The 72,089-nt window shown below is 34.4% G+C and overlaps 6 protein-coding genes across 6 annotated transcripts; 5 read left to right on the top strand and 1 right to left on the bottom strand.

Annotated features, from left to right (window-relative positions):
- Positions 1 to 2,748: 2,748 nt before the first annotated feature.
- LOC143391377 (olfactory receptor 52Z1P-like) lies at positions 2,749 to 3,705 on the bottom strand. Its single transcript, XM_076844078.1, has one exon. It carries the CDS (start codon positions 3,703 to 3,705, stop codon positions 2,749 to 2,751), a length of 957 nt encoding a protein of 318 aa, XP_076700193.1.
- A 16,906-nt stretch (positions 3,706 to 20,611) lies between these two features.
- LOC143391376 (olfactory receptor 52P1-like) lies at positions 20,612 to 21,565 on the top strand. The gene has a single exon (XM_076844077.1). It carries the CDS (start codon positions 20,612 to 20,614, stop codon positions 21,563 to 21,565), a length of 954 nt encoding a protein of 317 aa, XP_076700192.1.
- Positions 21,566 to 32,198: 10,633 nt separating this feature from the next.
- Positions 32,199 to 33,143, top strand: LOC143391375 (olfactory receptor 51V1-like). The gene has a single exon (XM_076844076.1). The coding sequence runs from the start codon at positions 32,199 to 32,201 to the stop codon at positions 33,141 to 33,143; it is 945 nt and encodes a 314-aa protein (XP_076700191.1).
- Positions 33,144 to 40,314: 7,171 nt separating this feature from the next.
- Positions 40,315 to 41,259, top strand: LOC143391374 (olfactory receptor 51V1-like). The gene has a single exon (XM_076844075.1). It carries the CDS (start codon positions 40,315 to 40,317, stop codon positions 41,257 to 41,259), a length of 945 nt encoding a protein of 314 aa, XP_076700190.1.
- A 5,386-nt stretch (positions 41,260 to 46,645) lies between these two features.
- Positions 46,646 to 47,590, top strand: LOC143391373 (olfactory receptor 51V1-like). Its single transcript, XM_076844074.1, has one exon. The coding sequence runs from the start codon at positions 46,646 to 46,648 to the stop codon at positions 47,588 to 47,590; it is 945 nt and encodes a 314-aa protein (XP_076700189.1).
- A 12,051-nt stretch (positions 47,591 to 59,641) lies between these two features.
- On the top strand, positions 59,642 to 60,586 carry LOC143391372 (olfactory receptor 51V1-like). Its single transcript, XM_076844072.1, has one exon. The coding sequence runs from the start codon at positions 59,642 to 59,644 to the stop codon at positions 60,584 to 60,586; it is 945 nt and encodes a 314-aa protein (XP_076700187.1).
- Positions 60,587 to 72,089: the final 11,503 nt, after the last annotated feature.

Raw genomic sequence — 72,089 nt, 5'->3', positions numbered from 1 at the left:
AAATATCAACTCAGGGAATATAAGTACTCACATGCAATATAAAATATTAAATAAGCAATTATATTTGTTCTGTAGGATTCAACTTATACTTACTTGATTTAAAATATCTTTTTTTAATATTTATTTTTTAGTTGGACACAATATTTTTATTTGTTTATTTTTATGTAGTGCTGAGGATCGAATCCAGGGCCTTGCATGTGCTAGGCAAGCACTCTACCGCTGAGCCACAACCCCAGCCCCTAAAAATATCTTAAATTTACATATTTCATATTAATAAGGTTGCTATTATTTGCTTCAAAAGAGTAGGGTAAAATATCTCAAAGTTCTCATCTAACCCAACCTAGAAAATAATATTTTTTTCTTAAATGAGGTAATATTCAAATATGTTAAACTGATGGAATAAATTCAAATTGTTTTAAATTATTTCTTTAATGAAAGTGTGTGTGTGTTCATAGTACTAATGATGTATCTCCTTCCTGTTTATATCACTCAAATAAATTTTCCTATACCAACCACCTTTAGATATTAGTAAATACCTTAATATCTTTTTCCTCAATTTAATTCAATATACAATTTACTTTCTATGAATATGTATCAACATTGGCCTTTAAGAGTACATTGAGACACCAAAATAATTCCAAAGACAACATTAAACTAGAACTAATCAGGGACTATAAAAAATTTTTGAAAATCATGGCAAACTTAATCTTTTTTGCATCATCTGGTTACAGATTAAATATAAATTATTTCTACAGAAAATATCCACTGTACACCAATAAAGTATTTTTAGCTTGTTATTACAAACTTAGGAGTAAGGAGAACACTGGTCTTGATGTCTTGGACTACAGGCTAAATGTGTTCCTTCCATACCATGTGGTATGTTATCCTTGTTTGGTTGTAGAGTACACTTACTCGATTTGGAGCAAACTTTCTGAGAATTTAAGTTATGGATATTAAAAATTTAATGTGATATGTAAACAATTTAGTCATTCACAATTTATCTTCACTGGGATTAAATGTGATCAAGTATGAATTGTGTGTTGAATAGATTGAATGATTTTTTGAGGAGAGACCTATCCGATGGCATTCAATGCTAAACAAATTAAATTTTATATACACAGAGTTTACATTTTAACTTGTTTACAAGATAATATTATATAAATAGAAGAACAGTAATATCTATAGACTGATGGAGTAATGTAATGTTAATGCTACATGTCTCATTTTGAAAAGACAATTGGAAGGCAAAATTAATTTTTAAACTATTTTTATTTAAAATGTTTCCTTAAAAAATATCCACAACATCATAGAATTCTGTATATACTTCTCTGACTGTTACAAAATGCAATGCCTACATGGTTCCAGAGATGAATATAAGGGCATGCATCTATATAATTGAGATCACATGATTAGTATTCTTCAATATCTGATTCTCTGAAAAGTATTTTTAAGTTCACTTCCATATAAGCACATACATATAACATTCTGTAATGATTACATTATACACAATGAATGTTAACACATTCATTATGTGCATTTATAATTTTTAGTTGTTCATTTTCATCACCAATACTTTGAGCATGTATATGCACATTTGTTCCTTTGAAAGTATATTTTTAGAAAAGAATATGCAAATTTTTAAATTCAACTTTATCTTGTATTCCTATAATCTTCTTGATAGCCCACTGTTGCTTCTATTTCCTGATGAATGCATCTTACCATGGCCATTAAAAATACCCTGGCCTTCATGGTTAAAAATATTTAGGCCATAGAGCCATCATATCATGACTAAGAGTGTACTGCCCCTTTAGTTAATAAATATGAATATAGGTCCATTTCAATGGTCTTAATTGGCATACATGCTATTAATTTTGAAACCAATCACTGATAATGTCTTTCTCTTGTCTCCACCGGGACAAATTTAAATGATTTAATACCCAGGATTAACTATACTCACTATGTCCCAAGATGCCTAACAGTAATTATAGGAAAGAAGAAATGGAATGCAGAGCCTCCTTTTTCTGTTCTGCAGGTCTTGTATTTGTGGGACTCAGGCTGGTTCCAGAATTGCCAATTATAACAACAGTAAGCAACATCATTTCATTTCCATTTTGTGCTGGGCTTTGTTTTAGGAGTTTTATGTAGATCATGTCAGGTGAGCATGCCGTGTAAGCCTTCCAATCACCTTATAATGGGCATAAAATAATATATATGTTGATTATATAGTTCATATACATATGCCCAGGAATAGTAAATATACTATTCAGTCAGATAGCTGAATTTCCAAACCCAAACCATAAACCAAATGTTCAATTATTATAGTGCCACTCAGGTGAGTACTACTTTACTCACTTTGAACTATAATACTATTTTATCTTCCTATTTTATAGTCAAATAGGTTGCATGTCTATTACACAGTTTGGGAAATTTATTTTTCATATCTTTTAGCACATCTGTAATTCTGTTTTTTGTGTCAATATACAATTGAAACTTGCCTTCAAATTATTACACTTTAAGCCTGTTGTAACAGCGCTAAATATTATACAGAAAATAAGATATCCTTGCTCTAATACTGTCCTGAGAAAAGATGCACACACAGGAAAAATTTATTATTGTGTCGTTTACTCAAAAATTTGCCGTTATTTTCTTCCTAATGTTGGCATGATAAAAGATGTTCACTATAACTTCAAATGCACATCAATTTTTGAGTTTCTTGGGATAATAAAGAACTAATCTGTTTGGTTTATATTAACAAAGTGTCTTGTTCAAATAAAAGATCTGAATAACTCTCTCCTGGATTTGCTTGGTCTTAACTCCATAGATGATGGGGTTCAGGGTGGGTGGTACCACTACATAAAGATTAGCAAGGAGGATATGCACATGCAGGGGTATGTTGTGTCCCCCAAACCGGTGAGCAAAGAAGGAAAAAAAAGCTGGTGTATAGAACAAAAGGATGACACAGACATGGGAACCACAGGTACCCAGAGCCTTGAGACGGGCATCTCGAGAAGGAATTCTAAACACAGTATAAAGTATAAGAGCATAGGAGATGATGATTAGTACCACATCGAGGCATGTGGAAAACAGGGCCACAATCACCCCATAGTAGATGTTCACTTTGATGCTATCACAGGCCAATCTAGCAATGCCCATATGTTCACAGTATGAATGACGAATAATGTTCTTTCCACAGTAATGGAGCCGATATACCAGAAAAACCAAGGGAAAGCAGATGAAGAAACTCCTAGTTACTGCTGCAGCACCCATTTTTCCAATGACTGAAGGTGTTAGAATGGTCCTGTATCTTAGTGGATGACAGATGGCCACAAAACGGTCAAATGCCATGGCCAACAATATAGCAGACTCTGCCACAAAGATGAAGTGAAGAAAAAACATCTGAGACACACAGTTACCAAAGGAAATACCCCCATCTTGGAACCAGAAGATTGCTAGCATCTTTGGTGTGGTAACTGTGGAGAGAAAGATATCTGCCAGGGCCAACATGGAGAGGAAGAGGTACATAGGTTCCTGAAGACTGCGCTCAGTGAAGATGAGGAATAATAAGAGGGTGTTGCCCAGAATAGCCACTAGGTACATGAAACAAATGGGGATGGAAAGCCATATGTGTGCCTCTTCCAGTCCTGGGATCCCAGTCATGGTGTACCAGATGTCTCTGATGTTGGTTTGATTTGAAGACATTGTCATGTTTTACTCAGTCCTTTGATTCTAAAGCCTAGGATGGAAGAAAGAGGCACTGGAGATGTAGAACAAGGGTATTTTTTTTTAAATTAGGTTGATTCTTCTGTAATCTTTTTAGGAGTTCAACACTATTTATCAGATAAAATCACTACGACTATAATTGAATTGAAAGCCTACCTTGAATCTCTCATAGTCTTTTCTCTAGTAATTTATTTGGAGTGGAGAAGAAAGAGAACTATAGGTTATCCTTGATTTGTGTATTATTGTATCAACTTAATGTAGTATATGTTGGGACTGGGTCCTTGTTTTGCAGCATCACAGTATGCATGTTTTTCAGCCAACTCTATGCAAAGTGAGCTCCAATACAACATTACTCTGACTTAGCACCTGTGTCCTCACATCTTCTACACATTTTACCTTCTTCCTCGCTTCCTCCTTCGTTTCCTGCAGAATACAGACAAGTATGAACTAACAACTGTGCAGTTGCAGAGAGGGCTCTTTAGGAGAAGAGAGAGAAGGATTTTTTTTTTTTTGAGAGAGAAAGAGCCTGGGGAACCCTGGGAGAAAAAGGGTCTACCAATGGTGAACTGAGGGTCATTTAATTTTACAACAGGAAAGATAAGTTTTCCAGGCTCATGGAAGAATCAGAGAGAAAGAGATAGGGGATCTTGTCATATGAAGAGTGTAGTTATGTATCAGCTGAAGGATGTGCTGAGTCATGGTCAAGGGATTCTACCCCCAAGACAGAAACAATGCCAAGGAAACAAAAGAGGAAGAGAAATTTTGGTCACAGTGAATTTTTGCCTTCTTCATCTGATCCTACTCAGGTAAAAGTTTCTCTTAGTCCTTCCAATCTTTTTCCGCTCTGGTTTCTAGTCTCAGTGAAGCTTCCATTCGCATACCTTCTTTTTTGTACTCACCATTATGCTTCATCTCAAAGTACTGAGCATACTAATTTTAAATAAATGTGTTTTGATATAGCAAAACAAAACACAGAAATAAGTTGATCATAGAAACTAGGTTAGGTATCTTCTAAACCACTATTCATAAAATAATCCAAAATGGAGATTATTTTATGAATAGTGAAATAAACCATTCCCACAAAATGAAGTCAAATGTTCTTTCTCTCTGATATGTGGATGTTAATCTGCAAAAGGGGGTAAGGAGGATAGAATCTCAGTGGATTAACGAAAGGGAATGAAGAGAAGGGAGGAGAAATAGGAATAGGAAAGACAGTAGAGTGAATCTGATGAAACTTTCCATGTACACATATGAACACACCACTGTGAATCTCAACATCATGTACATCCACAAGATTGGGGCCCTAATTAGAATAAGATATATTTCATATTTGCATGAATGTATTAAAATAGATTATACTGTCATGTATGACTAAAAATAACAAATAAGAAGAGAAGAATAGCAAAAAACAAAACAACGACAACAACAACAACAACAACAACAACAAAAAAAAACCCAAAAAAAACATAGCATAGTCCTCCTAGTCCACAATGTGTGATTCCTTTTTCACCTTCCATAATTCAGTTCTGATCTAGGAATCATCCAGAACCCCCATGTTTCTTTTTTCATTCATATCATTCTCCTTTCTCCTTAATAATTGATGCTTATCTCACTGAAAATAATAGCCCACTGCAACTTTGGGGTTATTCTGAATTCATTTACTTCTGGTAGGAAAGATCATTAATAAGTGAAAACAACCAATTTGAGAAGCTTGTCATTCTTAGAAAGAATCAGAATGTTGTCTAACACACACAGTCCATAGTCCATGGTTTTTTAACTTATCAAGAATAAACTTTCATTAAATACCTTAGAGTTTTTCCCTCTTTATTCCTATTTATAGCACTCTTATACCATGCCTTGGCTTCAGACCTTCAGACCTTACATCTTTTCCATTTTCTTTCCAAGTCTATTTTACCACAAATACCTAGAGACACTATTTTTTTTTGGAGGGGGTATGGTGGTAAATGAACCCAGGAATCCTTTACCACTGAATTATATCCCCACTCCTTTTTATTTTTATTTTGACAGTTTCACTATGTTGTTTAAGTCCTGTTTCTGAGGCTGGCCTCAATCTTGCAATCCTTCTTCCTCAGCCTCCTGAGGCCCTGGGATTACATCTGTGTACTACCATGCCTGGCCATAGATAAATATTCAAAACAAAGGAAAACAAAACAAAAACAATGCAGTAGGTGAAATTTACCGTAGATCTCAGCTCTTGCTGTCTTGAGAAACTGGCTTCTATACCCAGAAGAGCTCCTTCGTTTTCTGTCTTGTCTCCTTTTCTATTTTGGATGAAGCAAGGCGAATATTTTTTTGCCCTTAGTTTTCCATAGACATATTTAATTAGAAAGCTTAAAGTAATAAGAGAAACATGTAGAAGTCTATGAGTTAAAACCAGAAAGATTCTCAGGGATCTCTTCAGTTATGGGAGCTCTAACCTGCGATTTGCTGTGGTTGGAGAAACAACCTCAGGCTCTTGACTTCTGCTGATTCCCATTTCAGGAAGAACCCAGCTTTCACATTCTGACATAATTTTTCCTTGTGAAGATGACTGTAAAGACTCCTTCTTTAGTTTGAAAGAGTGTTATGGTCTGAACAGGTGTTTCAATTTGAACATGAATAAGCAATATAATTTTAAAAGCATGAAACATGCCTCCACCCCAGCCTTGGATTAGCTTAACCCAGTGTCCTGGTCAGGTGCTGTAGCTTGGGGGAGGCACGGCATAGGAAACATCACAGACTTTCCTCTGAATAAGGAGCTTGCTAATCTAAAACCTGAGATTCCTGGGGCACCTTATAAAAACAGCAGTCATCTACCATTTACCATGTCCAATTAGGAAATCTAGGTGCTTGTTACCTCCTCTACTCTGCAACTGCAGATTCACTGAGGCTCTGCAGGATGTGTTGACTCTGCCTCCATCTAGGACTCAGCACCAGCCGAGAGTCTGGCTGTATAGCTTTCTCTCTCCCAGGAGACCTAAGAGCAATCCAAGAAGATGTGTCCTCTGGGCCCAGGTTCTTTTTGTAAAGCCAAAGAGAACTTAAGTGATTAAATTGGCTCCTGGGCAGAGTATATTTCTGAGACAATCCTGGGAGATTAATAAAAGCCCTGTCAGTGGCAACAGTCTATACTGCCACTGCTCTGACAGCACAAACCAGCCAAAGAATAAAGGATGCTTGGTGTGGTTTTTACTTGTTAAATGCATAAATTTTGTGACAGTGGGATTGTCAGAGCACAGGGGCTGTTCTACAATGTTAGAAATTCACTCTTTGGGAATCTACTACTTCCTGATACAAAATAAGCTATGAGGCGAAAATAGAACAATTTACCATTAGGTATTTTAAAGCCTTTTTTTCCATGTTCAATGAATCAACTACCATTACAGAAAATAATACACAACCCTTGTTCCCTGCTCACGTTCTCATGTAGGAAAGAGATATTCTTGCAGGGAAATAGGCATTATAGTCAACTCCTACTGTCATAGAACTTCTCAAGTTCAAAACACATTTTCTGATGTGTCTGTTATGGAAACCCATAAAGATCCCCAATTTTGAGCCAGTCATTATGGCACATGCCTGTAATCCTAGCAGCTTAGGAAACGGAGACTAGATGACGGCAAGTTCAAAGCCAGCTTTAGTAATTTAACAAGACCCTGTCTCAAAATATAAAATAAAAAGGACTGACGATGTGGCTTAGTGGTAAAGTGCCACTGGGTACAATTCATGGTAATATATACAATAATAATAATAACAATAATATACATATATTATTATGTTTCCATTGGATAGGAACACTAAAACTCAAAAAGTTGTCATTTTGTTCTGCATCAATAGCAGGTAACAAGCTGAAAATTAAATGCAGGCCACCTTGCCAATTCTCATGGTCTTTCTACAACAACACTGTTATAAATTAAAAGAGTGATTAGTAAAATAGGAAATGATGCTTCTACATGATAATAAAACCATGTACTTAAAAAATGTTCAATAAAATTTATTATTTATTGTATGAGAAATACTACACAATTAATATAGGATTTCCTGTACTATTTTCCATGAATTTATTTAACATCAGATGGCTAAGATCCAATAGTCCATCATGTACTCACTTGATCCACAGGTTCAAGATTAAAAAAGGGGTACCTTTAAGTGTGGCAGCACACTCCAGTGATCCCAGTGACTAAGGAGGCAATGGCAGGAGAATTGCAAGTTCAAGGTCAGCTTTAGCAATTTTGTGACAATCTGTCTCAAAGTAAAATATAAAGGGCTGAGAAAGTACTCAGATATAAGGTGCCCTTGAATTCAATGAATAAAAAAAAATTAAGAAGCTCCAATTTGAAAGAGGTGGGATAAGTAAGTATAAATATGATATAAAATATTTACAGATATAGTTTTTTTTTATTTTTCCAATTCTAAAAAGATTACATATTTATTGTTTCCTAATGGGTGCTGATACATACCAAGTATTTGGATGAAGTCTGATTAAAACTATTAGTATTTCTGCATAATATGCCAATTATAAGTGAAATTAGTAAGCTATTAAATTATTAGTAATAGAGGGAAAAATTATAGCATCCAAATACAATGCAAATAAAAATAAACCAACGCTTCAACCCCAGATTTTATTTTTTAAATTGACCTATGAATTTTGGAGATGCTAAATCTGACCATCTGTGCCTGATAACATTAAACTGTTCAAAGTTATAATTGACTCCTATTGTTCTGAAAGCATCTTCAATGCAATATCTTCTCATCAATTTCTTTTTATTCCGTGAATATTTATTCATTATAGAAAAATGCACTGACTAGACAAAAACCCTTTAAATTGAATAAAGTGGAATTTTATTTATATTCATGGCCATGTAATCTTGAATATATTGAACCAAGTGCTCAGAAACGCATAACCTTTTTCAATGAAGATAAACGATTGATTTTGCTTATAAATCTGAGAAGTCTATTTTGGATTTATTTCACAGAGGGAAAATTGCTGAAGGATGATACAAGGAAGATAAAACTTTTACAGGCACAGGAGTTTTTATTTGAGAAGAACTTAAGGTTAGAAACATTTGACTGAGAGTGGAGTCTTCAGCGTATGGGATGGCTCCATATTATTTCAGCCGCGTCTCTTACTTTAGCCACCACTCTAATGATTCTTTCAGCTGAGGTTTTCATCAGTGTCACTCAGGTGTAATTACACACTTGTCTTCTCCCTATGCTGGTAACTCTGCCCTTGGTGCTTTCTGACGCTCACACTTGTTGTGTCTTTAGGAAACAAACTTAATCCAGCAACACAGTAGATAGTTTGAGGTCATGGTGATGATATAACAACATTAAACACTGGTTTTAGGTCACTAGAGGGGCAATAAGACCAATGGTGCATCAATAAAAGGAGATTATGTTAAAGGAATTATGAGACTTAATGTGTTGCTACCTTCCTTTTCTCATAGTAGAAAAAAATAACCAGATTTGGGACAGGTAATAATAAAGAACACAAAGAGATAGTTCTTAGATCTGGAAAGAAAGACATGAAACATAAACATTACGAAGAATCTTTGCCTGTTCTTATTTGGACAATAATATATATGGACTTTTCTCCACCCATTATTCTAAATATTGATTGAAAAATCACTGTATCTAATATGGACCCACAGATAGTCTATTGCATTTTTGAAATCCATTTGTCTACAGTGAAAAGTCTCCACACAAATAAAATATCTCCTTCTGGGTTCTTTTATATCCTGAGAGTGTTCCTGCTTTGGACTATTGCTGTAGATGATTCTTTTGTACAGAAAAGCTCAACACATTGGAGTAATCTGCTTAGCTTCCACCCTGTTGGCCTTGAGAAATGTCGTAAGTGGGATATGATTACTGAGAAGCCAAATAAAGGACAAATTGATGATGGAGAAATCTCTGAATCTCATTGCCTTATCGTCTATATTATTAAGTCTAAAGTTCCCCTAAAGATTTTGTGCCTTTAGGATTAGTGTATTTTCAATGAAGCTTCTGATACAATTGAATGCCTTCCCTGACAAAATGTGGATCTCACAGATGATTTTCTTAAAATTCCACAAATCCAAGGAGACTATTCAGTGAAAGTTTTTTCCATAAGCTTCAAAAGAGATAAACAAGACACTAAGAAAACATAATTTTGAAATATCCGTGTGTTTTCTTTCCTGTAATGGTTGCCCTCTTCCATGATGTGGTAATGAACAGTACAATTTAAACAACTAGAAGAAGGGATTTGAAAGTTTTCACCATGGTAAATGTATGAGGAGATAGATATGTTAACACTTATTTAAACATTGTATAATGTGTATGTTCATCAAAACATTACCTGGCACAAGATTAATAAGGACAACATTTATATTTTATGGATTAGTTTAGAATAAGTAGTAAAGATTGATAAACAAAGGGTGATAGGATTATTTTCTAGCACCGTAGTACCAGAAAATTTAACAGATTTGTTTTATAGTAAAATTCCAGTAATATAAAATTGAAAAACAATACATAAAACAGGTGATGTTAATTTTTTAAAGGTCATTATTAATATTTTGGACTTTCCTGCCCATATACTTTCTCTGTAGTATATTTTTGTTGCATTATTTTTCATTAAATAATTCTTAATAATGAAACAAACTTTCTCAACTCACAAGATGTTCAGAAGAAGAAAGAGAAAGGAGGAAGAGGAAAAAAAAGAAAAAATCTACAGACAAGAGATGTTTTGCTGGTTGTAATTTGGCAACCTGTGATCTCCATAAATAATTGAGCAACATGACAATGTAATTATCAAACATATTTCTTGAAAGAAAATTAATCTTTTAATACAAATAATTAAACAGACCACAAATAAGAGAAATCAACATGGAATATTATTAAGTTTTTATAACATACTAAAATATTTCATTAATGATTCACATACTTTAATATTTATTCATTTTATATTATAACAAAAACTTTTAGTGATTTTAGAGTACCATCTAAAACACAGATGGTATGAAATTAACAAAGTATAAAATCCAATAGAGAATATGAAAGGAATACTAAAGCTATTTTGTTAATTTTAAAAGGTAAGACCAGTACATATAGAAAGATAAATACAGAAAAAAATTCAAGGTGCTAAAATTTAACTCAACTACACTAGTAATTACATTAAAATAAAGAGAATAAGCATTCAAATTTGTAGACTAAGCATTCCAATTTGAGGATATTTAAGTCCTTTCCTATCCACATAAAACACAGTACTCCTAGTTGTTCAGATAGCACTGAACCCTATATACTATGTTTTTTTTCCTATACACACACCTATAATAAAGTTTATTTTGCAAATGAGGCACAATAATAGCTAATTATAAAATATGAGAATTATAACATTAGGTGGTAATAAAATTGTCAACAACACTACTCTCACAATTTGGAGATATTATTAATTAATTAATTAATTAATTTAGTGGTACTTGGGATTCAACCTAGGGTTACTCTCTATCACTGACTTAAACCCCAACGCCTTTTTTTTCTTTCTTTTTTTTTTTTTTTTTTTTTTTTTTTTTTTTAGAAATGGGCTTGCTAAATTGCCTAGGCTGGCCTCAAACTTGTAATTCTCCTATCTAAGACTCTGAAGTCATTGAGATTACAGGCATGCCTAACTATGACCAACTCTTGGGGCTATTAATAAGTAGAATAAGTTTACTTGAAAACAAATCTGTGATACTGTAGAGCTGAGAATGGATAGTACCACTAAGTGATTAATGGACACACAGTGCATATATGATGTATGCTGGACAAAATATAATTCTAAAAAATGGAAGAGTACTGAACAAGAGTTCATCACACCAAGAAAAACACAAAATTTAAAATTCATGAATGGTGTATTTCTGGAATTTCTCATTTTTATTTTTATACCATTGTTGACCATAGGAAACCAAAAATGTTGAAAGAAAACTGGGCATAAGGGAGGACCACTGTAGATTGCTACACTGAATGTAAAAGAAAAATTCCCCAGTGCTCTTTTTTGTTTGTTTGTTTGTTTGTTTTTGTTTGGATGTTTTGGGAGTTGGGTACTGGAGATTGAACACACAGGGGCACTCCACCACTGAGCTACATCCACAGCCTGTTTGTTTGTTTGTGTGTGTGTTGTTGGCATTGTTGTTTTTGAAACTGGGTCTCAGTGTGTGTTTGTTTTTGAGACTGGGTGTAAGTTTCACAAGCTGGCCTGAAACTTGTAATCCTCCTGCCTCAGTCTCCTGAGTTGCTGTGTTTACGGGCATATGCAACTATGTCCAGCATGAGCATCTGTCCTTTTTTTCTCCACACAATTTTTAATTTTTGCCTTAGTTGTACATTCTGATTGGGGTTTGTTGTTAAAAATTTGTACATGTACACAATGCAACAATATAATTTGGTCAATATCACTCTCCAGCATTGCCCCACTCCATCTCTACCTCCCATCCCTTGGTTCCTTTCTTTTACTGGTCTCCCTTTGATGTTCATGAGATCCACTCCCACCTTTCTTTACCATCATTCTCTCTAGTTTCTGTATATGTCAGAAAACATACAACCATTAACCTTCATCAACAAGTTCACAGTTTTGGGTCTAATTCCCAGGTTTATGATCCATTTTGAGTTGACTTTTGTGCAGAGTGAGAGTTCAGAGTCTAGCTTCCTTCTTCTACAGATGGATAACAAGTTTTTCCAGAAACATGTGTAAAAAAGGCTATCATTCCTACAATGTGTTTTTGGCACTTTTGTCAAGCATCAGATGACTACAAGTGTGTGGGTTTGTCTCTATTTGTGTCTTCTTTTCTGTACCATTGTTCTGTGTGTCTATTTTTATTCCAGTACTGTTCAGTTTTTGTTACTTAACTCTGCAGTACAATTTGAAGTCAGAGATTGTGATACCTCTAGCATTGCTTTTTTGGCTTAGAACTGCTTTGGTTATTCTGGCTCTTTTATTCTTCCAAATGAATTTTAGGATTGAACAGTTCTCTTCTTCGAAGACAAGAAAGACATTACAAAACATATGAAGTCAGAAAGGAATGCATTAATATATCTTTGTGATATAGTATGAAAAAAATCTAAAAATAATACAAAGGAAATCCCAAGAATAAATAATAGGCACATTTGGGATGACTTTACATAAAATGAAGGGCTTTTATTTTCTTTTTCAATTAAAGAAATCATAGAAAAACTTAACAGATGACTCAATTGGGAGAATTACTTGCAGTATTTACAACTAACAAAATTTATAATTTTGTTATAAAATGTGCTATTTATAAAGGAAGTAGCTATAAATCCATGAGAAAAACTGAGGATCAACAATCATAAGAAATAATTATTTAAATCTACTCCTTTCCATGAGTGAAAATCACAAAGGACTCTCCAGCATGCGAAAGTGTTTTCTTTCCTAGTAACAGGAAGAAAGTAATACCTGAAGTATATGAGTAACTAAATTATCATTTGACTACTGTAGTAGACCAGAAAGTATCAGAAGATAAAAATCCAGAGGGGCAGGAAATTTGATCTACTGACGCCATAGATGAGCAAGGCTGTTGAAGAGAGCATCTAATTCCTCACTAACTGAAGAAACTGCAGCTGCACTGCAGGCTTTTTCAGTGCACAGAAGAACACTGGATATAGGAAGGAGAATCTTGAAGAGACTGGACATGTAGAAATTGTGTTCCAATAAGATGGTATGCATTCAAAATAAATCTTGAAATATCCCGAATTTTAAGTTCTTGGTGTCATTATTCTTAGCTGGGATCTACATTGAAATCAAATGGTGCCAATCCAGGACAGGTTTGCAATGTCCTTGTCTTAATATGCGTCTGTATATAAGTACTAGACTCTGGGAAATCTTGATCTTCTTAAGCATTCTCAATTGAGTAAATATTTATTTTGTACTCCAGTCAAGCCAAGCACCATGACCCTGTCACTAGAGACTATATTTTCTAAAATAGTAATAGAATCCCTCTATGCCTATACCAGTGCTGTGATGTTTATAGTGTTATAGCTTTCATGTACAAATGTCTGTGCATAGTTGTAGTGCTGTCTCCCCTCCATGTGTATATCTCTTCTGTGTATAATCAGTGGACCTTTGGGCCTTCCAAAGCCTGATGAGACAAGTGACCTTCATAATCTCCTGTTATAGGACAACCAAAATTACCAAGTTTTCCACAGAGGACTCAATGCCCAAAAGCCACTGCCATTGTGTATTTTAACCAGGTAAGTTTCTTTGTTTGAGCACTGCAATGAAAAAGGATCATTTGAGAATTTTCAGGGAGCAGCAGTACATGTTATTTATTTTGTGATGCATTATTTGAGATAAAGTATTTTGCAGTCAAGGAGGAAAAGATGATATGCAGGTAGAAAAATCCAGACACATGTTTATAACAGACATATATATGGTTTGAGTAATGTGATTTAGAACTAGAGAATAGAAATAAAATGTTCCCCAATAATAAAAAAGTATTAGTTTAGTATCTTTTCTGTTTTTGTTGGTGTTGTTTTGTTTTGGGATTTTTATGCAAAAACCTATGAAGTTTCTATGGTTTCTGATTTTGGAACTCATGTTAGTCATAAAATGGAAAGACTATGTTTAAAGAAAAGTTGAGGAAGACATAGGCTACAGAATTATTACAGAAATACCATTTAGAGTAGGGCAGTCAAAAGCTTCAGTAAAAGGATAAAAATCTATGAAATACTTTGGCTGTAGAGGATATACAAAAACATGAATTTTCCTCAGAAATTCATTGAAAATGTTTTGTATTTCAGTACTTTCCTTTTCATGACCCCCAGAGTCTCATGAAGGATATAAATAAAAAAAATAAACAGATACAAAAAATATTTAGTAGTTTTTCCTGCATCCATTGGGTCAATAGATTATTTTTCAAAATATTTAGGGAATATTCAATTTCCTTTAAAAAAAGATGATATAAATGGAGACAAGAAAAAAATGAATTGGTTTGTTTTAAGGTGCAATTGACTAAGAGAAAGGATACAGTGGTGGAAGAAGGGTTTAAATTAAATAGAACAGAGGCTGCTGACACAGTTAATTCTAAATATAGATTAGATCTGAGGTACGTATGGTGGATACTTATGTGTGGGAATGGGAGGCCTTCTTTCTTTTAGGGAATGAGTAATAAGGATATAATTATAATAATTATTATAATTATTATAATTCTTAACAGTTTTCCCTTCTAAGAAGTGGTATCTAATTTTACATGAAGACAACACAGTTAATTAAAGGTTAAATTAACGGTTAATTAAATCTATTTAAAGCTAGCATTTGCTGAATGTTCACTATGTTTCTAGTTCTTTTTTATGTGAACATTTTCTTGTAGAAACAATTTTATGATGTAGTAATTATTATTATCTTCATCATACTTATTAAGAAACCAAGGTATCAAGAGGTAAAGAAGTTCACAAAGATCCATCTCCTATTGAATAGTATAACCAGGATTTTAAAGAATTTGTTGTGAATTCCAAGCATAACTGGGAGATGTTATTTGATCAATGTCTCTAACAATAATAACTAACACTTATTAGGTGATTACTATGTGCCAAGTGGAAGACTAAGTCTTTCACATTTATCAGTTGATATAGTCCTTACAACAACACAATTAAAATAAAATTTATTTTTATTATGCACATTTTAGAGGTAGGAAAATTGAAATATGATTTAAATGGCACTAACTTGGATTTTTTTTTTCATTTTCCTAATAGTGTTCAAGAATTCAGGTGCAGAAGCAAAAGAGTTGGATACAATGTTGGTGAGTTGTAAAGGAACAAAGAAATAAAATATAATAAGATGTTTGAATATACTGACAAATGAATATATGGATTGATATTTCAAAAGGTCTATGTTTATATGAGAGAAGGTACTTGTGCTGGGAGAATTAGAGGTTGGGAGACTGCCCATGATACAGTTGGTTGGAGCTGATGTTTTCAGAGGAGGTACAGTTATTGATGATGATAAATGTGTCTGTTTTGCTTCACAAGGAAATTGCATTACCAATTGAGAGAAGTGAAGTGGGTTCAGAAAAGGTTCACCCATACATACCTTATAGTCATTTATTAATCTAAGAGTGGAACAGTAAAATATAAGACATGTAGGAAACTCTTCAATGCATGTGGGTCTGGGATAGAGTTATTTCTAGACATCAAAGTTAATATAAAATATATTAAGTAGGTTGTACACAAGTGTAACAAAGTGAAAAGTAACAATTCAGTGAATGAGGTTCATGAGCACTCTCCTGATCACATCATTTGGACATAGGATCTATTTAAAGAAAATTAGTTGTTTGTTTTTCTTTTTGTCTTCCTTTAATTTTAAGATAAGGAAATAAATTCAAATTTTATCAAAGAAGTTGAAATTGTTGATATGATTATTTTTATTGGTGGAAAAATTGCTACAATCATTTATGACAATATAATTAACTTTTTGCTCAAGCCCTAAGAGCAGTTTCAGAGACTGAAAATAGATTTGGCACATATAATTTGTTGTGCTTTTTATTTTAATTTACTTGACTTATTCCTTGGGAGAAAGCAAAATTTGAAATAACAGCCTCTGGAAAGAATTGATATAAAATTCAGAATGGTGTGTGTGTGTGTGTGCATGTGTGTGTAGGTAGGTATATGTGTGCATGTGTATATGCTAGCACATTCATGTATAAATGGAAGAAAATATGAAATATGTTCTTGACTTGTATCTGTCATGAAACATGTTGTTGTGGAATACTATTCTCAACATTTCAAAATAATTCCCTTGGTACCTAATAATGAACCACATTAAGCAAATCAGAATCACCTTATATCTTCACCCTCTGCTATTCCAATACAAACAAACAAACAAACTAAAAACTCAAGTTACTCAAAATTAAGTTCATATAATCAATTTAAAAACTTGATTATATTGTTCCAAGTGAGCAAGAATGAGTTTTTTGAGAAAAGTTAATTTGTAGACAGAAGAAAAACTGCTCTTATAAGCCAAAGGCACCTTTAAACTATTATAATGTGATATTACAACATGTAAAGAATTTTTCATTTAATACCAAAATCACAGGCTGATTAATTGATTTTGTTATTCCAAGATGTGAGCTGACACAACAGAAATATAAAGTCCATTAAGATTTAAACTCTGTATTTCATGTAAAGTCCAGAAACATGAGGTTCATTAAGATATAAACTCTTCATTATGTAGAGTTTGTAAATGACTAGTTAACAAGAGACTACTATTTGTAATCATTAAACTATTTCCAAGATAAAAGAATATTGGAAAGAAAAGATTGTGTAACTTTTTAAAATAAAGAGAAAAGTTATTACAGTTGTTTGGTGTTTGGCACACATTAAAAAGATAAGTAGAAATTCACCCACCAGACAAGAGAAAGTGCAATTAAGTCCAAGTGTAGAGTAGATTTAAAGTCATAGAAAGTGATCTAAGAGCTATTATAAGATTGTTTTAATGGTAAGGTTGTTTTTTTGTTGCTGTTATTGTTGTTTTTACATTTTTTTAGTTGTTGATAGATCTTTATTTTATTTATTTATATGTGATGCTGAGAATGGAACCCAGCGCCTCAAACATGCCAGGTAAGTGCTCTACTGCTCAGCCCCAGCCCCAGCCCCAGGGTCCTTAATGGTAAGGTTTTAAGTAACCTAATATGTAATGTTGGAAACATGACTCTGATGATGTGAGAAAATGGATTTTGTATGGAATTTAAAAACAAAACGAAACAAAACAACAATGAAAAAAAAAAAAGAAACAAGGAAAAGTAATTAGGAAGCCAAATCATGGAGTGTGTGTCAGTTAATGAAAAAATTAACTAAAGAAGATGGACATAGGTGAGGTATACTATTTGATGAATATGAGATAATTGAATTCAACAAGACAAAATGACTTGTTTGCAATCTTAAAGTTACTAAGGGAGAAGGATAAAAGATAATCCTGAGATTTCTAGTCTAAATGACTGTGTGACTGCTGTCGCCAACAAATAAAATTCAGAGTAGGGGAGATTTGAAAAAAAAGGAGTGAATATTTAGAAAAACTTGAAGTGAGAGAAGACAGTAAATAAACACACATACATGCAAAACCAAATATAATTTATTTCAAAAAAATTAGAAAGTGTCACATGTGCCACTAGCACTCTGCTCTCTGAAGCGGCAGATTCCATTTGGGTCTCTGCAAACAGATTCAGATGCAAGTAAGTTATCAACAGAACATGTGGCAGGAAGATTGACATTTACCTGTTTTAGAAACAGACACAATGGCAGAGCAGGAGGGTATTCTCTGGTCTTTTCACTTTGCTGCTAATTTACTAAATCCAAAATGAAGGACCTCATTGATCTCATTCAAAATAGGCCCAGGAAAAATTAAGAAACCTTTCCAGAAGGTTGGGGCTTTATATAGGAAATGGTTTCTGGAGGAATTGTTCTCTGCAGTTCCCTCTGTTTTACAAATTCTGGAGCTTCAGGGGAAGCTGTCCTCTGGTCCAGTCAAAGTGGCAACATATTTTTTTATTATCTTATCACAATTAATTGACAACTAAAAGATATAATTTGTTAATATGTAAATATATGTAAATAATTAACCTTGATTTTTATCTTATGCAATTTTCTTAGCTAGGAGCTATGTTTATATTTCTAGATGTTTTGCTTTTCTTCTTGTGTATATAAGTCTCTTCCAACAACTTCCTAAGATTTTGCTTCTCTTAAAAGTGGAAAAAATCATGGAATATGGACAAACCTTAAAATGTATTCTTTGTATTGAACCTCAAAAACTTTCAGGCTTTAAGCATTTCACACTCCTAGTTTCTAACTCCAAGTTTCTATTTCTCTCTCTGGAATTATAAAACCCATCTCTAATATACAATGCTCCATAACTCAGTTTTTGTATTCTAGATAAGTTTAAATTCTTAAGACTTTTAAACTATTAATGTAACTCAACTTCTGATTCTTACCTTCTTATAAGAAAACACCGCATATGCTCATTTACATAGACCCACAAGAGCATAGGTTTAATAAGACAATGCACATCTCATCACCAAAAAAGGTTTTTTTTCATGTGATATTTGGAAATCCAAAGAAGCACTGTTAATTAGAATATCCTATCCCTTAATGTTTATTGAACATTCACATTTTGAAATTCAAGGGATGGGATTTAGATATTAGGAACAACTAGAAATAAAAATAGGTATATTATGAAGATAGGTGTTAAGATTTCAGAATTAAGATAATAGGAGGAATCTGTATCTGAGAAAGAAGATTAGAGGACAATTACTAGAATCAAAGTACAAGCTCATAGTAAAGGTCAAAGGAAAATAGTTATGGTGGGTCAGACTCAGGACTGGATTTGGTGCTTGAGTCTTTACTACCACTGAGTAGGAGTATTAACAAAGCCAGACCTAGGGTGAGAACACATGGGTGGGCAGGACATTGAAAAGTCTCACATTATCCCATTAACTGCTAATGTGTTTATTTAGGGCAATATTTTAATTATCTGAAAGAATAAAAAATAAAATATTCACAGTTTCTTTGGAAAAGCAGATAACTTATTTGCAACATTTTATTTCATGACATGTAAATGTGGTATTCATTTTCATGAAAATCCTTTAAAATAAATTACGAATGGTAATTTTATATGATGGTGAATAAATTTAACTTTTCTTGGCTGGATCAGAAAAGCCAGTTAATCCTTCTTTTCTGGCCTATGTTCTTAGTGAAACTGAATGAATTAATAAATGAAATCTGTAAATTCTGTTTTTAATTGCATAGAAAAGTCAAGTAGTATAGGATACAATCATGGTGAAAAAAATTTAAAAAAAAGAAAGTCTAAAAAATATGTAACTAATCTATGTTAAAATTCCAATGATAATTTTTATTTTTCTACTTATTATTTCAGGAGATACTCCTAACATTAAAGTAAGTTTCTAATATCTTGTCAATATTTGGACTATTGTCAAGAATTTTTCTTAATTAAGAATATAGTGATCCAAAGTACAGTAAGAGTTTATTCTTTGTAGTGTCCTAAAGAATTTTGGTCATATTTAGTTTCTGAGATTCTTTATTCTACACTACTGATTATTTTATTAAATTATCTGTAGACAGTATATTGTTAAAATGCTAACTGCCTTTAGAATAACATGCTAATTATTAATATGCACATCCTTGTATGTACAGTTTGTGTGTATGTGTGTACACCTATATGTAGTTGCATACTTGATTGAAAGTTCCCTGAGATCAGTGGCCTTGCTTGTCTGTTATTTGTGCATGTTTTTCCTTTTTGTTTCCTGTCCCTCCCTCCTTCCCTCCCTTCCTTCTTTTTTTTTTTTTTTTTTTTTTGCAATATGGGTTATTGAACACAGGATTTGTCACATGCTACGCAGTGGTTATGAATGGGCCGCGTAACGAATGGACTTTTTTACATTCTAGTTTGACAGGGTCTTCCTCAGTCTCCCAGGCTGCCTTTGAACTTGGGATTCCCCCTGCCTAGGCCACTCTAGTAATTGGGATTAACACAATCAGCAGGCCTTTGCTTTTCTTAAGACAATCTGTATCACATCATCCTGAAAATTTACAAAGACAGAACCATTTTATCATTATCTGTTTACTTCCTAGATAACAAAAATTTAAAAAGTAGAATAAAGTTAAAAAGGAAAAAAAATAGAGACAATTTAATTTTATTTTCTTATTTGCAAATCAAGATATTAGGGATCACAAAAGAAGATATTTCCCTAAGGATTTATGGAAGTTTTGAAAAAGAACAAGCTCTTCAGATAGGCTATTCTCAAGTGCTTATTGAATCTACCTTTGCAGAGCCATGGAGGAGTTCTGTCATCATGATACCTGCTCACAGGGGTTTCGCCTTCATACTTGATACTGAACTTGCAGCCTCTCAAGTGTTAACATGGAAGATAATGGTACACATCACCCCATTTCATCTTTCTTCCTCGTTGGTATTCCTGGCTTGCAAGATTTTCATTGCTGGATCGGCATCCCTGTCTTCCTCCTGTTTGCCCTGACCCTGCTGGGGAACAGCATCATCGTTGCTACTGTCAAGCTAGAGCCAAGCCTCCACCAGCCAATGTATTTCTTCCTTTGCATGCTGGCAGCAAATGACATGGCTCTTTCCTCTTCCACAGCCCCCAAGATGCTTAGCATCTTCTGGTTTAATGAACACAGGGTTGGCTTTAACATATGCCTAACACAGATGTATTTTATTCACACACTCTGCATTATTGAATCAGCTCTCCTACTTGCCATGGCTTTTGATCGCTATGTGGCTATTTGCATCCCATTGCATTACACAACCATCCTAACAACATCTAAAATCATTAAAATGGGCCTAGTTGGTGTCAGCCGAGCTATACTCATGGTTCTGCCCTGTCCTCTTCTTATTAAGAGGTTGCCATACTATACAAACTATATCATCAATCATGCCTACTGTGAACACATGGCTGTGGTGAAGTTGGCCAATGCCAACACCCTCATTAACAGAGCATATGGCATTTCTGTGGCCCTTTCAGTGATGATATTGGACCTGGGGCTCATAGCCACATCCTATATCAAAATTCTCCAGGCAGTCTTCAGGCTGTCTTCCCAGAATGCCCGCTCCAAAGCCCTGGGCACCTGTGCCGCCCACGTTTGCACTATCCTTGTCTCCTACACACCTGCACTGTTCAGCTTCTTAACTCATCGCATAGGCAAGAAGGTTCCTCCAAGCATCCATATAATCTTTGCAAGTCTATACCTTCTGGTACCTCCCACAGTCAATCCCCTGGTGTATGGAATCAAAACCAAGCAGATTCGGGACCGGGTGGTAGGTCTCTTCTTCCCAAATAAGAACATTTCTGAACATTAAAACATTTCACTATAACTTTTGTTGGAAGAATACGGTTTATGAAGTTACGATGGATTAACAACATTTCCAACCTTGTCTTCAAAATGTCATTTCTCAGTTAACCTTTGTAACAAGGATATTTGATGCGGTATAATTTATTTCTTTATCTTTGAGTTTTATTTTTATGGCAATCTCTCAGAGAAACATATTTATCATTTCATTCTCTGTCTTCCCATATTTCACAATTGTTGTTTAAATATATTTGTATCCTTGTTTCTCCATGTATCTACCTCTCAATATCTATATCTATTGATGAAGCAATATGCCAGCAAGCTATCTAGATAATTAGAGGAAAGTGCAGAGTAAAAGACAATCAGGAGTTTCAGTTTCTGTTCCCATGTATGAAAAGTTTGGAAAGCATTCCTTCCATTCTTATAGCAAGAAATAGATCTTAAAAAAAATGACAATCATGTTTATCCAATTCTCCAGAGATACATGAAGTTACATGGCAAACTGCTAACCCAAAATTTAGAGAGTCAGGTAAACCCAGAGAATCAGTTCATATGAGCTTACCTCAAACAGACAGTACTGAAGACAAGAGTGTTTTGCTCTAAAAGAATGTTAAACCTAGGGTCTATAGTTTGTCTCAGTGATGGAGCACTTGCCTCATACATGTGAGGCATGATCCTCAGCACCACATAAAAATAAATTTAAAAAAAAAAAGGTATTGTGTCCATCTACAACTAAAAGATATTTTTAAAAGGAAGGTTAAACCTAATTTCTCAGAGAAGAAAATATACATATACCAGAGACTTGAATGTATATAAAGAAAGAACCTCAGAAAATCATAACTAGAGGTAAAATATTTGATATTTCTTATAATAATCGATTTAATAACTAATTTGATGATCAGAGCAGAAGAGACAAGAAAAATCTCAGTGACCATGATGTATGCAGACATGAGAGAACAGGAACAATATTATGAAGGTGAAGGTAGGGACTGGGAAAACTCCATTATAAGGAACCTGAACTTCCTATGAAGCAGAATTATATTCTTGGAAAGGGGGGTTTTTGATTAATTGTAAATAAACATTTAAACCTCAAGGGAAACCACTAAGTGTGTCAGGATTGTGTAACTGTTATTCTAACCCTGAAATCTCTAATATACTCAATGAACTTCAGAAATGACAGAAAAAGATAATAGCACAGCAACAAAATAGTTGAATAAAATTGATAGAACTTTGTTATTATTTGTATGAAAATAATACAAATCTACTATTATAATCAAACTTGACTTCTTAATTTTCAGTAATTAAGAAGACAATATATTCGTAAAGATGGAGGTGATCCAAAGAGCACCACTAAGCCACCTGATTTGAATGACATTTATAGAAAACTTCATCTAGCAACATGTAAATAAACATTCTCCTCAAGCTCACATGCAGTAATCACAAAGAGCATTCACATTATAGACCATGAGTAGAGATATAGAGAAATGGAAATTATATCCAATGAATAGAGATATAGAGAAATGGAAATTATACAAAGTATGTTTTCATACCACAATAGAATTAAATAACAAATTATTAACAGAACATGGATAGAAATCCCCAAACACTGGGAGATTAAACCACACTTTTCTAAACAACATGTAAATTAGAGAAAAGTCTCAAGAGGAAATTTTATTTTATTTTATTTTATTTTTATTGGTTGTTCAAAACATTACAAAGCTCTTGACAATTATAAAACCCATGTTTTAAACTAAGTAAAAAGAGTGGAATATGAAAATAAAGGGAAGGAAGTGTCCATAAACTCCATACTTCAGTTGATAAAGTAGTCCTATCTTAAAATCCTCAGGCTCACAAGAGGCGTTCTTAAGATTTATGATGGAGCTTGACAACACGGTGGAATTCCAGGTATTAGAATTAAGACCTTGCTGCAAATTCTTAAAGTGTGAGACATCAAAAGGCTTACAGTCAGGGCAGTGGGTCAGCCAGGGCTTTGATGAGCCTTTTGTCATAGAGTTCTGCAGCATTAGAAACATACAGGTGAATCTCATCTTTCCCCTACCTTAAAGCAGTGTCCATCTAGTTAGCAATGCATATTTTGGAAACAAAGGAAGTTGATGATATTAAGTATTAAATCTTAAGTATCTCATATGATGACCTCAAGATAACAAATGGAATTTGATAGACTTGCAAATTCACAGAATTGAGTTTTCCACCTGGTGATGATGCTTAATATTTGCTTGGCAAAGGATGGTGAAGCATATTTCAGTTGTGCTGTTATTGAGGGATCACTGCTCAAAGGCCAGAGGACAAGGGGCTAGAAGTACAGCCACACATGGCACACTCACATAAACACACATAGCACACCCTAGGATACACATTACATCTGTGTTTGTTTTTGTAGATATTCATACATTTTGAAAACCTTGAATATACTAATAATTTCAATTCAAATTATGAACTGCAGGTTTTATTTTGCTTTTTGATATTTGTAATTTCTGTTCCCGGATGAGGAATAGGCTTTCCATTCATCTCAGCTCAAAGTTTCATCATCTCTGCCATTCCTTAAATGCTTTACAGGGTTAGCATGTTCATAAAAGGATGAAATTAAATAATGAATGTAATTTTACTATTTCATTTAGTCAACAAAATAATATTCATTACACACCAGCTTTAGAGATATAAAGATGAACTAGATGGGCTTAGTTTGCCTAGAGTGTGTAACTCAAAAAAATAAATTATGAGTCAAAGTATTATTATCTTAAGTGAAGAACTAGAACTTCTTATTTCAATACACCATTAACTTAAAAAAACACTGATTCTCACCAAAAAAAGGCCTTTTCAGAGTGACCTTCCATTATTTCAAATAAGATCAATGAGAAAACAAGAGGATCATCAAAGTGGAAAATAGTATACGTTCTGGTTACTGGTGTGGTCAATTGGTCACTCGGCTACCTCAGTCGCAGGGTTAGAGACACAGAGTCAACACACAGACACCAGGAGCTGGTGAAAGCTGGCAGGTGACAATCGCAGTCGACCTCCAGGAAAGCTCTTTTAATGCAGAAGTGATTACAATTGATATAGAACGCATCTTCCAATCATACATAAGCAAGCAGGTTATACAACATCTAGAAACCAATCATCTTATGATTAATGTAGCCGCACTATGAGGAAGCTCTAAATATTGGTACGGTGGAAGGCAGACTGGAAGGATCATTGTCCCTAGGGGAGGGGGCCTTATGAGTCAGGGATTTCATGCCCTGAAGCACCTAACTCTCAGATTCCTGGTCTTGTAGCTTGGCAACGCTGACCTCAAGCACTGAGAATGTGGTTTCACTGAGGGCTCGCTAAAGCAGAGTGCCCTGTCCTGCAGGTGTTCCTGTCAGACTTTTACTAGCACTTTGAGCTGATCGTAGCTGCTAGCTGTAAACCAAAAGTTATTCCAACAGAAAATCTTTGACACATTTTCTATAATAAGTTGGGAATCTACCCATAAGTGTCAGTACTGAGCAAAGATGGGACAAATAGGTCAAAAGTAAAACATCAGAGTATGAATTAGAATGGAATGCAAAGCCAACCTGTGGGTAAAGAAGGTGAAAGCCAGGAGATGAAACTCAGAGAAGATATAAACATAGGTGGCATAGTCTAGTTTCCTTTTGAGCAGCTTGAAGACAATTATGAATATTTGAAAGTAGGAGAGTGTGGTGAAAGTTATGTCACATTTCAGTATATTGAAGTCACACCAGCATTACATATATATCTTGTTGATTCAAATGTCTTCTGATGCCACCTTCAGTATGGACACATGTTCCCAGTATAAATGGGAGACCACAGTGCTCCAGCTGAACCTGAAACAGCATTTGTGAGAATGAGACATGCAGATAAAAAGGTGAGTCAGAGTGCCACCTCAAACCTAATCTGAGTGAGAAATTGGTGAGTAAAAGTGTTTGCATGTTTCAGGATCACACATTGCCACATAGTGGTCCAATGACATAGACAGCCAAACACCAGACTCAATACACTGGAATGTATTGGTGAACCACATCTGTAAGACACAGCTATCAAAGTACAGTTTCTATAGATGAAATCCAGAATTTTCTAACATCTTGGGCAGAATACAAGTAGTGAAAGCAGTGGCTCCTAGCATTCCCAGAAAGGAGGTACACTGGGCTCATGCAATTTGCACTTGGCTTTGATGGTGACCAGGAGTTGGGAATTCTTCCAAAGAGCAGCCATATCAATATTTGTAGCAGCACCATTCAGGATAGCTAAATTATGGAATCAACTTAGACGCCCATCAACAGATAAATGGGTATAGAAATGTGGTTTATATACACAATGAAATATTAATGAATCATAAAGAATGAATCATAATGAATGACTATGAATCATAATGAATGACTGTATGACATTCACTGATAAATGAATAGATTTGGAGACTATTGTGATGTAAAATAAGCCAATCCCCCAAAATAAAGGTTGAATATTCTCTCTGATACACAGATGTTAACTAATGAAAAGTGGGGGGAGGGGAATAATAGAAGTTCAGTGGATTAGACAAATGAGGGTGAAGGGAAGGGAGGGGGCATAGGAATAGGAAAGACTGTGCAATGTAACATAACTTTCCTGTGTTCATATGTGAATACACCACAAATAGTCTCAATATTGTATATATCCACAAGATTAGGATCCTAACTAGAATAAGATATATTCCATGTTTGTATAAATATGTCAAAATACATGTTGCAGTCATGTACAACTGAAAAGAACAAATAAAATTTTAAAAAGTCTCAGTTTTGGGCAGCTCCTAACACCTGAGTTGATAAAAGAAAGATAAAGAAGTGTCATCAAAACCATAAATTGCTTATTCTGGCTTTGAATGATTTCTGAAATAGAATGCATTGAAGCTGGGAAGATGTCAGAACCAATTCTAAGACACCAGTTTCAGTATACTCAAGGGACTCATAAATTACCTTCAAAAAATTGAAAGTGATATTATCCATATCAAAAATAGCTTTTATGAACACCACTGAGATATTTACATAAAACCATTGTCCCCACTTTTGGAAACCATCTCTGCTGTGTCTCAATTTTCACCAACACCTGCTAGACAACTCCCAATATCCAGAATCAACCATCTTATCGTCCATGTAAGCTGGTTCAGTGAAGCACTGTTTAATGTGATTATACTAGAGAAGTGCTATTTTACACAAAATGGAGTTACCAAGACTTATAATCTCTGACTTTAACCAATGTGAATATCATAAACTCTTTTAGCTATAATATTCTGAAGCATGAATGGTTAATATAGCTTTTGCTTGTTTGCATAGGAAAACAGTGGTCGATCTAGAGAGTCATTCCTAGTTTCTAAAATAGGAAAATTTCCCCATAAAGGTATTGTTTTCATCACTAATTAAAAATCAACCTTGAATGAGGGAACTCTGCAACCATCATGATCCTTTTTTATAGACAGTTGTGATTAACCGATAGGTAAAATGTGCTTATATTTTAGGCTTCCTGATTGTCCAAGAGTACTTATCTATTCTGTATATTCTGCGGTAATTCTAGTAAAATCTTATCTTTGGGTCTCATTTTATTTATATATAAAGTGATAACACATGACTTCTTGATTTTGAAACTGTTACCTGCTATAACTTTCTACAGGTTTCTGTGATCTTTCCAGGGAGGCTTCATATACAGAGAATCTGAATAATGGTGTCTCAAAGAGGAAATGTGATCAAAGTCTTCAGAGAGGGGTCTTCGACTTCACTATTGAAGGAAGGAGTGGCTGAAGGGAATATTCTAGATTGCTTTTAATTCCTGCACATTATTCATACCTTGGTTATTTCTTTTTCCCAGTTTCCATAGTTACTGGTGTAAACTGAGAATACGTATGAATTGTGGAGAGTGAGACAATGGAAGTTGGAAAAGAAGAGCAACCTTAGCATAAAATAATAAATGCAGGGACAGAACTCTAAAGCTAGAATTTCTCCATGAAAAACAACTATTGTATTTCTTAAAACACATGGTGCCATGATGAGAATTGTGATTTTTTTTCTTGTCAAATTATGTGACTGTGGCTAAATGCACTAAAATTTGTGGCACTATTTTTTCCACCTATAGAAACAATGTTATTTAAACTTGTAAGAAATTATGTACCATCTATGAAAAGTCTATGGCATATAGTACTTAATTGCTAACATGAGTGGTTCAATCCTCTATGATCTCACGGTTACCATTTTTTGAGAATATCACTTGATAAACTGTGATTTTGCATTTGTTCAATGTCCTGCAGGACCTTTAAGATCAAATAAGGGTTATATCCAAAGGAATGTAGATAGCCTCTAGAAGCTGGAAAAGGCTTGAGAACTGACATTTTTGTTCATTAAGCCCTGTATCAAGATTCATACCCACCAGAATCAAAATAGAGAGAATAACAAGTGTTGGTGAGTTTATAAAGAAATCTCAACCAACATGTTATTGCTTGAAATATAAAATGTTCCAGAAGCTTTGGGAAATAGTTTATCAGTTTCTAAAAATGTTAAAAAATAGAATTATTATTCTGATCCACAGCTGGATATCTACCCAAGAGAATTGAAAACTTATGTTTGTATATAAATGCTCATCATAGCATTATTGGTGATAGTCAAAAGTGGGAAAAAACACAAATGTAAATGTAAAAAGAAGTAGAATGCTGAATAATAATAATACAACATGGATGAATCTCAAAAACAGTATGCTCCAAGTTCCACTCAGGTTGTTGGAAGTGAGTTCTCAAAGGAAATTCAAGAGATTCTTCCTTTTTCTCTTTGGATTTCTGGTTAAGTGTTTTGTTCATCATGTGCTTCTGCCACACATGTTACCTTGGCACAGGCTCAAATGGATGGAATCAATTTATAACATGCCAGTATCTGCAAACTATGAGCCTGAACAAAACTTTTATCTTCATAAGTTAATCATTCCAGGTATTTTATTTTAGTGACAGAAAGGTAACTAAAACAGAAGCTAAAATTTGCCTGATTAATTGGCCATTTGTATCATTATATCACTGTTTCCAGATTCATCAATTGAATTGAACTCAGATAGGATCTTACAAGTCTGTGCTCACTGTGTTTTGATACCTGAAATGTTACTTGTATAATATAGATTCAGTTTCCCATGTCCTAAAAACTTAACTTGTTATTTGGGCCTTGTGGCACACACCTATATTCCCATCCATTTGGGGACTGAAGCAGAAGGATAGCAAGTCGGAGCAGAGACTGTGCACCTTAAAAAGAATCTGTCTTTAAAAAAAAAGTTAAAATTGGAAGGGCTGGGCATGTAGTTCAGTGACAGAGCACTCCTAAGTTCTGTCTCCAATAAAGAAAGAAAATATTTTAAAAAATAAAATAAAAAACAAAGAAAGCTACTTCCATAAAACATTCCTGGATAAAATGGTGGGTTTTGTTCTTCCAAAAAGTTTATTGCAGTTCCATGATCTCCAACCTTGCATTATCTATATGCTTAACATTTTTCATATTATATTCTCTTTCGAAACCTGGAGGTAGTCCACATTATCTACAAAGAATTTGTTTTCCTAACTCCAGATATAGTGTCAATTGGATAACAATGCTATCTACTCACTGTTTCAATCAGTTACCACCTTATGCATCTACAAATTTGCTGCTTTTTAATCTTTTTTATACCTTCCTTCATCATGTGCAATAGATAATACCTTAGTACTTTACATTAATTATTTGCATATAGGCAGAGAAATTTATATTGCTTTTTCTAGATTTGCCATATATTCATTAACATTGAACTCAGCCAGCTTATCTTTTTTCCATAAGGCACAGTACTACTTCAGGGACACTGGCCTGCACTTCACCAATATATTTAATGGCCACTTGAAGCAGAAAATCACGAATAAAAAAAACACAAAAATATTTATAACATTCCCTAAAAGACTATGTGAAGACTGTATATAGTATAAGAAATGAAAAAGAAAGCAGATACTTTCATCCTTATTCAACCTCACCTGTGCTTTTCACAGCTATAAAACACAATTATGACAGATTAAAGAGGAAAAGTACTATTATAATTTTATAGCTGCTGGAAAAAAACTCACATGACTGGATTTAACATAGGTATTCAGACTGAAACATTTTCCCTTCATTTTCTATTTTACTCCTCAGTATTTCTAACTAGGATTAACTTTTGAGTGGTGTGTTAACTCTGTTAAAAAGAATTGAACCTATGACAAAGTTTATTAGCTTTTGAAATATAAGCAACAAAACAGAGTGTCTATTTTAAGGAATAAAAAATATAGTGTTTTGATATATGTACTTATGTAATCATCTTTGCAATCAAGGTAATTAGCATATCTATTACTTCACATAATTGTCATTGTGTGTATATAGACTTTAGAACTACTCTCTCAGTGAATTTTCAGTATATGATAAGAACATGATCATTAACCACAACTAGTATGTTGTCCACTAGATATCTAGAACACATTAATTTCATAATTCCAAGATTTAAACTATAACCAACAACTATCCACTTCTTCAGACCTCAACCCCTGGCAACGATCATTCCACTCTCTGTTTCCTCTAAATTTCACTTTTCTAATAGAATACATTTCTTTCTTTGACTGGATTATTCCACTTAGCATAATGTCCTTAGTTTCATTCATATTGATACATATGGAATGTTTACCTTCCATTTTAAGATCCATGATATTTCATTTTATCCATCTACTGTAATTTATTTTTCCCTTTTCTGTGGATAGACACTTAGGTTGTTTACATACATGACTATTGTGAATGGTGCTTCAATGAACATGAAAGTACAAATTATTTTGAGGTCTTTTAGTTCTTTTGTGTTAGGTAGAATCTATATTTAGTGATAGCTGTATATTTAATATCTGAGAACATAGATTATTTCAGACATATTTGGAGACACCCAATTATTTCAAAATATAAATGATGATCAATTATTTGCATATTTATAGGGATTCTAACTAGATTCTGTGATAAAGCTTTCAAAAATCAAGTTTTATTGGAGAAGCTACAGAATTTACTGTAATTAACTTATACTTGTATTCAACAAATGTGTATTGAGGCTCTATTTTTGTAAGGGACTACATTTAGATAGATGAAAACATAAAATATATCAATCCACAAGTTTCTTACTAAACAGAGAAGAGACACACATTGATTAAAATAGTTTCCCCATTTAATGAGTTCTCTGTTAAGAACATTACTGAAATAGCTTGATGGAAATTTTTTTTACTCTGTTTCTACAGACATAGAAAAACTTCATAGAAAAATTGACATGTAATTTCTCTTCTACATTGAACTAGCCAATATCTTGTGACATTTCCCAATACCATCCCCAAGCCATGTTTCAAAAAATTTATTGCATTAATCACTGATATTTTAACTGAATATCTATTAAGAAAAATACTACATTTCTTGAATAATACAATTCTATTTTAAGGTAACTTTTTCTCCTTAACAAATTTATTAAATACCTTCTCTCAAGGCTAGTATGCAGCCAATAAATTATATTCTGAGGATAGTACCAAAATTATCAAAAAATTAAATATTGACCTTATATTTGGAAATATTAACTTCTTTCAAAAAAATCAAATCACTTCTTCTTAGAAAAACTTTTATGTTATCTAATTATACAAATCTATGGAGCTTTAAGTATATTCTAAAATCCTAGTTTTTTTTTTTTATAAAATTCAATATTTTATAAACTCAAACAAAGAAACTCATGTCATGTTGCTGTAAAATGATTAATGGGAGTTTCTGAAATTTGAGGGAATTGCTACAGATCTATGGAGGGTAGATGCAAATCATATATCATGATTCGCTTTTACAAAAATTTTATATGCTTAAAATAAATAAACTTATTAAAATAAGTAGTTATTTAACACTGACATTAACAAAATGAATAGTATGAATATTTATTAATTCCCAGTATAAAATTCATGCTAAGTATGATATCAGAAATAAGCAATATAAAAGGTGATTACATTGTGATTAAGAAAAAGTCAAAATTTTATAGAGGTGGAAGGGGTGGATGAAAACAGAAACAAATATAAAGTATAATTTAAATAGGCAAAGAAATTGAGCAAAATTTAAGATGTTACTTAATTTATTTAGTGTCTCTTATTCAAATTTCCATGTTTGTCAAGTTAAATTATCTTAACCAGTACATTTAAAGGGATTTTATGATCTGTTGCAACAGGGAAAAGCTATAATGTGGTACTGAAGTGGAAAATCGGTCATGTATTTCACCTAATCCCAAGGGTGTATCAGTCATGGTAGTATTTTACACTGTGGTCATATATTAATTTTCTTTAAGACTGAACAGCCATTCCCAAAAGGCTAGATTGCAAACTAAACCCTATGTACCTATTAGCATTATTGTAACTGAATAAAAGCACCTAAATTTCTGATATCTCTCATTGCTCATACTGTAAGTTCCATGTAGAGATAACAGGAATGAAGAATCACATTTCTACATTGCTGCTTGTGGCAATTGCATTGTATTTGATTTTCTTCTGAAAGCAGATTTAACATTGCTGGAAATTTGGGAATCACAAACTTGAATAATTAAAATAGCTCTCTTGGAAGATTTTTCATCTTCTACTCATGTCTGCTCTCTCTCACTCCCACCTCAATAGTTCAACATTTGTTCTCACTGGCGTTCCTGGTCTAGAAAATTACTCCCTCTGGCTCTCCATCCCCTTCTCCTCCATCTATGCCATGGTGTTCCTGGGAAACTGTACGGTGCTCCATGTGATCAGGACTGAGCCAAGCTTGCACCAGCCCATGTTCTACTTCCTGGCCATGCTGTCCCTCACTGATCTGTGCATGGGACTGTCCACTGTGCACACGGTGCTGGGAGTCCTCTATGGGTTCATGCAAGAGATCAGCCTGGATTTCTGCATTGCTCAGTCCTATTTCATTCATGGTCTGTCCCTCATGGAGTCCTCTGTCCTCCTGGCTATGGCCTTTGACCGCTACATTGCCATTTGCAACCCTCTACGCTACTCCTCCATCCTAACCAATGACAAAATCATGAAAATCGGAGTGGCAATTTTGTGTAGAAGTTTTTCATTCATTTCTCCTGCCATCATCCGCCTGAAGTTCTTAAATTACTGCCGTCCTCACATCCTCTCTCACTCTTTCTGCCTGCACCAAGACTTACTTCGATTGGCCTGTTCAGACATCCGCTTCAACAGCATCTATGCTCTGGTTCTGGTGATCATGAACTTGCTGCTGGATGCTGTGCTCATCATAATCTCCTACATTATGATCTTGCACACTGTCTTAGCCATCGCATCTCGAGAGGAGAGAATGAAGTCCTTGCAGACTTGTGTGTCTCACATCTGTGCTGTTTTGGTTTTCTACATCCCAATCATTGGCCTGACCATGGTTCATCGCTTTGGCAAACACCTCTCTCCACTGGTTCATGTCCTCATGGGCAACATCTATATCCTTTTCCCACCCTTGATGAACCCCATTATCTACAGTATCAAGACCCACCAGATACGAAGGAGAGTGCAGAGGTTGTTCTCCTTGAAAGCAGTCTAAGTCTTGAGTTGCAATGTGAATGTATTTGGAAGTCAATGTGTACAGTTAAGAAAAGTTGAGATTCAGTAAGTAATTCAAAATAGATTCTCTAACTTCTATTTAAATGATTGTATCCCCGATTTTTCACAGCTACCACCAATCTATGAAGAATTTTATAAATCATAATATGTATGTTGAATAAGAACCATGTTAATGTCTTAGATAGTTTTTGAAAGTAAAATTCATACTGATAGGGACAGATGAGTCAAGGTATATTTTAGTACATGGATCAGGAAAAAGGTACATTTTGATGTCCCTTTAAATAATTGCTGAAAGACCAACCTTTATTTTATCCATTTTTGTTATTCTAAGCAACATTTTTGTGTTTATCCATATGCCCTATACCATGTTCAGTTCAGTAACATGGCCATTTAATGGACTAAACATCATAAGGAGACTGGACTTCCTAAATCTTGTAAAGAGTACTAAAACAAACAATAAGTATGCTTGATGCTAGATTGTCCACTAATCCAACAATTGCCCCCACCCCCAGTTTATGTGCAATAATGTAACTGAAGATAGGAACAACCAGCAAGTGCCATAGTGGAGGAAAATAGAGTTTTATTATTAGTGTCTTTATCTAAATTGCAATATCAACAGTAACTATTAAAAATCATTGTTTTCATTTATCATTACTCATTTTAATTCCATTTCCATTAAAAATAGTGCTTAGATTGTTACAAAGATCAAGTAATATAAATGTTCCTTATATAAGCTCTATATAAGAATGAAGTAAATATTAATTTCTTTAATACAAATTGATTTTTTTTAAATACATATAGGTTCAGAGGTTTACAAGATGAGATTTGGCTATTCTGTCTCACTTTCAAATTTCAACATAGATCCTTCAGTCTTACTTTTCTTCTGGATTTCACATGAGGGGACAGAAAGAAATATATCCATGAAGCTCTGACAACTTAGCAGAGAGGAGTGACTGTGTACTGAGGAGATGTAGAGAAAAACATAAAGAAGAGTGTGAGTACTTCTTTAGCCATAATCCTTCATCTAACCTCTGTGTCTCAGCCCACCTTTGACTTGCCCAACCACCAGTTTGCAGGTAACAGGATCTTTTGGAAACTGGAATTTTCATCTTCTAGTTAGTAATTTAACTGGTGAAGCTTTACACATAACATATTGAGCTAAAGGAAAGGAGGTTATAAAATAATACACCATATTGTTTTTATAATATCTGAATGTATGGTAGACATTGATGTAGGTCCTTTAATATACTTGCCATTTCCAATTTCATGAGTGCTAAACAGACTAGCTGGATTTGAGGAAACAGAAAACATAGAAGTGTGCTATGGAGACAAAATCCCTGGTGATTTTTCACCCATGCACAGGTTAAGATTTGGCATAGGGATCTCTAATCACTGAAATTAAATCAGTCTAGAAAAAATACTGTTTATTTGTCATGCATGAGAGCATACCTTCCAGCTGGACAATTTGCCTGATGTTTTTAGATTAAGTTTGTGAAATGCCTACTAGCCTATTATATAAGTTCTTTAGAAAGATTTTCATTTGCTAATAATGGACACTTCTTGAAATTGGACATGGGCATCATAGATATAAGGTGATCCATTCACGTGCTATTGATTTGTAATAAAGTTGACAAAACTGAAGGAAAAAAGAACTATTTTAAGAAACATGTACTGCATAAATGGGACATCAGTATCTAAACAAAGTGATCTTAGAGTTCTGATTACATGTATGCAAAAATGTACTCTGAAGTGATCACAGATTTCTAGCAATAGCTAATCTATACACACACACACACACACACACACACATCTTTGATGGTACTAAAAATTATACTAGAGATTGTACTCAGGTGATCACGAGTTTGCAACTGCTCTATCACTCAGCAGTCAACACACCACACCTTTTCATTTTTATTTGTTTTTTAATATTGAGACATGGTCTTGATAAGTTGTCTAGGCCGAATTATCCACCATTCTGCTCAATCTCCAAAGTAGCTAGAATATGAGGTGTGTACCAGTATATTTCTATAAAACTTTGGTAGAAAACATACAAATAAATCTTTATGACTTCTCTTAGGCAACTACTTATTAAGTATATCATCAAAATATGATCAACAACAGAAAAATGTAAATTATGCTCAAGAAAAATTATAATATTTTGTACTTCAAAGGACATCCCCTTGACATTGCAAAGAAAAGCAATAGACAGAAATAAATATATTTGTAAATCATGTTTCTCATAATGGAATCATAGCTCTTCCAATTAAATAATTTAATGATAAACAATATTATACCATCAATCATTAGTCATTAGAGAAGAGCATATCAAAACTCAAGATTCATACCCACCAGAATCACTGCAAAGTAAATAGAATCACAAGTGTTACTGAGTCTCTTAAGAAATCTCAACCAACATCATTTGTTGGTGGGAATACAAAAGGTTACAACAGGTTTAAAAAATAGTTAATCAGCTTCTCAAAATGTTAAAAAAGTAGAATTATTATTCTAACCAACTGCTACATATATGCCCAAAAGATTTGAAAACATGTTTGTATATGAATTTACACCATCGTATTCTTAGCAATAGCACAAAATGTAAAATAAAATAAAATAAAAACCAGAAATGTCCATCAAATATTATCATATAAAAATGTAGTAGATACATTCAATAAAATATTTTCCACCTATGAAAAGATATGGAATACTGAGTAATGCTACAACATGGATTAATATCATAATATACCCATTTAATGTCAGAGTCAGGCATAGAAGGTGGGTCTTTCACATGAAATTGCAGGACCTCTGCCTTTTTCTCTTTTGCTTCCTGGATTCTGAGTTCAGTGTTTTCACTCTGCCATGTGCTCCTGCTGTGGTATGGTGCCTTGCCACAGGGCTCAATAGATCATGTACCAGAGCATACAAAGCAGTGAACCAAAATAATCCTATCCTCTTTGTAAGTTAATCATCTCAGTTATTTTTTTATCATAATGGAAAGCTGCAAAAGACAGAAAAGGCAAAGCTTTACATGTGCAACAGGTAATTTATCATAGGAAATTACTGCTTTAAATTCTCTCCCAGTGGGTTGAGTTCAGGTATTAGATGAATATTTATTTCTCCACCTATGTGTACTAACAGTCAAAAAGCATGCACTTATAAACTCATCTCATTATCAATTGAATTTGTGGTATATAAAGTTGACATAAACAATGCATAGAAAACTACTGCTATGGAGGGTTCAATTCCTATCAGCCTGTGTCCAATAAATTTTACCAACTGAAATCCTGTTATAATATATGTTTATATACCAATGTCCTTGTGAAACAAACAGTTTCATCATTATCAAAAATATGCTCATCCTCAAAACTTTTTTCTTCATAAAACTTAATGATGCTCTTGTTCGTTTTAATTTATTTTGCTTTCCCCTGATCTGCACCTTTGCCTTGTCTATAATTTCGCATTCCCTTTTGAACCTGGGGAGACAACCAGCAGCAGCCTAGATGAGTTTATTTTCCTGACCCTGTGTATAATACTGAGCAGCCTCATACCAACGTTGTTCACTTCACAGTTTAGTCAGTTGTCACCTCATATGTCTTGAAATATTTTTGCTTTTACATATTACTCATATTTCCCATCTCTCTAATAAATGTCACTTCACCACTGTTCGTGGAAATTCTTAATGTGCAGAATGGGGACCTTTGTTTTCTGGATGGAACATATTGATTCATCAGCATTGAACACACATTTGCATTATAACTCATGCAAATGGTGAATGGTGTTTGTCTGACATATTTTTTTCCCTAAGGAACATTGCCATTCTTTTGTACTTAGGAATTATTTACACTTTCACCACTTCCATTGGAGGGCATATTCAACAATTACCAATAAGAAGCACAAAGATCTTTACAATATGGCACAAACGACCACGTGAGGACATCTGTGTGTGGTATGAGAACTGAAACAGGAGAGCAGAGCATCACCTGGTTCAACCTCACCTGAGCTCATCAGTGCTGTGACACTCAACCCCAACAGACTGAAGAGGAAAAACACCATTGTAATTTTGTAGCTTCTGTACAAAATCAAATATGACAAAATTCAACATGTGTCCAAGTTCACACATACTTTATCCACGTTTTCTCTTACTAATTTATACTTACAAGTAATAATCAATCCTGGAGAGGATGTGGGGTAAAAGGAACACTTTTACACTTTTGGTGGGATTATAAACTAGTATTTCCACTATATAAGTCAGTATGGAGATTCCTCAAAAGACTGGACATGGATTCACAGTATGACCCAGCTATGCCACTTCAATAAGTATGCTAAAGAATTAAATTCACTATAATACAGTGATACACACATACCCATGATTATAGCAGTACAATTCACAATAATAAAATCTTGGAACCAGCCTAAGTGTCTATAAAGGCGTGAATGGATAAAGAAAATGTCTTATATATATTCACAATATAATTTTATTCAGCAATAAAGAAAATGAAATTATGACATTTGCAGGAAAATGGAAGGAACTAGAAACCATTATCTTAATTGTAATAAGTCAAACTCAGGTCAAGGGTCATATGTTTTCTCTCAAATTTGGAACTAGAGAGGAAGAGGAAAAAGAAAGTTGAGGCAGATCCCATGGAGGTCAAAAGGAGATCGGGAGAGAAAAAGGACCAAAGGGTGTAAGTCAGATGGGGAGAAAGGAGGAAGTGCTGAGGAGTGATATTGGCCAAATTCTATAGCTATATAGTGTGCCTGTATGAATATGAAATTTAAAAATCCCATTCTCATAATGTACCACTGCAAAATGTGAAAAAAAAAAGTGTGAAAGTTTTAGCTATAGCCAGTATTAGACTATCTACTTACTCCCTTATTCCCTGGAAGCTACCATTTCTACCCTCAATTTCTCTGTTTCACTTTTTTAGGTATCAAATTTAAGGGATATTATGGACCATTCTCTTTTCCTTATGTGCCTTATTTCACTTACCATAATTTCCTCAGTTTCATTCATTTTAAGATGAATAGTATTCAGTTTTAACTACAACTTCTTATTTGTCTGCCAGTGAACACTTAGGTTGTTTCCATACCTTAGATGTTGTGACTATGCTTCAATAAATATGGAAATACCATGTTTTGAGGTCTATTTTATATTCTGCTAGATATAAATTCAGAAATGGAATACTTAGGAAATATGAGAGTCCTGTTTTTAATTTCTGGGCAACCTTCATACTTTATGTCGCACACATTTAGAGATACACAATAATTTTAATTTGGAAATGATTATCAATGATTTACACATTTATAACAATTTCTAACCTAGAACACATAATAGTGGTTTCCCCAAAAATACTATTAGAAAGGTCATATAATTTATTTTAAATCATTTCTTCCCGTGTTCATAAACATGCATTGAATTTTTTATTGGTTAGCATATTTAATGGACATAAACATAAAATATAGTGAAACAAAAGGTGGTCACAATATATTAAAGAATCATTAAGAAGGGGTTCCCTATTTAATCAATTTTTTAGTGACATGACTAAAATATCTGTTCTTACAAGCTGGGAAAGTCTTTGCCTAAAAACTGACATTTATTTTCCCTTCTATCTTGACCTATCCAATACCTTGGTTACATTTCCCAGTGGCTTCTCTTAGCCATATTACCAGAAACTCATTGCATTAGTCACTGATATTTTGACTGAATCCCTATTCAGAAAAAAAATACACACATTGAATAATGCTATTCTGTATCAAGGTGATTATTCATCTTTATTAGCTGTCTTAATTACCCTTTCATATAGTATTCTGGCAATCAGAGGCATTGCACGATAATGCCATATATGTTGTAAATATGTGATTTTTAAAAATATTTGTAGATATTAAATTCTCTTTAAGAAAAACAATCATGCTTTTAAAGAAAGTTTTCTTTTAACCAAGTTTACAAATCATTTGGAAGTTTTGTATGGAGTTCCAAAAAATTCTAGATATATTCTTATAAGCTGTAATAATTCATAAAGTCTGTTAAAAAAACAAACTCATGTTGCCAGTCACATTGGTGCATACTTTTGATTCCAATTTCTCAGAAGACTGAGGTAGGAAGATTGCAAGTTTGAGGCCAGACTCAGCAACTTATCAAGACCTTACAAGTTCAAGAGTAGAGTGCCTCTGGGTTAAATCCCCACCACCAAAAGACAAAACAAAAGAAAGCAAAACAGACAAACAAAACAATAATGTCATTTTTTTTTTTTTGGCATTTCATGGAAAGTTCTGAAATCATTGGGTACTACAGTTGATCTAAAGAGGCTAGATCTATATAGTATAACCTTATAAACTGGTTATTACAAAAGTGATATGTGCTCAAAATATCTAGTTTTATTCTAACTATAAACAGACAGCACAGTTATTAATAACAGAGAACATACAATATTATTTATTAATATCCAGTATAAAATGCATGCCAATTGTGCTAGCTTATTAATGAAACACATAAGATGTAATAGTACTGTGAATCAGAAAATGTAGAAATCTCATATGCGATTAAAAAGGGGATGAAAATAAAGAAGAAAACGAAATAAATTTTAAATATGTAAATATTTAAGGGAAGTGTCCAATATAGAATGCAATACAGTTCAGTTTTCACTTGTTTACTGGATCTTAGATGATTTTTGTGTTCTACAAAATTAGATTACATTAACTAACCCTTTTCTTTAGGGATCTTATGATGTGTTTGTGCAAGTTGAAGGTACAGCTGTGATACCAAAGAGGAAATAGCCTGTGTATTTCAGTCTCCTGAGGGTGAAGCCAGCCATGGTGCCACTTCACACCTGTGATCATTCATTATATTCTTTAGAATTGAACAGAGGTTCCCAGAAGTCCATCCTCCACACCAAATCCCAAGTACCCATTTACACTAATATTACTGCATAAAAGCTTCTAATTTCTTGGAATACCGATTACTGCCACTGTCATTTCCATGAGGAGAGAAGATGATTATCTGCGAAGAATAGAGACTCAGGTGTGTCTATATTGCCTCTTATGGAACTGAATGTTTTATTTTCTTCCTTAAGCCATATAAACACCATTAAAGATTCAGGAATAACAAACCTGTACAATTAAAATAGCTCTCTTGGAAGATTTTCCATCTTCTACTCATGTCTGCTCTCTCTCACTCCCACCTCAATAGTTCAACATTTGTTCTCACTGGCGTTCCTGGTCTAGAAGTTTACTCCCTCTGGCTCTCCATCCCCTTCTCCTCCATCTATGCCATGGTGTTTCTGGGAAACTTCATGATCCTCCATGTGGTCAGGACTGAGCCAAGCTTGCACCAGCCCATGTTCTATTTCTTGGCCATGCTGGCCTTCACAGACCTATGCATTGGACTGTCCACTGTACACACAGTGCTGGGAGTCCTCTATGGGTTCATGCAAGAGATCAGCCTGGATTTCTGCATAGCCCAGTCCTATTTCATCCATGGTTTGTCCTTTATGGAGTCCTCTGTCCTCCTGGCTATGTCCTTTGACCGCTACATTGCCATTTGCAACCCTCTACGCTACTCCTCCATCATAACTAATGACAAAATCATGAAAATCGGGGTGGCAATCTCATGTAGGAGTTCTTTACTCATTCCACCAGTCATCATCCGCCTGAAGTTCTTAAATTACTGCAGTCCTCACATCCTCTCTCACTCTTTCTGCCTACACCAAGACTTGCTTCTATTGGCCTGTTCAGACATCCGCTTCAACAGCATCTATGCTCTGGTTCTGGTGATCATGAACTTGCTGCTGGATGCTGTGCTCATCATAATCTCCTACATTATGATCTTGCACACTGTCTTAGCCTTTGCATCTCGAGAGGAGAGAATGAAGTCCTTGCAGACTTGTGTGTCTCACATCTGTGCTGTTTTGGTTTTCTACATCCCAATCATTGGCCTGACCATGGTTCATCGCTTTGGCAAACACCTCTCTCCACTGGCTCATGTCCTCATGGGCAACATCTATATCCTTTTCCCACCCTTGATGAACCCCATTATCTACAGTATCAAGACCCACCAGATACGAAGGAGAGTGCAGAGGTTGTTCTCCTTGAAAGCAGTCTAAGTCTTGTCGTGCAATATGAATGTATTTATAAGTCAACCACTGGAGTTAAGAATTGTTGATATTCAGTAAGTATTTGAAAATAAATTTCTCACTTCCATTTAAATGATGATTTACTTGTTACAAATTCTATCGCACTTTTTCCACAGCTATCATAAGTCTATGATGTTGACATGTGTAACATGGAGAACAATTTTATAAGTCACACTATATGTAATTAAAACCATATTAATATAGGTAGATTTGACAGTAAAATCTATACCTTTTCAAGGACAGCTGAATGAGAATATTTTTAAACATATCTTTCAGGAAAAAGTAAATATTTGTGTTAAAGTCTCATCAAATAATTGCTGAAACATCAACTATTATTTTGTTCCTTTTATTATTTTAAGCAATATATTTAGTTGTTATGCATGAACCCTACAACAAGTTCAGTAACATGGCCTTTCAATGGATAAAGCATCATATGGAGACTGGACTTTTTATATCTTTTATGGGGTAGTGAAATAAACAAAGAGTAAGTAGTCTTACTTACTTGATGCCCGATTGTCCATCATCCCAACACTCTCCCCCTCCCATTCTATGTGCAATAATTTAGCCAAAGATATGAATAATCAGTATTGGCATTAGTGGAGAAAAAGAGAGTTTTGTTATCAGTTTCTTTAAACTATAATACCAACAGTAACTAGAATTTGAAGGTCGTTAAAATCATTTAAAAATGTTTAGATTGAGGCCATACTTTCATTTATCATTTCAATTCCTAGTTTCCATTAAAAGAATAAAGTGCATGCATTGTTACTGTGATTGAGAAATATAAATGTTTCTTATATAAGCTTTACATCAAGGAGGGGGTAAATAGTAATTTCTTTAACATAAATTGATTTTTCAAATACATATAGTTTCAATAGTTTGCATGATGGGATTCAGCTTAACTATCTATTTAAATTTTATTATAGCTCCTTTGTCTTACTTTTCTTCTGTATTTCACGTAAGGAGACAGAAAGAAATATATTCCTGATGGTCTGAGAACTCAGCAGATATTGGTGAGTGTGCACAGAGGAAATGAAGAGAAAAAAAAAATTAAGTAGTAGTGGGTACTGCGTTAGCCACAATCAATTACCTAACCTCTGTGTCTCAGTCATTTGTCCAACCACCAGTTTTCAGGTAACAGGATCTTTGGGAAACTGAAATTTTCATCTTTCTCTTGCTTATTTAAGAGGTGAAACTTTAGGCAAAACAGGTAGAAATGGGGGGAGAGATTATAAAATATTAAACTATTTTGTTGTTATAATATATGAATGTATGGTAACATTGATGTAGGACCTTTAATATACTTTTCATGAGTGCTGAAATGGAGTAGCTGAATTCAGGGAAACTGAAAATATAAAAGTGTGTTAGGGAAACAAAGTCCCTGTTGATTTTTTACCCCTATATAGGTTAAGATTCGGCATAGAGATCATTGAAATTAAATTGGTCTAGGAAAAATACTGTTTATTTGTCATGCATAAGAGACTACCTTCCAGGTGGACAATTTGCTTGGTGTTTTTAGATTGAGTTCTTACCATTCCTACTAACCTATTACATATGTTCTTTAGAAAGGTTGTCATTTATTAATAATGAGCTCTTCTTCAAATTGGACATGGGCATCATAGATGTAAGATGATATGCTATTGATTTCTAATAAAGTTGGAAAAATGAAGGAAAACAATAATTGTCTTTGATAAACCTGTACTGAAAAATTTTGCCATCCTATGACCAAAAGGAAAATATTTTTAGGTTCTTGAAGATATAGAATGAAAAAATGTACTCTGGAATGGGTCACAGATTTCTAGTAAAAGGTAATCAGTCTACACACACACACACACACACACACACACACAGAAAAATACACACATACACCTATTTGATAATAACAGGGATTCTACTAGAAATTGTACTCATGGACTCACAAGCTTACAACAGCTCTACCATTGAGTAATCAATATCCCAAGACTTTTTATCTGTTTGTTTGTTTGCTTGCTTTTGTATGATTTTAAATATTGAGAGATGTTCTTGCTAAATTGTCTAGACTGACTTTAAACTATCTGCTTTGATCTCCAAAGTAGCTATGATTTAAGATGTGCACCACTATATATGTATAAAACATTGAAAGAAATTGTAGGAATAAATCTTTGTGACTTGTCTTATCCAATTAATTTATTAAGGACACCATCAAAACATGATCAACAACAGAAAAATGTAAGTTATACTCTTACTGCTTTATACTTAGGTCTATAATGTAGTTTGGGACTATGTATCATTGGGAATGCTAATACTGCATTATAGAAGAATTGAACATCTAGATTTATCAATTTGCATTTTTTTAGTTTTTGAGGTATAATTGAAAATAAACACATGTATATTTTTAAGGCATAGAATACAGTGGTGTTTTGATAGGACATATCTTTTGTGATGATTTCCATAAGCAAGGCAATGACATATCCATTACCTCACATAGGTATTTGTGTTTGTGTGTTTGTTTGTGTGTGTGTGTGTGTGTGTGTGTGAAGAGTCTTTAAAACTACTCTTAGAATAAATTCTCACAATAAAATATGTACATTACAATTAACCAAAATCAGCATGCTGTACACTAGATATGTAGAATGTATTCATCTTATGATCAAAATTTTAATCCTAAAACCTGTATTTTCACTACTTTCCCTCTCAGCCCCTAGAAAGTATCATTTATACCTTTGATATATCTTTCACTTCTTTAGATTCCATATCTAAGTGATATAATGGAACATATTTTTTTTGTTTGGCTTATTCCACTTAGTATAATATCTTCAGTTTCATACTTGAGAACACATCTTTTTAGCTGGATAATCTTCCATCTTATTCATATATCATGATTCCTTATATTTTTATCTGTCAATTAAAACTTAGCTTGTTTCTATACCTTGGCTATTGTGAATAATGTTGTAAAAAATATGGAAGTATAATGTTTTCAGATATATTTCATTTCTGCTAGTTATAAATTTAGACGTGGAATGGCTGTGTCATGTGACAGTTTTATTTTTAACTTCTGGGCAATCCCTATATTTGTTTCGCACCCACTTACAGATATGAAATTATTATAAATTGAAAATGATTATCAATGATTTATATATTTATAAAGATTTCTAAACTCGATTGCATAAGAGCAGTTACAAAAAATATTATAGGAAAAAAATCACATAATTTACTCTTTTGTTCTTTTGCTTTATTAATTTGTTGGTTTTAGTTATACATGCAGTAGAATGCAATTTATCATATCATACGTATGTGGAACATAATTTCCCATTTTTGTGGTATATGGTGTGTCGTTACTCTGGTCATGTATTTATATATGAACATAGAAAGTTATGCCCAACTTATTCTACTGTTTTACCATTTCCATCCTCTTCCCTTCCCCCCACTGCCCGCACTCCAATCTGGTAAACTTCCCATCCTATCTCCACACCTCCCAGCCTACTGTGAGTCAGCATCCACATACCAGAGAGAACATTTGGCCAGGCACCTGTAAGTTTAGCTGCTCTAAATGTTGATGTGGACGAGTCACTGTAGTATACTGATTTTAAGTACTTTGGGTATATGCTGAGGAGTGGAATAAGTAGGTCAAATGGTGGTTCCATTCCAAGTTTTCTGAGGAATCACCATTCTGCTTTCCAGGGTGGTTGCATCAATTTGCAGTTCCATCAGCAATGTATGAGTTAACTTTTCTCCCTACATCCAGGCCAACATTTATTGTTACTTGTATTCTTCATACTTTCCATTCTGACTGGAATGAGATGAAGTCTCATTGTAGTTTTAATTTGGATTTCTCTAATTGCTTGTGATGTTGAATATTTTTTTCATGTATTTGTTGACTGATCATATTTGTTCTTCTTTGAGGTGTCTGTTCAGTTCCTTTGCCCATTTATTTATTGGGTTATTTGTTTTTGGGTTTTTAAATTTTTCTATATATCTTAGAGATTAATGCTCTATCTGAGGTGAAGGTGGTGAAGATTTTCTCCCATTCTGAAGGCTGTGTCTTCACACCCTTGATTATTTCTTTGCTGTGAATGCTGGGTTGCTCACAACTAAAAGACTCAGGGGTCACTCCAGGGGAACTGGGCTAACTAGGCTGCACAAAATAACCACACAAGAGAAAGAAATGCCTTTTTCTTTGGGGGTGCTGTGACAGGTCCTGTGACCTTAAGGGTCTGCAGAGAGAGAGCGAGAGCGAGCATGTGTTGACCTCTTTTATTGAGGAGAAGCCATTCAAATGAGGCAAGGGTTCAGGTTTCAGGGGGCTGAGACTAGCTTCATGATGACTGCTGTCCGCAGGTTGACTGATATCTAGGACGGCCACACCCAAGGGCACAGTAAGAGAAGGGGACACACAAAAGGTGTTTCCATGGAACATTCTGTCCTAAACAGGGCAAGGGGTAATATTACAAAGGAACAAGTGAGCATAGCTGGACCCATGGAGATGTAGGAAGTCATGCCCATGCACAAAGACACAGTCGCTTGTACCATAGAAGTCCAGGGCTATCCAGATCACAGCGTGACCACCGGTTGCCTCACCGGTCAGCATGGGAGTCAGACACGGTCATGTGCTAGTCAGCCTCCCATATATTCCCTCTTTCTTAATAAAATAAAATAAAATAAAAATACCAGGGAAATTTTATCTTTCAATCACTGGATTCTTGGTGGAGGTCATCAAGATCTGCTATTGAAACACAAAAGGAATTAGTAGAAAACATTTCATTTTAATAACACAATTAAATTGGAAGATTCAGGTTAATATTATTATTTCACCAAACACTCATCAGAAGATTCTTAATCTTTTCCCAATTTTATTGGGAGGCATTGCGTTTGGCAGTTCAGATTCCACTTGTTTAGTGAACCTTGGCTGATTTTTGAGTTCTACAAAATTAGATTACATTAACCAACCCATTTCCTTAGGGATTTCATAAATCTTTAGTGGAAACCAAAGGCAGAGCTTAGAAAAGTGTATGTGTATTTCAGTCTCCTGAGGGTGAAACCTCTAAGGTGCCACTTGACACCTGTGAGCATATATTATCCTCTTTAGAAGTGAACAGAGGATTACAGAAGTCCATCCTCCACAAATCCCAGGTGCCCATTCCAATAATATTACTGCATAAAAGTTCTTAATTTCCTGGAATACTGATTACACACACTGTAGTTTCTATGAGGAGAGAAGAAGTTTACCTGAAAAAATAATGACTCAGGTTTCCATATTGCTGATTATGAAATTGAATGTTTTATTTTCTTCCTGAAAGCATATAAAAACCACTAAAGATTCAGGAATCACAAACATGTGCAGTTAAAATAGCTCTCTTGGAAGATTTTCCATCTTCTACTCATGTCTGCTCTCTCTCACTCCTACCTCAATAGTTCAACATTTGTTCTCACTGGCGTTCCTGGTCTAGAAAATTACTCCCTCTGGCTCTCCATCCCCTTCTCCTCCATCTATGCCATGGTGTTCCTGGGAAACTTCATGATCCTCCATGTGATCAGGACTGAGCCAAGCTTGCACCAGCCCATGTTCTACTTCCTGGCCATGCTGTCCCTCACGGATCTGTGCATGTGGCTGTCTACTGTGCACACGGTGCTGGGAGTCCTCTATGGGTTCATGCAAGAGATCAGCCTGGATTTCTGCATTGCTCAGTCCTATTTCATTCATGGTCTGTCCTTCATGGAGTCCTCTGTCCTCCTGGCTATGGCCTTTGACCGCTACATTGCCATTTGCAACCCTCTACGCTATTCCTCCATCCTAACCAATGACAAAATCATGAAAATCGGAGTGGCAATTTTGTGTAGAAGTTTTTCATTCATTTCTCCTGCCATCATCCGCCTGAAGTTCTTAAATTACTGCCGTCCTCACATCCTCTCTCACTCTTTCTGCCTGCACCAAGACTTGCTTCGATTGGCCTGTTCAGACATTCGCTTCAACAGCATCTATGCTCTGGTTCTGGTGATCATGAACTTGCTGCTGGATGCTGTGCTCATCATAATCTCCTACATTATGATCTTGCACACTGTCTTAGCCATTGCATCTCGAGAGGAGAGAATGAAGTCCTTGCAGACTTGTGTGTCTCACATCTGTGCTGTTTTGGTTTTCTACATCCCAATCATTGGCCTGACCATGGTTCATCGCTTTGGCAAACACCTCTCTCCACTGGTTCATGTCCTCATGGGCAACATCTATATCCTTTTCCCACCCTTGATGAACCCCATTATCTACAGTATCAAGACCCACCAGATACGAAGGAGAGTGCAGAGGTTGTTTTCCTTGAAAGCTGTTTAAATCTTGAGATGCAATATGAATGTATTTAAAAGTCAACCACTGGAATTAAGAAAAGTTGATATTCAGTAAGTATTTAAAAATAGTTTCTAAGTTCAATTTATATGATCATTTACATATTGTAAATGTAAATTGTACTGTCCCCTTTTGTTACTCATCCTGTCTTTGAAATTTAATGTATAATATAGCAGGCCAACTTATATTCCAGAATATGCACATGCAATTGATTGAAAGCACATTTAATTTGTCTTTAATCACTTCAATCTGCAGATTTTATAACATAAAAAGGGTCAGCAGTGGATGTAATGAGTAAATTGTTATTATGACATACTAATGAAATATGTTTCTAATTTAATCTTTTCAAAGACTGAGGTATATGTTGTTATCTTTTACAAAATTGATGTTTAAATGTGTAGAGTTTAAAAAATATGCCAACAATTAGGTGGTAGCCTGTGATGGAAATTGTGTCTTTTGTCTAAAATACTTTGTAACAGGTCTCATGACAAGTCTTTCCTTCTTGCTTTCTTCTGTTTTTCTCTTTAATACAATGTTTTTAGATAATTTTGTGACCATCATAAACATTTATATGACAAACAGATGTACAAACAGTCACCAAATTAAATCTTGGATGGTAATAAGCTGAATATATTTACACTCTAGTTTGTGTGTATACATTTGCAAAAAAAAATTATTTCTAAAAGGGAAGGGAACAGAAATAGAGGAAATGAAAGCAGAAGGAGAGATACTAGGTCTGAATAGGATAAAATACATTTCATGTTTGTCTAAATATATTAAAATGGATACTATTGTCATGTATAACTAACAAGAACCAATAAAATAAAATTTTAAAAGTCATTTCTACAATTAAAAATATCTAATTAGCATTAGATACTCCTAATTAGTATTTCTACAATGATACATATTTAATTAATATTAGATATTGGCATTTCCTTTAAACTCTGTGCATTTAAATATCAATTAGTGTAAAAGATGACAACATATACCTCAGTCTTTGAAAAGATTAAATTAGAAACATATTTCATTAGTATGTCATAATAACAATCTACTCATTACATCCACTGCTGACACTTTTTAAGTTATAAAACCTGCAGATTTAAGTGATTAAAGACAAATTAAATGTGCTTTCAATCCATTGCATGTTCATATTCTGGAATATAAGTTGGCTTGCTATATTATACGTTAAATTTCAAAGACAGGATGAGTAGAAAAGGGGCATAGTACTTAAACATGTAAATGATAATGGTTGGTTTAAGGTTGCTTTCTTGAGATAGAATTACAAATGTAATACATTATAGTTAGATGTGTGAATAGTTTCATGAGCTATGAAAAATATCTAAGAGTCCTATAGCTGTACCCCAATTAGTAAATAAATTATTTCCATCTCCCTCAAAAGTACCCTTCTAACTGAGTTTAATTCATCCTCTACTACAACCTCTAATTATTGGCTGCTACTCTTCTCGTTTCCATCATATATGCTTGCCTTGCAGAGAAAGTCATGCACATTAAGTAGTAGCTAATATCTTTCATGTTGGGTAATTTCACTTAAAATAATTCTTTATAGACTTATTCCTGTGGTCATATCCACAGTTTTTGTTGTTGTTTTTCAGTCCTAGGATTTCAACCCAAGATCTCATGCATGCTAGGCAAGCACTGTACCACTGAACCATATTCCCAGACCTGCATAGTTGTATTTTGAATTCTATTTGTTACTACTTGTTTTGTTTCATATACAAAAATCTGTTTATTCACTCATCAGTTGATCAACATTTTACTGGTTTGGGTTTTGAATAAAGGTAATATAAACATATATACCACATGATTATAAAAAATTTCTCAAAATGTAGCTGAGTATCTTGCAGTAAATGGATTTTACATTAGTAGAAAATAATAATGGGACAATTTTAAAAAATGGCACTTTTACCATAAAAACGAATGTTCAGTGGTATTTCCTTTTTTATAAGAGCTATTCCCTCATTATTCTGGTACTTTGTGGTTAGTGGTATTACTTTTGTGAAGTATTTTAAATTGTATATTGATGTGAATATTTACTTTCAAGTGGGTTACCAACTGAATACATTATTTAATAGATCCATCCTTTGTCAGCCAATATCCTGATATCAAATTCCTGTGTAGTAGGTTTTGCAGTTTGTATTTAAATACAGGTATGGGTAGGCTTTGGGGGTTGGTTTGTTTCTTGTTGTAGTCTTGTTTTGCTCCAAGTGACCCTGTATATGTTAATGGTTATCTGAACTGAAAACCTTCCACTTAAATGTCAATTAATGCTTCTGAACAAAAAATTCCTTTGTTGTAGTATAAAATGAGGTATTTGAATAACTTTTCTGCCAATTGGCAGTTGACCATCTGTACTGGACAATTTTTTCTCCATAGGTCTCTGAGCCTCCCACATTCCACCCCATATCACCCTCTTTAAAAGGAAAGCTACTGAATTAGAGCAAAGTATATTCCCCGCTTTTTAAATTAATGTCAAAATTAATTCCAGTATTATGTAAAACTACAAAGAACCAATTTTTAAAAGGAGGAAACTGATCTGTATTTGAGGAGTAAGGGAGAGTATAGGGTTAGCCTCCAGCATGTCATTTGGCCTGTTGTTATATGACATTTTATTTGGCCTATGTTGAAATACTGTCAGCTTATCTCCAGACTTTGTATGAAAATTTATCTTTTCTGTACTCTCTGCTGAACTTTGATATTTTCTTTGGTGTTCATTTCTTTGGTGTTCATTTCCTCTGTTTTTACCTTACAATCCCTCAAACATGACCCACTTTCTTTTACTTATCCCACTGAACATTTGTTTTCATGGTCCTTGGCCATGAAGTCCTTTGTCAAATGTAGACATAGTCAAGATGTCTCTCATGACAATGTCACACAATGATTTGTCATGATTAGCCTGTTTCCCACAGTACTGAGCTCCCACATCCCATTGTGCCTCTTGGGGGAGAAGGAAAACGGTGGCACACTCATTTTCTCCTATGGAACATGCCTCAGTGTCATTTGCACTCCAGTGCTAACCCCCCATGTCCTGAGACGTCACACCAGGACTCTCCTTCAGATACTCAAGTAAGAAATCAAGTGTCACTGTTTCTTGGCTTTCAGTTTACCTCTCAAATGACATTGAGTTTGTCCTTTCATACCTTGACAATTTGAATGAGGACCAGGGAATGTGTAGTTGAAAATGGGATCTTGAAGATCGGATCTTCCATTTCTGTCTTTGTCTCTCTCCCACATCTCATGCTCAAGGGATTCAGTTTGTGTGTGTGTGTGTGTGTGTGTGTGTGTGTGTGTGTAGAAAGGATTTTTTCTGCATGCAAGAATTTTCTTATTATATAGTCCACATTCTGGCAGAAACACTTAAAGAGAATAAGCCTCTAAGGTAAGATCAAGAATAGTCAAAAAGCAAAATAGCTTTGCATTTCAAAAAATTCCCTATATACAGAAGACAAATACATGTAAACACATAATATATATGTGTATGTACTCTTTTCAACTATTTCTATCCTTGTGGTAAAAACTCCTAATTTTGGCAACTTCTACTTAAAAATAATGCTAATTGGTTTTTGGTATTAGCTGTTTTTCAGTGTACCATATTTAAACCAAATTTCAACACCAACATGGCTATGAAAATGTGAAAATTAAACTTTATTATTTTATTTATTAATAATTCCTGACATTCGTAAAATATTTATTATGCTCTAGACATCATTAAAACTGTTTTGTATAAACTTCCTTGATTGAAAGTATTTACACATAGATAAAATAACTTTCCTAAGATTTTATAAATAAAGCAGTAAACAGATTTTATAAATAAAATTTATAAACAGATTTTATAAATAAAATCAGTAAAAAGATATTTGATTATTAGAAATATGACTCCAAAGAATGTGTTTTCAGTTATAAACCTATACTGTTGCTTAATACCTAAACTGGGTATTTCTCAGTGAATGGCTTGTTTTACTTGCCCCTGTACACTCTCTGCAATCTTTTGTAATCTCCAGTAACATTTCACTATCTTGACTTGTACAATGACGGTTCCTTTTCTGGAATATGTTTCCCCAATTAACTCTCAATATTTCTGATGTCTTCCCTAAAGTGGGAAATACATGTTTTTATTGACTGCTGACTTTTTAGGAGTTGAATTTCTTCTTAGAAAAATAAACTCCTATGCCTTCTTTGGCTGGAGACTGACTAATTTTCTATCATCATTTACTCTCACAGATCTCCCCATATCCATGATTGTAGGGTCATTTTGCCCCATTTTCTGCAAATTCCATTGTTTTGGAAGACATATATTTTCTTCTGGGAGTGTCTACTTTAAGAATTAAACTAAGGCATCCTATATTCTTTTTATTTCTTTTTTTTTCTATTATACCTCAGGACAAGTTCATTTTCAGGTGTCTTTAACTCCTCTACCATCTTGAGGGACCACTGGAATTTATAAATTTAGAGACCACATCCAGAGCGTTCAACTTGTATCAGACACACTTGGTGTTTCACAAGGATGCATGATTCAGTCATTTAATTCTATTATATTTCAAGGCGAGATATTGGACTGGGAATTAAGATGCTAAAACTTTAGAGAGCCTGACTTGCTGCCACAGGCACTTGGTGACAAGAGAAAATTTTGTAACTTTTCTCATGCCACACAGTACCCACCCAAAGCTGTAATATAAGCTGACCCCAGGCTGCAGGAGACTTGTGCTTGTGTACTATGATTTGTTATCATTAAGTGTGGCTGAAAACCTGACAGAACTTAAATTACTAATCTAAGCTATAAAACAGTAACCAGAGTTTATGATGCACCTATCTATGGAACGGGCCCAGGTGCCTGTCAACATACAAATGGATTAAGAAAATATGGTGTGTGTGTGTGTGTGTGTGTGTGTGTATGTGTGTGTGTGTGCACGTGTGCAATTGCCTTTTACTCCATAAAGAATAATGAAATTATGGCATTTGCCAGTAACTGGATGGAACTGGAGAACATTATGCGATAAACCAGATTCAGAAAATCAAAGGTTGAATGTTTTCTCTGGTATGCAGAAGTTAAAGCAAAATAAGGAGGAAGGGGGGATGGTCAAATATCATAATGATATTGGAAAAATCAGTGGAGTAGAACAAGGAGGTCAACAGCAGGGGAGAAGGGGTGGTGGATAGGGGAGGAAATGCAGAATGAATTTAACAAAATCACACTATTTGCCAAAGTAAATTCTACTTTTATGTATATGTATAAAACACAGATCAAAAATAACTTATAAATGAGTGAAAAGAAAATCAGTAGAGTAGAGGAAGAAGGGAGAAGAGGGAAAGGGAGCACTAGGGACCAAAATAGAGTAAATTCAAATTCCATGCATGTATGATTTTGTCAAAATGAATCAAACTATTATGTATAATTATTATACTCTATTAAAAATGTTTGGGGAAAAGTTTATAGAGTTTTAATTTTAGTTTCTTTATACATTTGGTTGTGTTCACCCAGTAAATCTAGCTGGGCCTGGTAAACTGTTTGTTAAAATGTTTCCAATTACAATTTCTCAGATAGGTGAAAGGCTCTTTCTGTTATCTGCTTCTTTTGGAAGGAGCTTTGGTGATTTGTAGGTTAAAAGTAATTTTCCCTTTTTTGTCCAAGTTATTAAATATATTGGTAAAATTTGATCATGCTATTTTCTAAATATATAATTGATAATTTATCTTTTCTTTTTATTTTCTGGTGAGTTTGACTAAGTGTGTCGGTTATATTCATCTTTACAATGAACCATGTTGTACTCTAATTCCTATAAATTCCAATGCAGTGATTTCAATGTGTAACAAATAAAGAACATGAATATGTATAAACATTGACCTGCAACATGATATTGAAATAACAAATCCCAATGCTACATTTTTAGTAAGCTAATCAGAGGCCACACAAAAATTTGAAAATCACAATAAACATTTTTTCATCTTTATTGCCAACTTTTAGGTAACAAATATAGATTATTTCTACTTGTTAGATATAACAAATGGAAATTATTTCTATTTTTTAAACTATTCTAATTTGTTAAATATTCTTCATACACATTAATATGTCTTTCAATAATTCTTAACATTGAATTTCAACTTAAGAGTGGGTTTTGTTCTCTTGGACTAGGTGCTAAAACTATGCCTCCAAAACAATGTGTCCATAATACAATAGTCTCATGCCAAATTTATTATTCCTGTTTATTTAGTCAATTTCATTTCACGGATTTGGAAGAAATTATCACAGAATTTCATTTATCAATACTATAAAATTTCTAGTTATATTTAAATAATTTTATAATACAGAGTTTATGTTTTGGAGCAAATTGAAGGAAGATAATGAAATACACATAGTAATCACAAAGTTTGCACAATTCTCTAAAAGAAATATTGCATTAATATACAGTAAGAAATATAAATAGTAGTGGGCAGAGAAATTACATCATTTAAAAATTAATCAGATTTATTGGATTGTCAGGTGGATATGAGGTCTCTAGCTCCAGATGATAGCAGTACACTTTCATTTGGACAAGTAGGTATAGTTTTTGAAGAAAGCCTGTCTAGAATTTTGAAGAAAAAAATAGATTGTAAACTTAGCATTCTATCAGTCTAATACACATGTTCCTTGCTCATGTTTTACAGAAAACTGTTATAACAAGCATAATACGTGGAATGCAATAATGTCAAGGCCATGTACCTCATCTTGGAAAGAAAAGAATTGATAGTTATAATTTAAGTTTTAAATATATCTTTAATTAAAATGTTTCATTTTATCAGAACTAAATTGTAACATTTAGTACTGCTTTTTAATAATGTCCTTTGTTGGAGCCTCTGATCTTTTAAAAACTTCGTAATTTTAGCCTTTTATGTCATGTGCTGATCAAATGTGATTAACTCCCTGTGTTTCAGAATATCTGTGATCAAGTGATTGTTTAAGAGACAATAACTGACCATTTTGAACAAAGATCTAAAATATGTATTTCATTACACTATGAACTTGAGAAAACACCAATGCTCACCAAGAACAAAGCTTTTTCAGAATGACTTTTGCAATTGGGAGTAAAATGAGTTATGTGAGAAATAAAGAGGAATCCTTAGTGTAGAAATTTTTGGACACTTGATCTCTAACCTCTTTGGTGTTTACAAAATAAATGATAGGATTGAGCAAAAGTGGGATAGATAAATAAGATTAGACAGAACATGAATATAGGCTGGAATGTGGAAACTAAACCTGTGTGTAAAGATAAAGAAAGCAGTGTCGGAGACCAGCTCCAACAGGGGGTCTCAGGAGACAAACAGATGGTGAGGAGTCAGCGAAAGGTGGTTGGAGAAACAACACAGACACCAAAGTGTAGGTGCTGAATCCCAATCTTTACTTGTGAAGTTGATCATATATACTTTTCATTTGGGAAGGCTCACAGTACTTTGTGATTACAAAACAGGAATCATTATTCAAAGAAACAAAGTATTACGTAGCTACAATTACAATAGAAGAATGTATGTTGGGTTATGCATAAACAAGCATTTTTTCCTTTCAGTTCCCGTTTTGCTTTGAGCTGTTTCTGCTTAGTTAATTTTTAATAATAGTTAGAAATGTCCCAAACTATTGGCCTATACCTTGACTATTCTTTTTTGACTTACTGACTGGAACCAGTGCCATGGTTACGTCAAGTGGTTAACTTGTTATTAATTTTAATCAAACAAGAGTAAGAGCACAAACCATTGTGCACAGGAACAAGAACAAGTTGCCCCGTACTAAGCACTAATCTGTCTTCTTAACATTAATTCTTCTTCTCTAGATTTTAACTTAATTTCTCAAAAACTTCCTTGACAGGAATACAGGGAGTTTTTCATTAAACATTAACAATTCAGCTCCACAGCTGAATCATTGCATTTAGAGCAAACAGATCCATTCTTTAGAAGTAGTTGCATTAATTGGGAAAGTCATGTTTTTTCCTTCATACTTAATGGTCATACGAGAAGTCACAACTATACTTATTAAAGGAATACAAAAACAAACCAGCCCATTCCCAGAAACATACTGTGCTCCTCCAGAGGATGTACACCTTGCGCCATCCACCTCAGTAGGGCCTTGCCATTGCCTGAGTCAGAGGAGGGGCGCAGCAAAGCAGGAGATGAAACTCCAAGAGGACACAGTGTGGGTGATGCAGGTATTAAAGACCTTGAACCTAGTTTGTTTATTTGTTTACAATACTGGAGAATGAAACCTAGGGTGCTCTACTGATAAGCTATATTCCTATAAGCCCTTTTTATAAGTTTTATTTTGAGACAGGGTCTTATTAATTTACCAAGGCTGACAGTGTACTTGGGCTACTCCTGCCTCAGCCTCCTGAGTAGTTGGGATTAAAAGCATCTACCAATGAGCCCAGCTGAACCTAGTTTTCCTTGGAGGCAGCTTGAGTTATAAATATTTGAATGCAGGAGAGTATGGTGAAGAATATGGTGAATCCAAGTATATTGTAATCCACAAATAGACCACATATTTTCTTGATTTCAGCAACTTCTGCTGCCAACATCACTATAGCCATTTGCTTGCAATATGAATGGGAGATCATAGTAGCCACTTATTCTGCATTTGATGAGAATGAGTCATGTACATGCAAGAAATGCCAATGCTAATCTAAATGAGAAATGGGTGATTTAAAATTGTGGCATGCCAGAGGATCACAGATTGCACAAAATGGCCCTGTGCCATGATTAGCAAAGTGCTTGACTCAATACAATGGAGCTTATAGATGAACCACATTTTTTAAGAGAAAGGCATCAACACATTTTTGGCAGAGGACACTAGAATATTTCTAGAATGTTTAGTTGGATGCAGGTATTGAGAGAAATATACGTTGCTCCAAGAATCGCCAGAAAGAGCAACATAGTCTCATTAAAGTTGTACATGGCTTTCATGATAAACAAAAACAAGGAATTACTACTAGAGAAATGATGTTCATGTCATAGAAAGAAGTCCAATCCTGAACTTTACACACCCAAAGCCAGGGATCCCAATCAGCGTCAGCACCAAGGACTGAGACTCAGCCCCTGAGCTTGAGCATGTCAGCTTAGAGTTTAGATCTCACAGACTTGTTCCTTCTGATTCAGGCTGACTGTAGATATTGGGTATGTTTCTTCTGTATTCTCTTCTCAGCTAGTGTGCTAATCAACTTTTCATTACAGTAACAAAATACTTAAAACAATCAAATTAAATATAGAAAGTTTTATTTTGGCTCACAGTGTCAGAGTTCACTATCCTTGGTCACTGGGTCCTGTTGCTTTGGGCCTGTGACTGCACATTACAACCTGGTTGGAACACATGGCGAAGGAAACCTCTTCACCTCATGGTGGCTGGCAAGCAACAAGAAAGAGACAGAAAGGGGCTAGGATTTACATATCTTTTTGTAGTTCACCCTTCTAATGGCCTAACTTCCTTCCACTAGGTAGGTCCCAACTCTTAAAGCCTCTACCTCCTCCAAATAGTTCCCCTCCATTCCTCCTTTCTACCTTCTCCTTTCTTTCTTTTTTTCTCATCCTCAGCACATGAGTTTTGGAGAACTTTACATCACCAAACTGTAGCCTCTGGGCATATACATTGAATATATTTCACATGCCCTTATTCAGACATAACCACTTACTGATGAGGCAATTAAGTAGGCCCAGGAATGTGTATAGAGATAGATAATCTGTTTAAATTGTTTACCTCAGATTTTAGTTCTCTTTTCTATCTTTTGTTCTCTCTCTTTCTTCCTCCCTCTCTTCTCTTTCTTACACACACACACATACCCCACATGCACACAGATACTTATTTACCAACAGGCTTACACAAATTCACTCCAGAGGAAAAAGGTATATTTTTAGTAATGTGGTCACATGCAATTTGAGTACAAGAAGTTAAAGATTATTCTACTGAAAGTGAGTTTCATTATCTGTGATAATTCGTGAATTTATTGACTATATCTTTCCATGTTCTTAATCAGAAGCATTTATTCATTCAATGAAGAGGTAAGGCAGAAGGGAATTGAAAAATTTACTACTTCAGGAAGGAGCTATATTAAGTACTGAGCCAATATGAATTCATGAAGAAGCCTCCTTAGTCATGAAGATACATGATCTACTGTGGCAATGCTGTATGGTTAAGTGTCATTTTAAATAGACATGTAGAGTAAAAAAAAAACTGATATGAAAATCAGGTTTTCACATTTAAATTTATAACCATAGGCTGGGGACATATCTCATAGTAGAGCACTTGCTTAGCACAAGGCCCTGGGTACTATCCCCAGCAATGAAAAAAAAATTACAGCAGCAATTTGATCTGGGAAAATTTTACTTGATACAGTATAGTAATAAGGTGAAAATCACTATATGGTTTTATTTCATCACAAAGATTTTCTATTACCAAACTCTGGTTAATATATATTGTCATTTTACCAGATGTATAAGGAAAAAATGGTCTTTTTAATATTATTTTATAAAATGTATCAGATCAAGGCCAAATCATAAACAAATTTCCAAATCATAAACAAATCATCAGAACCAGACTAAGATATGACACAGATTTTGGATCTAATGGGAGATTAAAAAAAATATACTTAAGATGTTTAGGTCAATGATGGAAAAAGGTAGAAAATACACAATACCAAATGGGCAATTTCAGCAGATGGAGAGAAACTATTCCAAAAAATCAAATAAATTGTTAGACCAAAAAAAAAAAGATAAAATAAATTACTCAGAGGTAGAAAAGGCCTTTGAGAAACTCATAATAAGGAAATAATTTGTAAGTTTGAAAATAGGTCTACTGAAGGAAACATAATGAGAACAGGTGGAATAAACGAAAAGAGAAGGAAGATGAAAATGAGGAAAAAAAAGAAAGGAAGGAGAAGGTAGAAAGGAGGAATGGAGGAGAACAAAAGAACATTAAAGAGCTGTTCATATCTACCATATGGTTAGGGAAACAACTTGGATTCTAGAAGGGAAAAAATGGGGTAGAAGAAACATTTGAAAAATAATATCCAAATGTATTTCTTCAAAATTAATAATAGGAACTAACTAAATACACATAAAGCTCAAAAGAGGATAGATGTTAATAACAGTAAAAATACAAACCACAGACAAAGGTTTATTGAATTGAAATAAAACAACATTATAATATTAAAAGAATACAGATATAAAAGAAGACATACTGGAAAGAAAGCAAACAACATGAGACTACAGAATATTTGAAACTGTGCCAAATTGGAAGATGAAGAGCCATCTTTAAAATACTGGCGGAGAAAAAAAAAGTAGTCATTTGAATATTGTACAATGAAAATATATATTTCATAACTCAAAACAAATGAAAATCCCTGAGAAAAGCAAGAAAGGAGGTGACATTTTTGGTCAATAAATATGTACAAGAAATGTGAACGAAGATCTTCACACAGAAATAATATGAGACATAAATACAGATCTATAGAGAGGAAAGAATGGGCAACTGGATGTGTTCAGATTCCACCTTGTTTAGTTTCTCTCATTTAACTTTTATGTAATAAAAAGTTAGATTAATCCAACCTTTTCTTTTCTTTAGGGATTTTATGACCAAATGTACTTATGTGAAGGCACAAGAATGGTACCAAAGAGAAAAGTTATCTATGTATTTTACATTCTCTTGAGGGTGATCCCAGCCCTGGTGACAATTCAAAATAATTGAGCATGCATTATTTTTTTCTTTTCAGAATTGAACAGAGACTCCCAGAAGTTGAGCCTCTAATCTAAATCCCTTGTGCCCATTCAATTACTGTTTCTTCATAAAACTCCCTAAATTTCTGAGATACTCATTACTCCCATTGCAAGTTCCAAGTCTAGAAAAAAGGGTTACCTATAAAGAAAAATGAAGAGGGTCTCTCTACTACTGCTTATGGAATTGTTTTATATATTATTTTCTTCACCAATGAAGGTCAACATTATTGGAAATTCTTACATCACAAACCTGTATTATTAAAATAGTTCTTTGGGAGAAGTTTCCATCTTCTACTCATGTCTGCTCTCTCTCACTCCCACCTCAATACTTCAACATTTGTTCTCACTGGCGTTCCTGGTCTAGAAAATTACTCCCTCTGGCTCTCCATCCCCTTCTCCTCCATCTATGCCATGGTGTTCCTGGGAAACTGCATGATCCTCCATGTGATCAGGACTGAGCCAAGCTTGCACCAGCCCATGTTCTACTTCCTGGCCATGCTGGCCTTCACAGACCTTTGCATGGGACTGTCCACTGTGTACACGGTGCTGGGTGTCCTTTATGGGTTCATGCAAGAGATTAGCCTGGATTTCTGCATTGCTCAGTCCTATTTCATCCATGGTCTGTCCTTCATGGAGTCCTCTGTCCTGCTAGCTATGGCCTTTGACCGCTACATTGCCATTTGCAACCCTCTACGCTATTCTTCCATCCTAACCAATGACAAAATCATGAAAATCGGAGTGGCAATCTCATGTAGGAGTTCTTTACTCATTCCACCAGTCATCATACGCCTGAAGTTCTTGAAATACTGCCGTCCTCACATCCTCTCTCACTCTTTCTGCCTGCACCAAGACTTAATCCGAATGGCCTGTTCAGATATTCGCTTCAACAGCATCTATGGTCTGGCTTTGGTGATCAGCAACCTCTTGTTAGATGCTGTGCTCATCATAATCTCCTACATTATGATCTTGCACACTGTCTTAGCCATTGCATCTCGGGAGGAGAGAATGAAGTCCTTGCAGACTTGTGTGTCTCACATCTGTGCTGTTTTGATTTTCTACATCCCAATCATTGGTCTGACCATGGTTCATCGTTTTGGCAAACCCCTCTCTCCACTGGTTCATGTCCTCATGGGCAACATCTATATCCTTTTCCCACCCTTGATGAACCCCATTATCTACAGTATCAAGACCCATCAGATACGAAGAAGCGTGCAGAGATTGTTCTCTTCAAAAGCCATCTGAGTCTTGAGATGCAATGTGAATGTATTTAAAAATCAACAAGTTAAGCAGGTGACTATCAGTAAGTTTTTCAAAACAGATATATTAACTTCTATTTTAATGATGTTTAACATGTTACAAATGCATTTCTGTCTCTTATTCCATTGCCATCATAATTCAGTGAAATTTCCATGTATAAAATAACAAAACATTTTAAAAATCACAATGTATGCATAAAATGGAACTGTGAATCATATTAATGTCTTAGGCAGATTTGATAGTATTCTATAATTTATTAGGACCAGTTGACTGAGTGTATTTTTGGAATATTCCCATTATAAATATGGTAATTTTGGTTAATAAGCCCATCTAGAAATTACTAAAATATTAATATTACCTAAGTAATATAATTTTTGTTTACCTGTGGTTCCTACACCAAGTTGAGTCACAACATCCTATAATAGAGTAATCATCAAAGGAAGATTGGACTTTTAATCATTTCAAGAGTGATGAAACAACCAAAGAAATAATCTTACTGCTAGAATATCCACTAACACATCATTCTCTATCTCCATCCTATGAATAGTAACAGCTGGAGATATGAAAAGCCAGTACATGTCAGAATGGAAAGAAATAGGCATTCATATTTAGTTTCTTACTACTAATAATTATATCAATAACAAGTACCATTATAAGACTATTTGAATCATTTGAAAATGTGTACTTCAATTCCTCAGCTTTGTTTTATTTCATTCGAGTTCCTAATCCTCTTAAATTACCTAGATCATAAACATGATGAAGTAACGTATTACCTATTTCATCTAGTAATACTCTGAAGTTCATATTGTTTTCTATTATATTGCTGTATTTTATTTTTTAGGTTTTCTTAAGTGGCCACAATATCTTTATTTTACATTTATGTGGTGCTGAGGATCAAACCCAGTGCCTCGTGCATGCTAGGTGAGCACTCCACCACTGAGCCACAACCCCAGCCCAACCACAACCCCAGTCCATGTATTTTAAATATTCTTACAGGTTTGATGACATGCCAAAGTTTTAGGAACTATTACTACATGATGGAATTTGGACGTAGTGTTTATTTTTGTTTGTTTCAAAATATGTGACAACTGTTTTCTGCTTTCCTTTTGTGTTTCTTTTAATGTGAAGTATTTAACTGGTAGGTGATCATCATAAAGCATTTATACATTTAAAAAGTACAAAAAATTACTAAAAAATTAGGGATTTTAATAAAGTGTAAATATTTAGACCTGTATGCACTAATTTCCTCAAAATAGTATTTCTAAAATGATATGTGCATAATTAATTTAATATTTTACAAACAGCTTTATTGAGGTAAGAGTAATTCAGTTGGTAGATGTATGTGCACAGTGTGATGGGCTTTGAAAAATCTGTATAGTCACATAATCAGGATATAGAATATTTCCATCACTCAAAAGTGCTCTCATGCCAGGTGCAAGTGGTGCACACCTATAATCCTAGCAATTGGGAAGGCTGAGGCAGGAGGATCATGAGTTCAAAGTCAGCCTCAACAATGTCAAGGCACTAAGCAACTCAGTGAGACCCTATCTCTAAATAAACTACGAAATAGGGCTGAGGATGTGGCTCAGTGGTCGAGTACCCCTGAGTTCAATCACGGGTACAAAAAAAAAAAAAAAAGTAAGTGCCCTCATACCTGTTTTTGGTACATCTTCTCCAACAACCTAGAGAACCTTGATTTCCTGATTGCTAGTTATCTAATTTCTGTCTTATAAATTTACTTTTAAAAGATAGTCATTTAAATCAACTAGTAGCAAATATACTTTACTATGTTTATTATTTCATTTATAATAATATTTTGAGGTTCATTCTTATTGTTGCTTGAAACCATAGTTAATTTCTTATTTGTTGTTAATATCCCATTGTATCATATATAGGAAACTATATATTCATCAGTTGGTGTCCATTGTACTGTTTGTTATTTTGATTTTGAATAAAGTTACTATAAATATTAAACCATACGATTATAAAACATTTCCCCACATTTGGTAGAGCTTATTTTTATATATTTTCTTTGCTGTTATATGAGTTTAACATCCACCACAGCAAAAATTATCATAGTCTTCAAAATAAAAATTATTTTATATTACCTGTTACATGCCATACTACTTAGAAACACCATTGGTGACTCTAATTATCCATCTTCACAGCAAATTTGAGGGTAAAAAAATAAGCATTCAATTTTATTTCTAAGAATATTGAGGAAAAAATGTATTTTAGATTACTAGGAAATAATTGGGGGACGATATGGTCTCAGAGTGCAAAAGCTATCTCCGCCTTTGTTCTACATATATATTCGCAGTGGCATTCATGTTATAAGGTAAGAATTTTGAATTTTATAGTGACATACATGTTCATTTTCAAGGGAGTTACGAGCTCACAACATTATGTAATAGTTAACATTTTCCTCAGCCATTATCCTGTACTACATTCCTACGCACTAGGCTTAGTACTTTAAACTCTACAGGTAGGTGTGGGACGTTTTTGTTCATTTGCTTTTTCTATTGTTATCAAATGACCTCATTTATGATAATAATTGTCTGCACTACTAACCTTCCACTTAAAGGTCAGTTTATGCTACGGAGCTTAAGACAGATCCTTGCTGTGGTTTAGCAAAAAAAAAAAAAAAAAAAAGAACATTTGAATAACCTGTCAACCTAAAGCTGATCCTCTGTGCTAGACTATTCCTCTTCTCTGTTCTCGGACCCTCACTTCCACACACATCCCCTAACACCCACTTTAAAGAGTACCCTGACATGCATTTGAGGACTCAGTGAGAGATTGGGGCCGTCCTCTGGCGTGTTATATCACCTGGAGGACCCATGCAAGATCCCACCTCCCTCCTGAATTTGTGTGGAGCTTTATCCTTTCAACATCTTCTCTTTAATTTTGACTGATTATTTCTCTAGGATCCATTTACCAACCCTGTTCGTAATCTTGACACTGACTCTTGGAGTGCTGAAACCTGATCTACTTTTTCTTTTGTGATTAAATATTTTTTAATGGTCCTTGGTCACAGCATCCTTTGCCCAATGTAGACATGGCCAAGAAAGTATCTATCTTGAAAACTTCACAAGAGCATTTGCCCTGATTTGTGTTCCCTACAGTGCTGTAAAGAACTACGAGATCCCTTTGCCCAGCACCACTTTCACTGTTTTGCTGTTGCTGTTCTTTAGAGTTATACATAACAGTAAAGTCAATTTTGACATATTTATACAAACAGGGAGTATATCTTACTGTCATAAGACCCCCTACTGAACATGTCCTGTGGCCATTTGCTCTCCACTGGACTGAGACTTTACACAAGAAAATTTCCTTAAGGTATATAAGTGGGAAATGGGGTTCTACTAGTGTCTCTCTGATTTCAGTTTCATTCTCAAAGTACACTGGATTCCTGTGTTTTTGTACCCTTTCAATTTAAATGAGGACTGGAAAATGTACAGCTGAAACAGGCCTTGAAGACCATGTTTTCTTTATTACCCTTTACCAATATATGTCTCTCCCAATATGATGTTGAAAGAGTTCTGCTGCTTTGTATGTGTATGTTTGTGTGTGTGTGTGTGTGTGTGTGTGTGTGTTTAAAAAGAAATTTGCTTTCAAGCCTCTTTTTTCTCTATCTTATTTTTTTTATAATATTTATTTTTTAGTTACTGGTGGACACAATGTCTTTATTTTACTTTCTGTGGTGCTGAGGACCGAACCCAGTGCCTTTCACATGCCAGGCAGGCGCTCTACTTCTGAGCCACAACCCCAACCCCTCTATCTTATTTCTACTGTCACTTTCTAATAGAAGCATCTGATGACAGTTAGGCTTTAAAGGAAAAAATGAATAATCATCAAAAGGTACAATATATTTCCATTTCAAAAAATTCAGCATATACAATTTATATTTTGTATATGGTATATGTAGTTTAATATATATATCTGTATTAAACTACATCTGTCCTGATAATATGTCACAATATTGGCAACTTCTACTCATAATATAATGCTAATTCATTCTTGGCATATATTAAGCATTTTTTCTACTTTAGTACTTTTAAAACAACTTCTAATCCCAACTGATCTTGCAAATGTGCAAACAAAATATACTATATTTATAATTGCTTAATAATATTTATAAAACATTTATTATTTTCTAGACACTTTTATAAGTGTTTTATATATACTTCCTTACTGTAGAATAAATGAGCACATAGATTATTTTCCAAAATCTCTATAAATAGAAGATTGGAGCAGAGATTTATTACGGAAATCTGACTTCAGAGCCTATGCTCTTTATCATAAGCTTACATTTTGTCATAATACATAAATATTTATTTCCTGATAAACTACATGAAAATGATTGCACTGAATAAAATTAAGTTGCATGAGTCTCCATAAGTTTAACTTTGCTCTTATATGCCATCTGCACTATTTAGTCCTGTAATTTCCACTTTCATTTCTTGATTCCTGTAACAGTATCTTTTCTGGAATACACTTCCCCAGTTTCCACATGACATGCCTAAAGTAGGCTATAAACTTAACTTAAAGTGGCAGGACATCCACATGTTGAGCACTTTTAAATAAAGTACCGTATTGGGATTCCAAAGCAAGGACAGGAGATGATTCTGAGTCATTGAGATCCTAAAACAATAGTTACATAGTACTGGGATTCATTAACAGGTCTTATTCCCTTTTTTCTAATTCTCTGCTGAGTTTTCTGGAGCTGGTATTTCCACTTGGAAAATTAAATCTCCTAGACCATCTTTGGCTGGGACCTGATTCTCCCATTCATCATTAGATCTCACAGCCCTCCCACATCCACAGTTGCAGCATCATTCCTCCCCTCTCTCTGCAAATTCCATTGTTTAAAGACATAATATTGCATCTGGGAGTAGCCTTTCCAAAAATTATTGCCTCTAGAGCGAGTGGTCTATTTCTTTTAACTTGGCCACTCGTTCAAACTAATATACTCTTATTTGCTTCTTTCTACTTTTTAATATGTGAATCAGCTAATTTCCAGGTATCTTTAGCTCCTTACCATCCTGGAGGATCACCTTAGATTTAGTAATTTACAGACAACATCAAGAGATTATGCCTGTACCAGACACACTTGATGTTTCACAAGAATGCGTGCTTCACTCATTCAATTCTATCTTCAACCATAGAAATATTGATGAGGATTTGGGGCTAAGCATTAAGATGTCATGGCTTTGGAAAGTCTGACCTGCTTCCCTAGGCTCTTGGTAACAAGGAAAGTTTCTGTAACTTTTCTTCTGCCATGTAGGCAATGGTGCAGTACCCATACAAAGCTATCATGTAAACTTATTTAATGCTCCAGGAAGCTTGCACTTGTGAAATTATTCTTTATCTTATTAGGTGTGTTTGAAAACCTGACAGAACTTATATTTCTGAACTGTATGTCATGTATGAAGTAGAGATTGGAGCTTATGATGTGCCAATCTACACAGTAAGATATCTCCAAGCACTTGAAAGATGAAGACTATCCAAGACAGTGATAAGCATGGAAAAGCTCCAAGTATTATTTTGGCCTCAGATACAGACAGTTAAGGACTAGATTTGCACTATATATGGAGAGAAAGTTTCATTTGTGAAATAAATTGCCAGTAGTTTTCTTATCTTATAATAACATTGTCTCCTTTTGTATCTGGGTAAAGCTGCCCACATGATATGATCTGGGAAGTATTTTCTTCTATAACATTTTTTGAGAAACATTTACTTGGCTTTCATTTTACTTTTTTTCTCCTACATACTTGATTGTATTCACCTTGTGAATCTACCTGGGCCTGGAAATGTTTTGTTAAAATGTTTCTAATTGAAATTTCTTCTTTCTTTAATAATTTATTTGGAAAAAGAATTATAATGAGTCTTTGCTTTGCATAATCATGTATTAATTCAATTTTATATATTCAAACCATTACTTATTTTTCATGGTCCCATTTTGCATATATTTCTGTGTAACTGTCACTAGGAAAAATGAGTACTTATTTAGTATCAGTCTAGCTCAGAAGACAGTGTTCTTCATCTTCCCGTACATATTACCTTCCTCCACTTATTCTCTTCCACCTACTCTGCTTTTTTCTCCCATTTACTTATTCTACTTTGTGTTTGTATAGTTCCTTTCTCTTCATTTTCCTTTTTATTTAAACTGGAATATTACTGGAGAAAATAAAAGTAACTAACAGAAAATGCAGTTTAAAAAAAATAAATGAATTGCAAGCACATATATAGTAGAAAAATAAGTTAATGAATATTTTAATGTTCTCTCTTGCATAGCTCTATGCTAAGCAAGGAAACAAATATGTCATAAATATAATTTTTTGAATTTAACTCATTCTCTTTTGTGAACCCATAGCTTGGACATAAATAACCACCTGTTAAAGCATATCAGGATAAGAATTATGGGAGATATTCAATCACATGTCACTATCAACATAAACTAAATGGCATCTTTAACTAGGAGGACAGGGCAAATACACATGAAGCTATAGTCATTAAATTGCTCAGCAGAAAAATGATATGGTTTCAAAAGAAAGCTTGTTTGGGGGGAAAAAAGTAAAAAAGCTTAAGTCAGCAAAGTAAATCACCATAAATATCAAGCCATTTAACATTTAAGGTCTTAGATACATGAGAAAATATGACTGGGCATATAGATTGTGACCTTGAGGATTTAGAAATTTGAAGGCAAGCTAAAGGCTTTGAATAGCTCACTATGCTAAGAAGATATATTATTCAATAATATTTCATAATTTTTAAATATTTTTAAAAGTCTTAAGAAAAACATAATATGATCAAAAATTAAGCTTTATGCTGGGAGCTATCAGCCAAGTAGGTATGACAATTTCCTTGCCAGCGTACCCCCATGTTTCTTTAGTGGAAGGACTCGTGGAAATAGGACATTTTGCAGCGACATTGCATGTAAGGTGACCTTGCTCAAGGACCAGGGCGGATCCGTGTTTAGGGTATTCCCGGTTTAGGATAATCCGAGTTTAGGGCGTTCCCCGTTTAGAATAGGGCGTATCCTGCTGCCTGAGTTCCCCTTGAGTTCTCACGGGATTCAGAATATATTTGGGAGACAGAAGCCCAGTGGGTGTGGATTTGGGCAGAGAACGTGGATTTCCCCAGGCTTGGGGCTATTCCTTGCAGAGACAGTTATGGGTCCTTTTGGGGAGCAGTGGCTGGCTGGTTAGCTAAATAAAGACTCTTCAATTTGGACAAAATTGGGACTTGGTGTGTTTTCTGAGTGACGTGCCCCACAACACTTCACCAATGTATTGACTTTAATTTTAAGAAACTAGTGAAGGGAAAGTCTGATTACATTGAAAAGTGTTGGTTGTGTGACAGCTGAAAACTTCAGTGGGTAGGAGATTGTTGAGAAGATTGGCACTGATGTAAGGAACATAGTAACTGGGAGGATCAAAAGGTATTGGCATGTTCTCTTTTCAATGCATAGGAAATGACTACATTGTGTTGATTATTCTTAAGAGTGTGGTATGAAGAAAACTTGGAAGCAAGGAGGTAAATGGATAACTTTTGGAATTAAGTTCCCAACATGATAAAAGATCATTCAATGTGGTTATTATTTTGTTGCTCTGTTTCTTCCTTTGAGCCAAAATGGAGTCTGAAAATGAATTTAAAAGTTACTTTTTAATACCAAGGGCTGTTACCTTTATCAACTAGATTATCTGCTAGAGATACGTTAAAATGTATGCACTGGAAACTTTTTTAAGTCTCACATTTGACCCAAATCTATATAATACAATTAAAGTAAATGCCTATTAAAGAGTACCAAAGTTCATGCAAGAAAGAAAGAGAAAGAAAGAAGGAAGGAATGAAGGAGAGAGAGAGAGAGAGAGAGCGAGCTGGGAGTTTAGTGGTAGAATATTTGCCTAGCATATATGGGCCCTAGGTTAAAATCCCAGTACCAGAGGAAGAGAGAGAAAGAGAAAAGAGAGATATGGAAGAAATACCAATGAGAAAAAAAAAGAAGTACGTGAAGTACAAAGTAAGGATGAAAAAACTATTGTGACTTTTGAGGGCTTTTGAGGAGATGAGAAAGAAGAAATTTCTTGAAGAGACCTAAGGGGACCCTGTGAGACAGAGAACTTACATATGTTGAACTAAGAATAGACTGATTTTTCAAGAGGAAAGTTCAGTTTTCCAAGATCAAGAAATAGTGAAAGAGAAATAGAAATGGGGGGGGGCACAGTTATCCAGCAATTAAAGGAGCATTCTGAGTAGATGCAAAAAGTATTCCCCAATTGAAAGCAATGCCAAAGAACAAAGAAAGAGCAGATTTGGTCCAGCTAATTTTCTCCTCTTTATCTAATTCTCCTCAGGTAAGTTTCTATTCTTATTTCTTCCAAACTTTCTTTTCTCTGATTTATGGTGTGTAGACACATTTCCCCACTCATCATCTTCTCTATTGCTCACTCTGAATTATCTTTCCTCTCCAAAGTACTGACTACACTGATTTTAAATGAATGTATATTAATATATCAAAATCAACCCTAGAGGAAGACAGAAATGACCACAGAAACTAGCTTAGATATCTACTAGACGAACATTCATAAAATAACCAGAAATGGCATAGTCCCCAATGTGGGCTTTCTTTCTCACCTTCAGTTGTTCACCTCTGACCTAGGAATCATCCAGACCTTCCATATCTTCTTCTTATTTATATCATTTCTCCTTTCTCTTTAATAATCAATATTTATCTCACTAAAGTAACAGCCTGTTACAACTTTGGAATTACACTAAATCTACAACACTGGCAGAGGAAGCCATAAACAATAAGGAATAACCAAATTGAGAAACTGATAATCCTCATGCAGCCTATTGCCCATGTGCTTTTTACTTACCAAGACTGAAATTTTCACTTAATACCCTCCTTTGGCATTTCCTTTTTAATCCTATTTATATGTTTCTCATACCCTTGCCTTTTAATTATGAGAAACTGACTTCCACTTCCATCACAAACCTGTCCCTATTTCTGTTTTGAATAACATGAGGCAAACTACTTTCTGTACTTAACTTTTTATAAACATCTTTAATTAGAAAGCTGAAAGTAATAAAAGAAAAACCAAGCAGGAGCCCATAAAGCACAATATAAAAGAATCTCATGAATCTCCCTTCACTTCAAGGGAGTCTAACTTGTGATTGCTAGTGGTTGGAACAACAAACCCCAAGTTCTTGTCCTCTGTTTATTATCAGTTTGTAAATGCTCATCTTTCACATTCTGATATAATTTTTCCTTATGGATACTGGCTGTTATCAAAGTTAAAACTATACTTAAATGAAAACTCCATTAGTTTAAAGGAATATGCACTAACAGGGTAATCAGAAATGACCATCAATAACAACTATCATTTCAAGAGCATGGAATAGGACTCTATCCCATCCTTGGATCAGCTGAACCCACTGCCAAGGGCAGTTTCTGTAACAGGGGGAGGCATGACAGGGAAAACATCACAGATCCTTTCCTCTGAGTCAGGAGTTTACTTAATCTGAAACCTGAGGGCCATGGGATTGAGTCTCTGTAGGATGCTTTGCCTCTGCACAGTCTAGAGCACATCCTATAGATTTATTTAAAAGCGAACTACTGAAAAAAGAGGAATTTTGCATGTAACTCAATTGTTCTTCACAGGCCAATGTATATTCTTTGGAGATAAAAGTTTTTAGGGTTACAGGAGCATTTGAGCAGAGTTTAAGATTAGAAATCATTTGACTGAGAGACAGTTTTCAATGTACGGGATGGGTGCTTGTACCACTTTATCCACATCTCTTACTTCAGTTGCCACTCTAACAACTCAATCAGCTGAGTTGTTAAATGTCACTTAAATCTAATCACACACTTGTCTCTTTCCTGTTCTAGTAACTTTGCCCCTGCTTTCTTTTGAATACCCACACATTTACCTTTAGGGACACAACCAACAACACAGTGGATGAGTCAGGGCCATGGGTGATGATATAAATACATTCAATTGTGGTTTGGGGACACCCAAGAGGCAATAAGACCAATAGCGTATCAACACAAAAAAATTCTTCAAGATCCATGGCATTACATGTTGTAGGTTTGTTATTGCCTCTTCTTTTTCTCAGAGTGGAAGAAATTAACCAGGACTGGTAACAATAAAGACATAACAATAAAGACATACCAATAAAAAAAGAAAACAGTTCTTGGACCGGAGCAGAAAGCTATGAAGACTGAACATGAAGAATCTCACATGTACTTATTTGGACAATAAATAATCTGTAAGTAGTTTAGTATTCCTCTAAATATTTTTATTGATAAAAAATTGTGTCTTATGTAGGTCCATGGATTGTTTACTGCATTTATAAAATCAAATTCTTCATATTAAGAATCTCTCATACAAATTAAATATATTCTCTTAGGGCCTTTTATGCACTAAGGATAGCCTTATTTTGACCATTGTTATAAATACTTCTTTTGTAAAGTAAAGCCAAATACATTGAGGTAACCTGGTGAGTTCCTGAACTGCTGGCATTGAACACTTTTAAAACTGGGATAAGATTATTAAGAAGCAAGATTCAGAGTTAATAGGGTATGGAGAAATATTTGAGTCTCAGTGCCTTATTTTCCTTACAAGTGTGTCTAAAGGTCCCTTTAAACATTTTCTGCTCTAAGAATTAGTGTATTATGGATGAAGTGCCTTTCCTGGCACAATGGGACCCTGACAGATTATTTCCATTGGTATGCTAGGCTTCTAACAAGGTAAATGAAACACTAAGAAAATACAATTTTGAACTATTAGTGGTTTTTCTCTCTTGGTAATGGTTGTCCATCTTTGTAGTAGAATGGTGTGGATTTGTTTCCCAGGTAATGGGATGAGAGATGATGCTTAGAACAAAGTTTTCAATGCCAGCTAGGAAGGAGTGTGGAGATGAGAAGTATGACAGCCTCAAACCAAGATGTAACCGCTGCATCGTCATAGTCAGGCCTTAATTGAGATTTTTAGTAGCCTTAGTAAAGCTACCCTGAACCAAAGTAGGGGATGAATCAACATCATCAATGTATCAGTTTTTATACTTGGACAGGAGATATACACTAAAGAAAATTTGGCAATGGGTGTATCTCGTGATCCACGGAAATGTTAAGCAATAAAGATAGTGCTTTGTGACAGTTCTTCCTTTCAGTGTCACAAAATTTTTAGATGAAAAATGTGTCAACACATAGCTGCTTAACATTGACTTAATTGAATATATTGTTTTGGCTCTTGTAGAAGGACTAACCAGGGCCTACTAGTCACTCCAAGGCCTGGGCAGTGACAGACAAGCACACTTATTTATAGTTTTGATTGAGTGAAAGTAGGTATGGTGGTCTGTGAATCAGGCTCAGCTCTGATTCTGACTTATGATCTATGACCTGGGCTCCAATCTTTGTACACCTTGCCCATTATCCCCCTTTCCCTAACCTTTCACTCCTTGAATATTCTTAACCTTTGTT

This window comes from Callospermophilus lateralis, chromosome 2 (genome assembly GCF_048772815.1).
Source record: "Callospermophilus lateralis isolate mCalLat2 chromosome 2, mCalLat2.hap1, whole genome shotgun sequence".
NCBI lineage: Eukaryota > Metazoa > Chordata > Mammalia > Rodentia > Sciuridae > Callospermophilus > Callospermophilus lateralis.
Note: the sequence above shows the minus strand (reverse complement) of the source record. Positions and strands in the feature narration are given on the sequence as shown.

Coding starts and splice junctions, on each gene's coding strand:
- LOC143391372 (XM_076844072.1), top strand. CDS start 59,642: ATGTCTGCTCTCTCTCACTCCCACCTCAATACTTCAACATTTGTTCTC.
- LOC143391377 (XM_076844078.1), bottom strand. CDS start 3,705: ATGACAATGTCTTCAAATCAAACCAACATCAGAGACATCTGGTACACC.
- LOC143391373 (XM_076844074.1), top strand. CDS start 46,646: ATGTCTGCTCTCTCTCACTCCTACCTCAATAGTTCAACATTTGTTCTC.
- LOC143391376 (XM_076844077.1), top strand. CDS start 20,612: ATGGAAGATAATGGTACACATCACCCCATTTCATCTTTCTTCCTCGTT.
- LOC143391374 (XM_076844075.1), top strand. CDS start 40,315: ATGTCTGCTCTCTCTCACTCCCACCTCAATAGTTCAACATTTGTTCTC.
- LOC143391375 (XM_076844076.1), top strand. CDS start 32,199: ATGTCTGCTCTCTCTCACTCCCACCTCAATAGTTCAACATTTGTTCTC.